Here is a 72,089-nt window from a genome sequence, read left to right on the forward strand (position 1 = left end):
TAATAATTAAAACCGAACAAGGTAATATAACAGCTTCTCATACATGGTTAAATACAGTTAACCAAAATTATCAAGTTCTCTTAGACCTTCCAAATTAATATCAAAAGCCTGAAACCAATTTTAAGAATAATAATACTTAAAATAATAAATCAATGCCAATATGTCAATATATCAAATAAATATCAGTATCAATAATATCATATATCAAATAAATAATATCAAATAATATCAATAGCAATAGATTTTATATGAAAATGTTAATGTTATGAGTTTTGATTACATCATCATCTCTACTATTTCCATCCTTTCTTTGGATTTATAAAATCATGCATTCACTTAAACAGGATCAATTTTACTAACTTTGGCTCGCTAAAGTTACAGGGTGACAAACTGGGCCAGGTACAAAGTTACCTATATGTCAAAGACTCCCATTCAGAACTTGGGTCTGGGCAGTACATACTGGATTCTTCCTCAGCACACATGAACATGCTCAGTACCTTTCATGGTAAAATTTTTGATTGCTGTGTCATGTAGAGATTCCAAGTCAAGAATTCAATATGTTATTAGTTTCACATTCACCCAGATGCCAATTTTCTTAAGCATTATTTTGGTTAAATTAATTTATTACCTGAAGAGATCTTCCATTTTTTTTCTCTATCTTACCAATCACTATTCTAGAATTCCTTTACTTCTAATACGTACTCAGCAATGGCTTGAAAATTGTAACTTGATAGGGTGGCCAGATGAAACAATGAGTAGCCAGTTAAATTTATATTCCAGATGAATAACAAATAGTTTTTAGTAAAAGTATATTCCATGCAATATTTGGAACATACTTACACTAAAGAAAAGATTCACTCGCTGCCTATTTGGAATTAAAATTTAACTGGCTATCTTATATTTTTGTCTGCTAAATACGGTAATTGTTCTGCTTGGCATTGATTTCCAGAAGCTACTGTGTAAACTTTGCTTCTATTAATAATAAGTGAGTCCCTCACCTGTTTTGTAGACACAGTGAGGTTATCCTTTCCCTTCTCCCTCTGGCAGAGCACACTGCTTCAAGTAGATGTTCCGTGAATATTTGTTTTATGAGGACTTCTTCGCAGAATCTAAATGATATCAGTTTGGGAAGTGTACAGTTGTTGTACTGGCTGATAGGAGCCTCTAGAAACAAACAAACAATCATACATTCAGGACATGAGTTCACTGGAAGGCATGATGTACCTTCTGATCTTCCCACGCAGTAGCACAATGGGACAGGGAGGATAGATGCTGCCCTTTACTCAACAAAAGTAACCATAATTAGAGTAATTTTGGAGTAGTACAAAATTACAAATTACAAATTATAATTACAAAAGTAACTGGGGAGGAGTCTTTGTTTTTTTTCTTTCACAAGATGACATATTCCTATTTTTGTGTTACATTCGGTTTATGCAATATTGCTGCTGAAGGCCCATTTAACACCTGTTTTGAGCAAGCTTGCTGTTAAGATGTCCAGGAAGCTGTTCATTCTCCTCTCCAGGCAGGTCATGCTCTGCTGGATGTGGTTTGTAGGGACTCTCATCAGGGGTTAAAGGCCAGGCTTCATTAGCTGGCCCGTCCTGCTGGGGCTCTCACCTCTGCTCTCCCCATTGTAAAATGCATGCAGGCTATCCAGGGGCTCTGATTCCTGAGTGGCATTTATATGCTTGATTTAAGAGACTAATGACAAGGAGAGTGATCTCTAGAATATATTACAGATAAAATGCAGGACAGTCAAGGAGACAGACCCCAGAACGCTCAATGCTGAATGAGAATTTCCGAGTTGAGGAACTTACAGACTTCGCCTCTGTGCAGTTTAGTTTGAAACTCTTCAGTGATCCCAGGATTACTTCTCTTGGGATTTCAGATAAGAATTGGAGAGATGACCTGGGAATCAATATTCTTTCTAGAAACAACCCCAAATCACCTTCAAATGATTGTGTGGGTCAATTTGACACGATCAACAACAATTGTGGGGATAGAGGGACTTTTACGAAGATATAAAATCCTCACCACTATGGAATTTATAGTTAGAAAGATTACCAATATAAGAAAGTACCTAACTATAAAAATGTTCTTTTTTTCCTCACTGTCTGAGTAGAATATATTAAGTGTGGAGTAATATAAATTTTAGGGAAAAATAATTGAACTTAAACTCCAGGTATGAAGATACAGGCACTGTTAACATATTTGGTTCCTTTATCTTTGTAGTTTATATACACACAGATATGTATTTATCAAAATATACACATATATATATATACAAAACATACACTGTTTTATTATACAATTAATATACTGTTTTATAAATGTAGTTAACATCTATACTAAAAATTCATTAAATATGTATTATCATATGAAGCATTGTGTAGTATCCATTTTTGGATTTTCCAAAACTTATTTAACCAATCCAATATAGTGGAACATTAAGATTTTTTTTCTTTTTTTCTTAATGTATAATTAACATTTCAAATAATATCCTTGTGCCTGTATCTTCAAACACATTTCATTTTCTTAAGATAAATTCCTGGTACTTGCCCTTAATTTTTTTCATATATATTTCAAAATTGCCTTGCTGAAAGTCTACCCTGGGTAATGCTGACACCAGAGTGTGAAAAAGCCTCTTTCCACAAAGGAAGATTATATGGTAAGAAGGGAAGGAATCCTGTGTCTGCAAATGGGAATGGAAAGGTTTGTGAAGAATATGGAAGTTAATCCAGGATTAAAGAATAAGCATTTCATAAGAAAAGAGGAGTTGGACTGTAGGTAATGTTTTGATATTGTTGTTATTCTGCTTTGAAATCACATCTGAGCTGAAAGAATTTCAACGTGCGAACTAGAAAGAAGCCTCATTGTTCTCACTGCAAAAATCATTCCTTCAGGATCACCTGGGGGGCTCAGTCAGTTAAGCGTCAGACTCTTGATTTCAGCTCAGGTAATGATTTCAAGGTCCTGAGACTGAGCAACGCATCAGGCTCTGGGCTCAGTTTGGGGTCTGCTTGAGGTTCTCTCTCTCTCTCTCTCTGCCTCTGCCCCTCTCCTACTCTCTAAATAAATAAATAAATAGTCTTTTAAAAAAATCACTCCTTCAATTCTCCTGGGACATCATGGGATGGACACCCATTTCTCCTGCAGTTGCAAACTCCTGCACACAGTCCCTAGGGGTAGAATGTACTTCTTACTACTCACATTTCCATTTTCATAATTCTAAGTCATTTATTAACCAAATCATTTTCAATGAGAAAAACAAGTACTTTCCCATAGTCAGGCAAATGAAATAAAATGATCAGCTGAACTGGGGTCTTCCTGGACACCCACTCACGGTAGGATTTTATGTCCACATTCTTTTCCTTGCCCTTATAGTTTCTCCTTTCCTTGCCTATCAGCAGTACAGACTTCCTCAATTTCTTGCATGGAGAAAATGCACCTATAGAAAATGAGAAGGGTCCCTGTGGTAATAATAGTTCCCGGCCAATTACAGAAAGGTCCTGTCCCCAGTACATATTTTCTCCTATTGAGAACCAAACAATGTGTCCCAAGCGGTATTTGATTTGGAGGATGAACAAGAATGATTTTTAAGCCTAAATAAGTTTGCCTTTTCTGGTTTCCTTTTTTACCAAAAATGCTGTTACTGATGAGCTTCTAAAAGTCAGTCTCCTCTCTCTGCTGGCGGTATTTTCAGAGAAAGTAGAACAGCAGACAGCCTTTGCTGCTCTTTTGCAATTTTAACAAATTGTCTTTTGTATGTGTCTAGGCAAATGCAAAACTCCTCCTTTTGCAGTGATCAAAACCCAAAAACAAAGGCTTGTTGATTGACTAAGTTTTTCAATTTCTAATTAGCAAATTTTGTTCTTACCTTTGTAGACACCATAAATCAACCCCTTTCACTTCGAAGCTAAAAGGCAAAGATCCTTTGAATCTCTAAGTTATGACACATACTAAACAAAGACAGGCTGCGCTTTGATGTTTTCTTTGTTTTAAACTTATGCTGCAAACAAGAAGAAATTATACCTCAGCCTTCAGCTCCTGAAGCTTTCAGAAAGAAATTAACCCCTCTGAAGAAGGACTGTCATCTTCTTCCAAGGGAATGTTTTATTAAAAACATGTTAAAAAACAACAACAAGCAAAAACAAAACAAAACAAAACAAAACCAAGAGGTTCCCTGAAAGAGGACCTACTATGTTTAAGGCATAGCATAAAGAAAAAAGTTTCTCACAGAACCCTTAGCACAATTCAACAGCTTGACTTTTATTAGGCCTCATTTTAAAAATAACAACCTGAACATTGAAGAGACTTAGAAATTTGCTCATGGTCACAAAGTAAGTGATGAAGCCAATATCTGAATTGAGATATATTTTACTCCAACATCTGTGTCCTTCCTACTATGCACATTGTGATGTTATAGAATTGGGTATAACACAGTGACTGTAGGCTTCAAATGACTAAATGAATTCATTTTCCTCTGGGCACTTTTTAAAAAAAGAGAGTAAATGTGAATGGAAGAAATTGAGGCACTTGAACTTTCTCTACGTGGTTAAAAAAAAGAGCTCACTGGAGTTTACTGGGGAATGTTTTATCAATGATATAGAACAATGATAAAATCTTGAACAAGAGAGCACAGTGAAAGTTGCATTTTAAAATGATTCTTATTTTATGCAGGATGAATGTAGTATGTCAACAAAGTAAGAAGGTTCTGGATATGGTCTTGGTAATGGGAAGCAGTTGGGAATCCAAGAGATGTTTCTTAGGAAAATACAATGGAATTTGATGGTGGATTAACTGGGGAAGTAAAAGAAGATGCTATACTTAAATATGCATTTTCTAACTTGAAAATCTAAAGAATGTGCCTGTCACTATTAGAAATCAGAAGATGATAGACCAGAGAAAACACATCTCCATCCACAGCAGTCCACAGCAGGGAAAACCTCAGTGCTTGATATTTCAAGGTAGTAGCGAAGATAATTTTTAGTTATTAGTACTTGAAATTTGGAGAGAGTTTGTCAGATTATTGTCAAGGATCTGAAGTTTATCCATTCTAGAATGGAAAGTAAAAATTACAGTGTTCTTATTCATACAAACTCTGTCTGCGAGGATCTCATCAGAAGTCCAACACTCTGCTGTACATACTCTGTTATAATTTCATAAGATGAGGACTTTTAATTCAGTCAGTAAAAGAAACCAATCTGAACCAGTCAGGATCCTAACCCTTTCTTCTTAATTAGCAATTTCAGCTTGCCTTCATTTATCTAGATAAATATTCAGGTCAACTACTTGACTTAGGTTAGGTTCAGGAAATGACAAACTCACCCATCTTTGTTTACCCTTTTTAATCCATATTGTTGGCAAGTTGACTCTAAAGTAGTGATTTTGATCACATTTGAACTACATGAAATGAAAAGAAAGGGGAAAAAAATCCCAATGCTCAGTCAGGCCACCCCTCAGATATATTATATCAGAATCTCTGCTGATGATATCAGGACGTGAAATTTTAAAAACGCTACCCAGGTGATAATGATCTACACCCAGAGTTAAAGACCAATGCTTAAGGAACTACCATTCTGGAAAAATATTCCTCGTATTTTTTAACCTCTTTTTTTTCCTAATTTTTTATTTTTTATGAACATATAATATGTTTTTATCCCCAGGGGTACAGGTCTGTGAATCGCCAGGTTTACACACTTCACAGCACTCACCATAGCACATACCCTCCCCAATGTCCATAACCCCACCCCCTTCTCCCCACCCACCTCCCCCCAGCAACCCAGCAGTTTGTTTTGTGAGATTAACCTCTCTTTTTTAACACTCAAGACTGCGAGTTAATGCATTTTCATTTACATTTCAATTGGGCCACCATGTTTTGTTTTAGAAACATTTAACATGGAGTTTTATGTTTTACAGAATTGAATCTACAGTGTGGATCCATCAGCAGGCTGTCCTCACCTCCTGGGGTTTGATTGGCAGGAACATGTTTTCCTGTGGAGTTCTGCCAATAGCATTTGTGTACGACAAACAGGGCCAAGTCTCTAGAAAGGTTTGGGCTGGATAACATGACGGACACTTTGGCAGAACCTTTCATTATTCAGCACACTATTGTGAATTATTAATAAAATTGTATTGTGAGGACCTAGAAAAGTGAAAATGGTAGCGCGAGTCTTACAAATGATTAGGTTCAATATATTATTAATTAGATCATTAAAGAATATAATATGCAAATATTGTATTGAAGCTAGTCGACCAAGGCCAACCATGGCAAACTTTACTTGATAATTTGCATGTCATACACCAGGTGTAGGAAGTAATAGATCAGGAATGATTGGCCTTGCTACATGAGAGAAGATATCAGGATCACAAACCCTAATACAACACGTACTATTCCTAGAGCTTCAGAATGACTTTGTAGGGAATGCTTCTTAAAAGACGTCATAGCAGGCTGATATGCCAATATGGACTTCTAATTTACTATTTGTATTTTCTGATTTTCCTCATTTCTGCTTTTTAAAGCAGAGGAACAAAACATGTCCCAGCTGAAGGTTTTCTTTCCTTCTACCGTAATATTTTCACCCAGTCCTTTGTTCCAGCTTCACCTCAGACCACCAAGAAGCAATGAACCAAAAGTCTAACGACTTTTGGCTTTATCAGGGCTTTGCCACTGATAAATTGTCTAACATCTCAAATCTCCATTTTCTCATGGGAATAAATAGACATGTTACTTTTTCCCACAGCCTATTATACAATATAGGTATAAGTATAAAAGAAGTCAAAATGTACAAATATGCTAATCGTAGAGTAGGTATGACTTAATTCAGTTATGTTTCCTACTGCCACTTCAGACTACTGTTCTCTATACTCACCAGAGTTCTCTCATTGGTATTTGAATATACTCAATCTCCCTGACCTCAACACCCACACTTTTACATGCAACAATACTTCTTCAGCTACAGCCTCCTATATCTATTACCTTAATTCCCCCACCCCATTTATTGTCAAACGTCTTAGAAGTTGGTCTTATGTATTGAATCTGCACCTCATACTCCAGTCTGGCTTCTGCTTTTGTAACTTTGTTGACACTAGAGTCACTAAGGATTTTTATGTCATCAAACCTAAGGAATTTGGTGGGGGGAGCAGTTCTTGTCTCAATTCTTAGGAGACTTTAATGCTATTGGTCACATATTTCTTCTTGATACTCTCTCTTCCTTTCGATTCACTTTTGGATTTCCTCTTATCTGTCTGAAAGATTATCATTTTCATTCTAATTTAGATGCTCATCCACTTTTACCAGGCTATGAGCTGTTGACAAAGTGACAAATTTGGAACACTTGTATTTTCTTTACTGTAACATATTATCATTTATGGCCTATATCATACATATATATTGCTAATCTTCCCACCCTAATCTCTAGGCATGAAATTAATTCATTATATGCTGTGGTTTTCAGATGCATATCTCCAGCAAAGATGTACCTTCTCTGGTTCATATCCACATAATTAACCAAAATGATCCTCAAAATCTTCAATGTCTAATTTAAACACACACTACTCTCCCTAAAATCCTTGCATAGTTTTCTATCTCAATAAATGGGACCCTCTCCATCCAATTCTGTGGATCAGAAATTACAGGCAACTCTGCTACCCCTTCCTAAATCTCTGGATTTCATCCACTTCTCTCTGTATTTTCAGTGCCTATACCCTAGTCCAAGATACTATCCTTTCTCATCTGGACTATTAAAACAGTTTCCAAAATATTCTTCCACATCCACTCTGCCATCCTGTTTCTGACTGTCCATATTTCAGTAAGACTGATTTTATCAGGAGGTGATTCTGTTGATTTTATATTCCTCTTTGTTTAAAATATCTTAATGTTTTCACATTATGCTAAAGATAAAGATGAAAATTCTCAAAATGAGTGAAGAGGCCTATTTAATCTAATCAACTACTATCTTTCTAGTGTCATCTGACACCACCCTCACCTTCATTTCCTGCCCATGACACAACAGCTTCCATTCAATTTTTTAAAGACTTTATTTTTTAGAGAAGTTTTGGGTTCACAGCAAAATTAAGCAGAAGGGAGGTTGCCCATATATTATTTGCTACCACACACGCATAGCGCCCCCCCCTTGTCAACATTCCCCAAGAGAGTGATACATTTGTTCCAACTGATAAATCTACATCGACCTATCATAATCACCCAAAGTCAATAGTTTATATTGGGGGTGACTCTTGTTGTACATTCTATGGGTCTGGGCAAATGCATAATGATATGTATCCACAATTGTATACATGTATCCACAATCATACAGAATAGTTTCACTGCGCAAAAAATCTTCCATGCTCAGCCTATTTACCTTTACCTTCTCCTAATCCCTGGTGACCACTGATCTTTGCATTGTCTTCATAGTTTTCCTTTTCCAGAATATCATATTGTTGGAAACATATAATATGTAGCCTCTTCTGCTTGGCTTATTTCATTCAGTAATATCTATTTAAAGTTTCTCCATGTTTTTTCATGGTTTGACAACTCACTTCTTTTTAATACTGAATAATACTCCATTGTCTGGATATAGCCTAATTTATCTGTCTATCCACCTACTGAAGGGCATCTTGGTAGCTTCCAAGTTTTGTCAATTACAAATAAAGCTGGTATAAATATCTATTTGCAAGTTTTTGTATAGACCTAAATTTTCAACTCACTTGGATAAATACCGAGGTCTGTAATTTGCTATAGCAAATGGTAAGAATATATTTAGTTTTATATGAAAATAGCCATAATATCTTCCAAATAGTTTGTATTTTGCTCTTTGCATTCCCACCAGTAACGAATGAGAACTCCTATTGTTCCACATCCTTGCCAGCATTAGGTGATGTCAGTATACAGGATTTCGGCCATTCAAATAATTGTGTAGTGATATCTCATTGTTGCTTTAATTTGCAATTCCCTAGTTCCACAGTTTAGTTTTCCCTTTTCCAGAATGTCATATAGTTGGAATCATACAGTGTGTGGCTTTATCAGACTGGTTTCCTCCACTTAGTAATAGGCACTTAAGTTTCTTCCTTATCTTTTCATGGCTTGATAACCTCATTCACTGTATTCCCTTGTCTGAAATAAGCTTTCTTTTACAAGAACATTTTTGCACAAACTTCAGAACAGATTTCATGAATTCTTTCCTCAGGGGCACCTGGGTAGCTCAGTGGGTTAAGTCTCTGCCTTTGGCTTGGGTTATGATCTCAGGGTCCTGGGATCGAGCTCGGCATGGAGCCCCGCATCAGGCCCTCTGCTCTGCAGGGAGCCTGCTTCCCCCTATCTCTCTGCCTGCCTCTCTGCCCAATTGTGATCTCTCTCTCTCTGTTAAATAAATACAATCTTAAAAAAAAAAGAGAGAGATAGAGAGAATTCTTTCCTCAGAAAAACTTTCCCTTCATTCTCAGTTTTCTTTACAAATATTCTCAAAAACGGAAGTGGAGATGCAACGTGGGGGGTTTGGGGGGTAGGAAAAGAATAAATAAAACAAGATGGGATCGGGAGGGAGACAAACCATAAGAGACTCTTAATGTCACAAAACAAACAGGGTGACTGGGGGAGGGGGGTAGGGAGAGGGTGGTGGTGTTATGGACATTGGGGAAGGTATGTGATATGGTGAGTGTTGTGAAGTGTGTAAATCTGGCGATCCACAGACTTGTACCCCTGGGGCTAATAATACATTATATGTTTATAAAAAATATTTTTTAATTAAAAAAAATATTCTCAAAAACTCATTTTTTTTACATTGGTAATTATAAATTTATTAGTGGTTATTTGCTTAATGTTGGTGTCCACAGTGGACTAAATTCCCTAAGGAGAGTCCAGATTTCTCTTAGTCACTGTTATCTTCCCAGGATCTAGTGCAATCTGACCCATATAAGGGGATCAGAAGTACTTGTTGATCAAATAAATGTATAAATGAATAAATGACATTTGGAGGATAATTCAATGTTCAGAAAAATAATATTTAAATAAGATTTGGGATATTTTATGCTAAGGTTTTATAATAGCACATTAGATTAAGAAAACAGTACCATTTACAAACCCTAAAATGATAATAAAGAATGCTAAATATTTGGTTTTTTATCTGTTGAACTTTTTAAGCTCACTAAGTTAAAATATACAGCTAATTAGATAAAGAGAATATCAATGCCATTTTATAAATTTCAAATAATATTAGGGCTAAATATTATTTTTAATTTGCCATATTTTTTTACTAGAAAATTTTTAGTCTCTCTCTGCTCAGCATTTTAAAGAAATTTGTTTATTGTTGTTGTTGTTTAATAAACTCTATAATTAATTGGGAAAATGTTTTTCTGCTTTTAATCAACATAAGAATCTTCAGCATTTTTCTCTTTTTCATTTGCTCGGTTGGTATTTCTCCCCTTTAATCAGGCCATCCAAAATATAGCTCTAATATCTTTGTACTTTTGTCTCCAGTATGAATTTTAAATTCTTTAATATGTGGAAATTCCTGATGGCTTAGTTATTTTTACCAAGAATAGCTTAACAAAAGCTTTTGGGAAATCATGCTTCTTGACCTCTTTGCAATACTTTATGGCCCATGTGCTTGCTTACAATTCTTAAGGGCTATACATTAAAATACTGTCACACAATTTAATATTTACTTATAGGAGATCCTTAAATGGAATGCCATATTGAGCTAGAGAGTGATATGTTATTAGAGAATGGCTAATTGTCTAAAAAGGAAGGCTTTGCACGTTGACTGGTACTGTACTACATTTACTATGCTCTGATCTAGAACTGTTCAGTAAAAGTCTCTGATGATAGAGAAAGCCTAGTCTTTGCTAACACAAAACAGCCAGTAGTCATATGTAAATACTGAACAATTGGAATGTGGCTAGAATGACTGGGGAACTGCATTTTAAAATGTTGCTTAAAATGAAATTAATAATTTAAATTAAAATACCCACTTGTAATATCCATAATACAACTAGTCTCTAATGATGCACGATAAAAACTGAGTTTTTGTGGAATTACTGATATTATCTATAAGGCTGGTTTGACCAGTGTCTGGTAACTTGGCAGTTTGTAAGCATCGGTATTTAGGAAAGCCAGAAAAACAAAACAAAAGATCACTGAAGAGTTGTTTGCTCTGTGGCCTTTGTAATCAGGTTGAGATTCAGTGGAAGTTTGGGAAGATTGCCTAAATCCAATCCTTAAAGACACAAGTTAAATAGAAGAGTCTTAGTCCAAATCAGCATAAGAGAAGAAATATATTAGGGAACAAAATATATCATAGAATAAAAGGCAACTGACCCTTGCCAAGAGAAAGTAACATATAACTAAATGGTTACAAAATAGAAGAAGAGATCCATCTCCTCTGGTCTACTACAAAAGAATTTTGTTAGACAAAGCAAGAAAGACAAAGAGATTAAGCTGGAATCAAGATTGTTAAGTGGGTAGAATAATTTCCTCATGTGCAACTGGTAGACAAGATTGGATATTTGCATCACTATTTGACTATTTAGTCAATTTTTAACAAAAACTTTTAAATAGATTGTTTTTAGATCAGTTTTAGTTCACAGCAAATTGTTTAGCTCTTTACTAATCAAAATACCAAATCAGAAATTATTAAAAGTATATACTTTATCATGTGTCAATAGCTTATTACTAAAATGGCCTCTCTTTATTAAATGTAATACCTTAAACACCTAGCACAGTATCTAAAACTTGCTAAGCAAATGTTTAAATAAATCATTGCTCAACAAATGTCAGTTGAAATTTAAATTACAGGAACGCTAATTGTCTACAAATTAGTAACACCACCTTCCTTCATAGATGAGAATTAGATCATTTTGAGTCACCTTAGCTTTAAATCCCTTGTGAGTTTTTTTTTCTTTCAATGACTTTCTTTTAAATAATTATTGTTCTCAGCTCTCCAAATATCAAAAAAAAAAAAAAAAAGAAAAGAAAAGAAAAAACAACTAAGGCATTTTACGGTATGTATACTCTACTATAAAATATGTGTTTTTCAGAATTTTACCAAGCAGAAACATAAAAACCCAAGTTCTTGAGCAAAAAATGTAGGGCAAAAATGTAGGGCAAAAAATGTAATTCTCTAGTGTAAATTTTGAAACAAGTAGCTAAATGGAAAGCAAATTGGAAAAATAGGATTTACTGTTCTCTTTAATTCCTCCCAACCAAAAAAAGACAATACCATATTGTCAGACACAACTAGGCTTGGTACCTCTTATATTTGTGTTTATTAGATGACAGGGTTTTATTTCATCACAAAATCCGTGGGCAATATAGTACACATTGGTGGTTCCTGGGGGGCTCAGTGGGTTAAAGCCTCTGCCTTCGCTCCGGTCATGATCCCAGCTTCCTGGGATCCAGCCCCACATCTCATCAGGCTCTCTGCTCGGCAGGGAGCCTGCTTCCCCCTCCCCCGCCCCACCCCACTTGCCTCTCTTCCTACTTGTGATCTTTGTCTGTGAAATAAATAAATAAAAATCTTAAAATATATATATATATATATATATAGTATACATTGTATATAGTATGATACACTAATTAGATTTTTAAAAATTCTCATCCTATCCATTTCTCTATTTTTTCTACAGGTTAACTTCAGTATTTTCTATTGGCATCTCAGTACCTGGAAGTAAGCTACAAATACATCTCAATTCTTAAAGTTTTATCACCAGAGAGTAAAAAATTTCACTTCCAGATGAAATTAGGAAATTCTGAGGAAGAACACCAACTAGCTAATAGTGTTTTAGGTGCCCACCAGTTGTGGTCATGTCTCTGTTCTCCATTGCGTCCAATGGTGACATCAGGGAGGTGGGTTCCTTTAAGAGACCATTTCCATTTAGAACATATATTTGGTGAGGGAAAAGAAAGTGAATTGTTGTCTCAAAAAACAGTATAGTCAGACACAAACACAGACACAGCCACTTTAGAGGGATCAGAGGAACAGAATACCAATCCACTTAAGTCCATCATACTTTCTAAGAACATAAAGCAAGCATCTTTGAATTCCTACAAAATTATCTTATTATATCTAAAAATACGCCACATATGGAGGAGATGTATTGTTTTTATTTAAGTTTACTTATACTTCTCAGTACACAAAAATCTGATGTGGATTTTGACTAAATCTATATATTAAATGAGGCTGCCCAGTTGTGTACTTTTGAACATCCAGCTGATTGCCTTTTCCCTCTCTTGCAGTTTGGTTCTTAAATCTTCCCACCTCCAGCATGTGTCATGTGCATTTTTGGAAAGCCCTATGGATATTCCTAACCAACTGCCATAATATTCTACATACAGAGAGTGTAATTTAGCTTTCTTTCCTCCAGTATTCTGTTAATGGATTATTTTTATTTAACTCCATATAAGGCACGGTCTTTTCTGCACAGTGGAAGAAAAAACAGAAAAGCAAAATAAATACTTGGTTTTGATTGTATCCTTTGCACCATTCCCACAGAGATCTATATAGCCCCAGGGAGGAAATACTGAGCAAGAAAATGAAAATGCAGCAAAAAGAATGGTTAGATTTGGAGCAAGACTCTGTTCTCTATTACTTTGGATAGAAGCTGGCCAACCAGGACTCCTTGGTGTTAAGTGAAACAAGTGCTCTCTTCTCTGGTCCTATAACCACAGTGGTCTCTGGTGTTGTACCTTTCCCAGTGAATAGATAGACAAATTTCATCAAGTGGATTCCTTTATACTTTTAAAGTTAGAAGAATTTTGAATATCTAACTATATTTTAAAGAAAATCCCACTGTCCACTTTGCCTAGTGAAGTTCTCTAGCCAGTCTTTGGCTGCTTGTTTTGAAAGAGCAAGGGTCATGCCTTTGGGCTAAGACCTTGTGGATTTCAGCTGCCTGTCAGAGAACAAAGCTAAACATTTTCAGCCTGTTTCAGACCTGCTTAATACGGAATTCAAATAGAATATGTAGCTCCACTGTTACATTTTGATTACTAACGAGGAAATCAAAAGTGCCTAAAATGACCCCCCCAAAAAAAAAAAGAAAAAGAAAATGTGGTCTTTTTGGCCAAATCTACACATGCTTAGTGATGTAAAGAATTTGACAATTCTTTGGATCATTTAAACAAAAAATGTTTTTCCCTCATAGCCATTAAAATATGTTTTCAAAGGCTATTTGATGACATAGGAAATATTCACTATATATTTTGGAACGGAGAGAAGCCATGTTAAAGCTCTATTAGTGAGGTTTAACCTTGAGAAATATATGAGTATAATTAAAAGTAAGAAAAACCCACAGGCATGTTACAATTGTAATATTTAGGTGGCAGATTTAAGGCTGATTTTAATTTTATCTTTCCTAATTACTTACAAATATCCTGCATCAAACTGGTCTTTTAGTAAAATGATTAAAAGCTTGGGTTCTGGAGTTAAGGTGACTATTTTTGAATTCTCATTCAAACTCTTACTAGGTGGTTAATACTAAGCAAGTTACATTTTCCTCATTTTTAGAATGGCAATGATACTGGTAACATTGTAACAGCATACCTGTGACAAACTGAAATAATGTATATAAGGCACTTAGAATGCCTAGTCCATAGTAAGCTTAATAAACGTTAGCTATTTCTGTTGTAAGTTTTGACAAGAAACCTATTTTTCAAATGATATTTTCTACCTATGAATAAGCACATATATGTACATTGCTCAATCTAAAACAAATCATTCTGTCTTAAATTTATGGGAAATTAGGCCATTCAATATTGACTGAGATTCAAGAAATATGCTAGGGGCTCAGATGAATGCAGACATTCCATTCCTGTATAAAATGTAGCTGGAGACTTAGTTTTTGTTTTGTTTTGTTTTCTTTTTTTAAGACTTATTTATTTGACAGAGAGAGACACAGCGAGAGAGGGAATACAAGCCGGGGGAGTGGGAGGAACTCCTTTTGTCAATAGACTTTTAATAGTGTGGTGCTAAGAGGTGCAGGGAAGGGAAGTGTTCAATTGTCCTATAATTAGGTCTCAGTCTTTTAGGGAGTCTTCTCTGGACTATGAACTTGGCACATGCTTCTCAGGCTTCCCGCTGTTCCCCTCATCCTTAGGTGGGACAAGATGACTAGAGTAGGCTGGAGTCCGGATGTCCCTTCCCTCACATTGGTCAGGCTTTGATAAAACTCCAATGGGTCAGACTCTGGTTAACTAGATCCACCTATGGGTAGGTAGGCATGGTTGAGAACAGAATATCCTGGCATGTTTCAAAACATGTAAAAAGTTACTTTTCCCTCCCCCCCACTGAAAGTGCAAGCGGAATTTTCTTTGATATTTACGGTAAGAAACTGATAGAGCTCCTTGAGGTAATGATTAAAAAATGTGGGCTTCCCCTCCCTTAAGGCTGGTTCCTACTCTGGAGTTTTTCACTCTCTGACTTGTCCACATCAAGCCTCCAGCAATTTTTCAGTCACTGTTTAGGTTTTCCCATACTCATACTCATTCCTGCAGAGGTTTCAGTGCATGGGTTTCTGTTCTAGTTAGTTGTGCTTCTGTATAGTCATTGCCTGTCCGTCTCCCCAGGCTGGGGACAGTGTTTTGCCTTGTGACCTCACTTCTCTGACAGATCTAAAAAGAGTTTTTGATTTTTTAGATTGTTAGGATTTTTATTTCTTGTTAGGACAGAATGATGACTTTCAAGTTCCTTAGATGCTAAACCAGAAAATGAAGTCCATAATCATATCTTTTTAAAAATTAAAGAAATATATACATGTTTAGAGAGTCAAATGAAACTGTAAGGCTTGTAATGCAAACTAGCAGCCCCCTCTCCTCCATCTGCCTCTGAACCCACCAGATTCTCAATTCCCTGAGAAGACAACTTCCCACTCTTCGAGGTATCTCTTCTTGAATTTACCTCCATTCTTCCAAGTTATTTGCTCAGACATATCTTATTTTTAAAGTAATTTCTACACCTAATGTGGGTTCGAACTCACAACCCTGAGATCAAGAGTCTCTAACTGGGCCAGCCAGACACCCCTATCTTTTTGTTTTTTTAAATTTAGATTATCTCAATTAATTTGGAAGATTAAGATAGTATTTATTTGTGTGGGAAAAGAAAAACAGATTTATCTCTCACTACCCCAACATTGCCACATTTTCAAACCCTCCCCTCAGCCCTTAGGAGCTAATATATAGTTCTATAATCTAATGTGGTTGAATTATTTATCTTTAGTCTATTTTAATTTTGTAGATGTGGTTCAGAGCAGGGCCATATAGTAAAATAAACTATAACTGCATTTCCTTTTCTTTTCCTTTTTTTGGGCAAACTGTTTCTTTTTCCAGAGATAGAAAGTTAACTCATTCTTCCTTAATTAGTTATTTGCTTATGTAGTTTCTATCCAAGTTCTTCTCTAAACTCTTGTGACGGAATTGTGCATGTACTCTTAACATGGACAAACATCAATTTTATTATTTTGTGAACTAACATGTGTGGGCCCTACCTTTCCACTGGTGCAAGGCACACTGATTTGCCCTACCTGCCAACCTAGTATCTTGGGTATTTCCTTTTTACACCATCCTCCTTCTTGACTTAATTGTATTCTTGGGTCTTTGCATGCTATTGTTGCTAGTGCTTGTTCCTTTGAACCATGGTGATCTTGGGAAGTCAACTCCCATGTCAGAGTGAAGCATGAGGAGCTGAGAAGGAGCTCTATATGAAGGGTTTGGCTTTTGGATTTCAGACTTTATTATAGAGTGATTCAACAGGACTCAGATCTTTTTTGGCTCACCCCCAAGTTTTAATCTCTATGGATTTTTTTTTTTTTTTCTCTTGGCCCAGTTTCTTCTGAGAAAATTTGGCAGTGAGTATTTTAAGAGACAAGTGGTAGAACATGCTTGAGAAGCTTACTGTTTAACATTTGTACTTTCACAACCCTGTTTCCAGTAAAATGCCTTGCCTTTTTCACCCTGCTTTTCACTGTGTCTCACATCTTGGAGATTTCTTCTCTGGTGAGTTGTTTGCCTGACTTTCTCCCTCCTTTCAGTGATTTAAGATTATCCAAATATCTTCATTATTTTTTATTCTTTCTTCTTGCCTCCCTCTCATCCTTCCCTTTCTTTCTTTATATTTATTTCTAAATGTAATTTTTCTTCATACTTTGTCATCAGATGGTTAAAACTCTAAGATAGACACACACACACACACACACACACACACAAAAGACCTTTAAGACAAATTACGGCCACTAGTCAGTTTGAAAATATCTCAGAGTAATAGTAATTTATGTTGATCATGCTACTCAAAAGCAATAGTATTGATACAAGATCTAAGAATTCTCCTTTGAAAAATAATGAAACCTCCACAAATGCAACAATTTTAATTTTAGATTTCTAATTAACTCAACTCTAGAGGTGGTAAAGTGCCTAAAGCTTCGAAGAGTAAAGATGCTGTAACTATTTTTTAATATGATAATTAACTTTTAATTCATTAATGCATTCTGTAGCAGAACTACTCTACTTGGTATTCAGAATATTCCTAGAATCTTTTCTTCTCAAATGAAAGAAATAATATTTTGCTGCAAATAATCAATGCTATATGTTTTATTTTGAATTTTAGTTGTTGTAATCTATTTCATGATATAGTAACATTCTTACTGGGTGATTTAATAAGTTAAATTTATATTTCAATTCCTGTAGAATTTGAAATATTTGATTGCTTCTTTTAAAGTAGAAAACTTAATGTTCTGTTCTCACTGTTCTGTGACTGATTAAATCCTGAAAATTAATGAAGAAGCTATTTTTTATCTTGAGCCTCTTCTTTAATACACCTTTGTTGATTCTCAGACTTGTCTTGTCCTTAGAAACCAAGATAATATTCCTAAACCAGGAGGAAGTACCACTGAAGAAGTACATATTGAGTGTAATGTCCCTTGCCAAATTTCTAGAAATCAAACCTTTTTGTGGCACGTACAGGTTCTGGGGCTTGTGCGCCTCTGCCTACTTCTCCTTAGACCCCATTCCTTGAGGTGCCCAACAGGTCTATGACTTCAGAATGAGTATCTGGTGCCTACGTTGTGCTGTCAGAGGTTGCCAATTCCCCCTTAATAGCATCCTTTTTATTGTCCCTAATTCCCCATACCTCTGGCCCTGCCTTATCTTAGGTGTCCATAATGAATCTTCTCATCTTACTTTCTAACTCTATCCCCTTCCTCTCCAAATCAATTTTGCATTTGTTTGCCTTAGGATCTTCCTAAAGAATGCTTCTATTAAAACATTCTTTCTCAAAAATATAAGTTACTTGTTTCAGTCCCTATTCATCGCATGTTAAGTCTAAGCTTCTCTATGTTACTTTAAATATTCCTTTTCCATTATAGCTACACTGATATCCCCACCATTCAAACATTATACTTATTTCTTTGCTATTCATTTTTTCATTGTTTACTTTCCTTTAGAAAGCACTTTCCACTTCCCTTGAATTTTTTAAGTCTTATCTGTGTCAAATCCAGACCAATTTCTACCTCTCTATCTCTCAATCTCTGTCTCTTTCTGGGTGTGTGTGTGTGTGTATAGCTACACACTAGCTGTAGTTAAAAGTATCTAATATATACCAAGTTACATGTTAAAAGTATTTCTCAAAACGATCTGTGAAATTGTTACTATTTTTTCCAGCTTTATATAAAAGGATGGTGTTAAGAAATACTAGATAATTTTGCCATGCTCATATAGTTGGTAAGAGGAAGAGATGGGATTTGAACTATTTAACACCAAATCTAGATCCCAAGCCCTTAACTGCTGTGCTGTACTATTCAGTAAATACATTATGCCCTTTCCTATACCAGTGGAATCAAACCACACAGGCAATTAACTCCTTCATCTATAACTTCAGGTCAGGAAATATATCTGTAAGTAAAACACTGAAGTAAAAGAAGTTTTACAGAATCACCCTAGGATATAGAAAGATAAATGATGAGAAAGGAAGATGGGATTTCATGTTTATTTGAGGGAGAAAAAATAATATTAGAGAATTTTTATGGAGATGTTTTTCAGGTTTCCATTTTTGCTTCATAAACATTACACCTTAGATGACAGTTTAGTTGGTTTGGGATTGAAGGAGTTCAGAACACACTACCCAAAAATATGCTGCTTTGTATGTTGGTTATTTTGAGCTGAAGTCACTTGAAAGACAGCACATGCAGAGACACGCTTTCTCTGAACTCCCCTTATTTGCCTAAAGACAGATCCTTCAAAAGAAACTCAGTTGTCATAAATCCCTCCCTAGGAGTTTCATTAAGCAAAGAAAACTGATTCTTATCACAGAACAGGAGAACAGAAGTCAACACCACACCCAGACGAATTGTCATGAACTATCATATCTCCCATCTATTTTATTAAGGAACCATTTATCTTTCAAAAAACTATATTTACTCTACCCTAAGTTGCCTACATCTCCCACCCCTTCCCCTATGCACATAGTACATAAGCTCTTAAACCTCACTGTGTTTTTGGATATTCATCTTTTCCCCCCCAGCATGCTTTCATGCATGCAATATCAAAAATTAATAAATGTGTATATCTTGTCTCCTGTTAATGTATGTGAATACTTTTTTTTTTTTTTTATAAGCCCAGCAATTGAACTTAGGAGAATAGAGATAAAATCTTTCCTCCCCTACTGTGCCATTCTATGGGCCCTTAGATGTTCAGCCATCTTCTGTTCTTCCAAATAACAAATCTCTGTTAAGAATTGATACATTCATGAGGGCACTACACCTAGAATGTAGGCATCTCCTGACAAGGTTCTCATTCCTTCAATTCTCATTGTTTGCTTTTTAAGCAAACTGTGTGTGTGTGCTTCTTGGCTAAGAGGAAAACATCAGCCCCCTTTGTTTTTTCTTCTTTTTTTCTAAAGGATGAATATCAAGATGCCACCAACTGTTGTACACAATCAACATTCTGGTCCTACAATCATCTCCTCTACCTGAGATCAATTACTCCATTTGCTATGGACAATTGACCACTCTCTGCTGTAGGAAACTACACTACAGAACTGAATCACATAAATGGATATTTTAATTTAAATAGTTTAAATTTAAATTAAATTTAAAATTCAGCTCCTCATTTACACAAGCCACAGTAGCAGGTGCTCAACAGTCATAGAAGTTAGCAGCCATTGTACTGGACAGCACAAACAGAGAATGTTTCCATCATTATGTATCATGAAAAAAATTTTTGACATTGCTACTCAGAGATCTATTGTGGTTTCCTTTGTTGGTTTGTTTGTTTGTTTTATCATGGCTACAATTAAACTGGCTGGGAGCTTTTAAAACTGCAAAGGTTCTATTACCAGCTCTGACAGTTTTAATCAGAATGTCTCAGGGTGGAGCCAAGGTACTGGAATTTTTTTAAAGTGCCCCACTTTTAGTGATTTCAGGCAGCCAGGGTTGAGGTTCAATTCTATAATGTTTATCTTTCCAGAATCCACAGCTCCCTTTTGAAACATGTCTTTTTAATCAGCATTTAAGTATGATAAAAATCTCTGCTCTCTTAAAAACAAACAAAATCTTTCCCCAGAATAGCTATAACTCCAGTGCAACAACAATAACAACTCCTCTTGATCCAGGATCCCATTTTTTCCACCACTTAACTTTCTTATTATTTACAAGGTCAATTCTTTAAATGTGTGCCTTAATCCAGGGTGTCAATTTTCTCACTTTCCACTTAATCCTTATTCCAAATAGCCTGGCTTCCGTCTCTGCTATACCACCAAAGTGACTCCTGGTAAGTAGACCAATGACTACCACTTTACTCAGTACAGGCAATATTTTTCAATGTTTATTTCAGCTGATTCTCAGGAGTCCTTAACACTTTTGGCAATTTTGTCCTTGATACACTCTCTACCTCACCTCTTCTGATGCACTGTCTCCTCTTTTCCTACTCTGTCTCTTCTGTTCTCCTTTATTAAGTTTCTCAAAGTTTCATTATAGGTTCTCTCTACTTCTTGTTATTTTCTCTCTTAACAAAAATCATAGTTACAGAGTATATGACAATCTATATAACAACCAGTCTCAAATTAACTTTTAGCCAAGATCTTTTCTCTAAGCCAATATCTAACTGTCTGAGCAATATATTTACTGGGATGTTTTAAATATATGTAAAGTTAATCTGTCGAGAACACAGTGTATGCTCCATTTCAAACGAGTTCTGCTTCTTGTATTTTCTATCTCAGTCTGAGCCACTGAAATTCTCCCACTGTATAAACCACGATGCTAAATTGTCTTTGAAATCTGTTACCAATATCTACCGCATGTCCAGTGGATGACCTCAGAAATGTCTCTCAAATACGTGTGTTTCTTTTTCTTTCTGCTACCTCCAACTTAGTCAAAGCTACCACCAACTCCTTCTCCTAAGTGACTTACCTACATTAATGACAGACACCTCCAAACCCCAACTTATACAACCAGAGTGATCTAAGATGCAAACAGGGTTCTGTTCTTCACCTGCACAAATGGTTTCAATAATTTTTACTTTTAGGATACAGACCAAAATCTATTATTTATGCTTGCAAAGCTCTTCTGATTAGCCACCTTATACCTCCCAGCCATAAAATATTCCATTCTTCTCCTTACTCTAAGTGCCTTAATCAAGTTGACCCTTCTTGAGTTTTTCTTACCTAGATACCTTCACATTTGTCATTTTCTTCTGGAAAGGTTTTCCATTCTACTAATTAAATACTACTACATTTTAAATTCCAGCTCAAATATTGCATTCTCAGGAAAGTTTTCCTTGATTTGATAAATAAATTTAGGTTTTCCTGTTATTTATTCTCAATACCCCAATAAGTTTATTTAGCACAATTAATAACTGTTTTAAAAATATGTTATTTTGTATAATCATTCGATTAATGTCTGCCTCCTCCAGTGGATAAGTTTCTAGACATCAGAGGCTATATTTATTCTACTCAATATTTTCTGTCTAGTGCTCTAGCATAGTGCTTGACTCACACTAGGTATGCAATGAGTATTTATTAAATAAATGAAAGAAAAATATTTAAGAATATACAACTTATTTTTAAATAGAAAATAAGCTGTCTAATGAAATATTAGATACATGGATCTTCTGATATTCTTGGAAAAATGATGATCCATCATCAAAGGTAATTTTTTTAAATTTTTAAATGACATGATCAAACTGATTAAAAAGTGAATAATTCAGACCAACTCTGTCATAAGCAGTTTCATTCTTACAAACCCACGTTCTGTGTCTAGAATGAAAATGAAAGGAGTTATTATATCAACACAATGTGCATGTTGGAGGAGAGTCTGCTACAGAAGGGAAAAGATGAATGTAATCCTTTTTCATATGGATCAATTGCCTGGGTATTCAAAGCATTTCTCTCTTATCCAGTCTACCCATGTATACAGAACTGACACCAATTTAATCCCAAATAGATTAAAAAATAATCTAAATGTACAGCATGGTAAATTCATTTTTTGTTTTCCAAAAGCTTGTGCATAACTATTTAGGACAGTGAATTCTTCTTACAACAACAACAAAAATTAAACAAAACAAACAAATAAAAAAAAAAAAAGAATGAAGAAAGAGTTGAAATCCTGCTTTGAAAAAAGTGGTTGTTTTAAATATGAACATTTGTTTAGTACACAAAAAATACAAATAAAATCTGAAGCTTTTTAAAAATCATTAAAATAATAATAAAAATGCTCACTCCTGCTCTGAAATCCAGCTTTCAGCAATAGGGCACTGACAACGTTCTCTTGGCAGAGGCAATAAATAGATGAATAACAACATGTAGCCTGAGTTTATGGAGGTAGGAAAAGTCAAGCATGATTTCAGAGACATATTAGGACTTTATTAAATTCATTTATAAGTTAGGGAATTTTTTGATATTGCATTGGTTTAAAAATGCTCATGAGTTCTTGTTTGTATGAAGTCATGGTAGAAATATGGCCCAGTCCTTAAGTAACCTAATACTATGGGATAAGTAAAAGAATATTTCTAAATCAGTGTCTGGTACTAAATTCCAGATATGTAAATAACAAGAGAATTCCATTTCTTAAAGATTTCATTGAACAGATGTTTGCCTACTTTTCTGAATGATCCATGAACATCGAAGTTATATGAAATGAATTCTTATTACAAAAGTCAGTTAAGAAGTCAGTAACATTTGCATATGGACACCAATCCCTTTAGGTCATTCTTTACCCCATGAAGAGAAAGGCTTACACCAGTGTAAATAGATATACTTAAAACGGCTCTAATGTAGGGCCAGCTGGTTTATTATGCAGTAAAGAAATTTTAGTTTGCAGAGTGCTCATCTTCTTTTAATACTTTCAAAGAAATGAACCCTGTGTCCTGGAAGAAATACATTTACCTAACTGTTCAATTTTTTTTTTTTTTTTTTTTTAGTTTCCAGATACACTGAAAATATATTTCTTTTCCTTTAAAAAATAAATTCCAGATAGGGAGAGGCAAGATGGCAGAGTAGCAGACTGAAATGACATCAGGTCGCAGGAGTTCAGCTAGTTATCAAACCATTCTGAACACCTACAAACCCAACAGGAGATCTAAGAGAAGAAGAGCAGAAATTCTAAAAACAGAAAATCGACCACTTTCTAAAAGGTAGAACATGTGGAGAAGTGAAAGCAACGGGAGGATAGACCATGGAGGAGGGGCTGGCTCCTGGCAAGTGGCAGAGCAGTGGAGCACAAAATCAGAACTTTTAGAATTCTGTTCCACTGAGGGACATCACTCCAGAGGCTAAGCAGGGGTGGAGCCCTCGCAGGGACAGTGTGGTCTCAGGTCCCACGGAGTAACAGAAAGATTGGGGGTGTCTGAATGTGGCAGAGCTGCCAGGTATCAGAGCAGGGAAGCCAACTAAAGAGAAAGAGCCAGGAGTAAATTCCCAGATCAGGGTAACCTTAACCTGCAGCACAGTCAGACCACTGCTCTTTCAGCAGGGACCCCACAAGTGGCAGATCCAGGGAGACTTACCTTCCTCCTCTGGAGGCAGGAAACTGCTGGGTTTGGAGACTCCAAATAGGGCTCCAAATAGAGACAGAAATGCCCAGTCACAGGCTGGGTGAGCTCGGAGAGCAGCCTGAGACCAGGAAGATGGGAGCCCAATTGACCCCTTTCCCGTGAGGGCACACTAAGGAGTGGGGCCCCAAGCTCTTGGCTTCTCTGGGCTGGAGATTGGGAGGCTGCCATTTTCATTTCCATCCTCCAGAGCTCTATGGAAAGTGTTCAGGGAACAAAAACTCCCTGAGACTCGAGCAGATTTCTTAGCCTGGCCCCTGGCTAATTGTACCCCGCACAATTCTGCCTCAGGCACAGATATTTGAGAATCACTGCAACAGGCCTCTCCCTCAGAAGATCAACAAGACCATCAAGTCAAGACCAAGCTCACCTGATCAAGGAGAAGAGCAGAATTCCAGAGAGAGGGAAAAGCAATACATGGAAATCATGGCTTTCTCCCCATGATTCTTTAGTCTTGCAAAGTTAAATTAAATTTTTTAATTTTATTTTTTTCTTATTCTAATGTTCTTAACTTTTCCTCTTTCCTCTTTTAAAATTTTTAACTAGTTTATCTTAACAATACCTCTCTAAAAAACACCTTTTTAAACCTTCATTACTATAGCCATATTTTATCCTTCATTATATTTAACCTTATTTTATATATATATATATATATAGGTGGGTGTTTTTTTTTTTTTCCCCTAAAAAATTTTGGGATACAATTTCTTCTAAGAGATCAAAATATACCCTAAATCCAGCACAGGACTGTTTCTAGTCTCCACCCTGAGCACTTTCTCTGCCCCCCCCCCCCCACCTTTTATTTCTTTCTTTTTCCAACCAACTTATCTTATCAATTCCTTTTTTAGATTTTTTTAAAAATTTTCACCTTTAGAGTCATATTCCATCCCTTCATCTTGTTTACCCTTATTTTTGTATATATAAGTTTTTCTTTCTTTAAAATTTTGGGAGGTAGTTTCTTCTAAGAGACCAAAATACACCCAAAATTAAGTGGGTGGCTCTGTTCTATTCACCAGCCTTTTTTTTTTTTTTTCAATTTCATTTTACCCCTTTTTTCTCCCCCCCCAGTTTGGGGTCTCTTCTGATTTGGTTAGTGTATATTTTTCTGGGGTCTTTGCCATTCTTTTAGTATTTTATTCTCTCATTTTATATTCTTATCTGGATAAAATGACAAGGTAGAAAAAGTCACCAGAAAAAAAAAAGCACAACAGGCAGTACCGATGGCTAGAGACCTAATCAATACAGACATTGGTAATATGTCAGATCTAGAGTTCAGAATGATGATTCTCAAGTTGGACTAGAAGCCTCGAAAAAAGCATGGAGGATATTAGAGAAACCCTGTCTGGAGAAATAAAATCCCTTTCTGGAGAAATATGAGAACTAAAATCTAACAAAGCTGAAATGAGAAAAGGTATTAATAAGGTGCAATAAAAAATGGAGGCTCTTACTGCTAGGATAAATGAGGCAGAAGAGAGAATTAGTGATATAGAAGACCAAATGACAGAGAATAAAGAAGCTGAGCAAAAGAGAAACAAACAACTACTGGACCAGGAGGGGAGAATTTGAGAGATAAGTGATACCATAAGACAAAACATTAGAATAACTGGGATTCCAGAAGAAGAAGAAAGAGAGAGGGGAGCAGAAGGTATATTGGAGCAAATTTTTACAGAGAATTTCCCTAATATGGCAAAGGGAACAAGCATCAAAATCCGGGAGGCAAAGAGAAACCCCCTCAAAATCAATAAGAATAGGTCCACACCCAATTATCTAATAGTAAAACTTATGAGTCTTAGTGACAAAGAGAAAATCCTAAAAGCAGCCAGGACAAGAAGTCTGTAACATACAATGGTAAAAATATTAGATTGACAGCAGACTTATCCACAGAGACCTGGCAGGCCAAAAAGGACTGGCATGATATATTCAGAGCACTAAACGAGAAAAACATGCAGCCAAGAATACTATATCCAGCTAGGCTATCATTGAAAATAGAAGAAGAGATAAAAAGCTTCCAGGACAAACAAAAACTGAAAGAATTTGTAAAGACCAAACCAGCTCTACAGGAAATATTGAAACAGGTGCTCTAAGCAAAGTGAGAGCCTAAAAGTAGTAGACCAGAAAGGAACAGACAATATACAGTAACAGTCACCTTACAGGCAATACAATGGCACTAAATTAATATCTCTCAATAGTTACCCTGAATGTTAAATGGCTAAATGCCCCAATCAAAAGACACAGGATATCAGAATGGATAAAAAACCAAAATCCATTGATATGCTGTATACCAGAAACTAATTTTAGACCCAAAGACACCTCCAGTTTTAAAGTGAGGGGGTGGAAAACAATTTGCCATGTGAATGGACATCAAAAGAAAGCTGGGGTGGCAATCCTTATATCAGATAAATTAGATTTTAAGCCAAAGACTATAATAAGAGATGAGGAAGGACACTATATCATACTCAAAGGGTCTGCCCAACAAGAAGATGTAACAATTTTAAATATCTATGCCCATAACATGGGATCAGCCAACTATATAAACCAATTAATAACAAAATCAAAGACACATCAACAATAATACAATAATAGTAGTGAACATTAACACCTCCCTCACTGAAATGGACAGAACAACCAAGCAAAAGATCAACAAGGAAATAAAGGCCTTAAATGACACACTGGACCAGATGGACATCACAGATATATTCAGAACATTTCATCCCAAAGCAAGAGAATACACATTCTTCTCTAGTGCACATGGAACATTCTCCAGAATAGACACATCCTGGGTCCTAAATCAGGTCTTAACCAGTATCAAAAGATTGGGAACATTCCCTGCATATTTTCAGACCACAATGCTCTGAAGCTAGAACTCAATAGCAAGAGGAAAGTTGGAAAGAACCCAAATACATGGAGACTAAACAGCATCCTTCTAAAGAATGAATGGGTCAAACAGGAAATTAAAGAAGAATTGAAAAAATTCATGGAAACAAATGATAATGAAAACACAATGGTTCAAAATCTGTGGGACACAGCAAAGGCAGTCCTGAGAGGAAAGTATATAGCCATACAAGTCTTTCTCAAGAAACAAGAAACGTCTCAAGTACACAACCTAACCCTATACCTAAAGGAGCTGGAGAAAGAACAGCAAAGAAATCCTAAACCTAGCAGGAGAAGAGAAATCATAAAGATCAGAGCAGAAATGAATGAATCACTAGAAACCAAAAGAACAGTAGAACAAATCAACAAAACTAGGAGGTGATTCTTTGAAAGAACTAATAAGATTGATAAACCACTGGCCAGACTTATCGAAAAGAGAAAGGACCCAGATAAATAAAATCATGAATGAAAGAGGAGAGAGCACAACCAACACCAAAGAAATACAAACAATTATAAGAACATATTATGAGCAACTATACGCCAGCAAATTTGACAATCTGGAAGAAATGGATGCATTCCCAGAGACATATAAACTACTAAAACTGAACCAGGAAGAAATAGAAAACCTGAACAGATGCATAACCAGTAAGGAGATTGAAGCAATCATCAAAAATCTCCCAACAAACAAGAGCCCAGGGCCAGACGGCTTCTCATGGGTATTCTATCAAACATTTAAAAAAGAATTAATACCCATTCTCCTGAACTTGTTCCAAAAAATAGAAATGGATGGAAAACTTTCAAACTCATTTTACGAGGCCAGTATTACCTTGATCCCAAAATCAGACAAAGACCCCATCAAAAAAGAGAACTACAGACCAATATCCTTGATGAACACAGACACGAAAATTTTCACCAAAATACTAGCCAGTAGGATCTAACAGTATTTTAAAAGGATTATTTACCACGAGCAAGTGGGATTTATTCCTGGGTTGCAAGGTTGGTTCAGCATGTGCAAATCAATCACTGTGATACAATATATTAATAAAAGAAAGAACAAGAACCATATGATACTCTCAATAGATGCTGAAAATGCATTTGACAAAGTACAAGATCTTTTCTTGATGAAAATTCTTCAAAGTGTAGGGATAGAGGGTACATACCTCAATATCATCAAAGCCATCTATGAAAAACCCACCATGAATATCATTCTCAATGGAAAAAGACTGAGAGATTTTCTGCCAAGATCACGAACACAGCAGGAATGTCCACTATCACCACTGCTATTCAATATAGTACTACAACTCTTAGCCTCAGCAATCAGACAACAAAAAGAAATTGAATCGGCAAAGAAGTCAAACTCTCACTCTTTGCAAATGATATGACATTTTATGTGGAAAACCCAAAAGACTCCACTCCAAAACTGTTAGAACTTATACAGGAATTCAGTAAAGTGTCAGGATATATAATCAATGCACCAAAACCAGTTGCATTTCTATACACCAACAAGACAGAAGAAAGAGAAATTAAGGAGTCTATCCCATTAACAATTGCATCCAAAATCATAAGCTACCTAGGAATAAATCTAACCAAAGAGGCAAAGAATCTGTACTCAGAAAACTCTAAAGTACTCATGAAAGAAATTGAGGAAGACACAAAGAAATGGAAAAATGTTCCATGCTCATGGATTGAAAGAACAAATATTGTGAAAATGTCCATGCTACCTAAAGCAATCTACACATTTAATGCAATCCCTATCAAAATACCATCAATTTTTTTCTAAGAAATGGAAAAATAATCCTAAAATTTATATGAAACCAGAAAAGACCCCGAATAGCCAGAGGAATGTTGAAAAAGAAAACCAAAGTTGGTGTCAACACAATTCCAGATTTCAAGCTCTAGTACAAAGCTATATTATCAGGAAGGTATGGTACTTGCACAAAAACAGACAAACAGATCAATGGAACAGAATAGAGAGCCCGGAAATGGACCCTCAACTCTATGGTCAATGAATCTTTGACAAGCAGGAAAGAATGTCCAATGGAAACAAGACAGTCTCTTCAACAAATGGTGTTGGGAAAATTGGATAGCCACATGCAGAAGAATGAAACTGGATCATTTCCTTATACCACACACAAAAATAGACTCAAAATGGATGAAAGACCTCAATGTAAGATAAGAATTCATCAAAATCCTTGAGAAGAACACAAGCAGCAATCTCTTTGACCTCTGCCGCAGCAACTTCTTCCTAGGAACATCACCAAAGGCAAGGGAAGCAAGGGCAAAAATGAACTATTGGGACTTCATCAAGATCAAAAGTTTGGCACAGCAAAGGAAACAGTCAACAGAACCAAAAGACAACTGACAGAATGGGAGAAGATATTCACAAACAATGTATCAGCTGAAGGGCTAGTATCTAAAATCTATAAAGAGCTTATCAAACTCAACACCCAAAGAACAAAGAATCCAATCAATAAATGTGCAGAGGACATGAACAGACATTTCTGCAAAGAAGACATCCAGATGGCCAAGAAACATGCTCCACATCACTTGAGAAAATGCTTCACATCACTTGGCATCATGGAAATACAAATCAAAACCACAATGATATACCACCTCACACCAGTCAGATGGCTAAAATTAACAAGTCAGGAAATGACAGATGTTGGAGAGGATGTGGAGAATGGAGAACCCTCCTACACTGTTGGTGGGAATGCAAGCTGGACAGCCACTCTGGAAAACAGCCTTGAGGTTCCTCAAAAACATGAAAATAGAGCTTCCCTACAACCTAGCTATCTCACTACTGGATATTTACCCTAAAGATACAAATGTAGTGATCCAAAGGGGCACATGCACCCAAATGTTTATAGAGGCAATGTCCACAAGAGCCAAACTATGGAAAGAACCCAGATGCCCATGAACAGATGAATGGATTAAGAAGATGTGGTGTATATATACACAATGGAAAATATGCAGCCATCAAAAGAAATGAAATCTTGCCATTTGCAATGATGTGGATGGAACTAGAGGGTATTATGCCAAGCAAAATAAGTCGATCAGAGAAAAGCAATTATCACATGACCTCTCTGATATGAGGAATTTGAGAGGCAGAGTAGGAGGTTTGGGGTATAGGGAAGGAAAAGATGAAACAAGATGGGATCAGGAAGGAGACAAACCATAAGAGACTCTTAATCTCACAAAACAAACTGAGGGTTGCTGAGGGCAGGGGGATATGGAGAGGGTGGTTGGATTATGGACATTGGGGAGGATATGTGATATGGTGAGTGCTATGAAGTGTGCAAGCCTGACGATTCACAGACCTGTATCTCTGGGGCAAGTAATACATTGTATGTTAATAGAAATAATTCACAAAAAATGTAAAAAAATTCCATCTATAAAAACATTTTGTGCTGAATCCCAATAAATAAATAAATCCCAATAAAGTTATATGAAGACTATATATTAACAACCAAAGAATGTCAGACAGTTTCTTTGAGCTAAGGCATCTCATACCCGTATTTTTAAATAAATACAGCATATCCTACTTTGTATCTTTTCCTAAAGGGCCTACTTGAAAATATTTATAAAACTATACCTATAAATAATATCCCTTGTGTTAAAGTATAGTGGGATTTTCCATTTAAACCACTTGGTAATAATGCTTTGAATATTCCCTGGAAATAGATTAGAGTCTCAGAAGTTTGGAATATGAGGGTGGTCAACTCTATGTCTCAGCCTTCCAAGAAATTTTAATGAAGAAGTTCCAAGAAATTTTAATGAAGAAGCTTTTTTTCCTTGACTTTCACCAAAACTTTTGTTGTGATCAGATAGTTAGAAGCAGCAGAGAAAGGGTCAAGCCAGAGACATTGGAATCCTAAGACAGAAATCCCAGAAGAAAACCAAACAACTATGAATTTGTATTCATCCAGTGACAGTGTCTTTAAAAGCAGTCATGAAGGAAGCTAATTAAAAAGAATAATTTACCCATTGAGAAAAAGTACAGAAAGAACATGAGAATGTTATTTTTGAACGAGTGTTAGTGCAATATGAACTGGCAGATGAAAATGTTCTTTAGATATCTGTTGGTGATTGCTCACTGTACCTCATGAGCCACACTTATTTTCACCTCATGTTCCATCTTTATTGAGCACCATGCTGGGAAGAGCCCAAGTTTTAACTGATGATCGTCTAGGATATGAGAAAAGCTATAGCAAAATAGGACTGGATCAAAGTAAAATACATCTACAGCATTCTACACAGACTTTGACCCTGAGTTCCAATTCTAGTTATTTTACTTTACAGGAGATATGTCCTCAAGCAAGTCACCTGAGCTCTCTCTCTCTACTAATCCTCTTATCTATAAAATAAGTGAATTATTTCTATGAAATCTAGAATACTTTCCAGCTTCAATTTAGCACTGAATGGGCCTGGTCCCAGCAGCTCCCCAGCAACCACAGTGACTGATGCAGCTTCTGGAACTCTTTCACTATTTCAGCTTTGGCTCGTTATACCATAATTTCTTAATGCTTGATTCACACTTATGTTCAGTAGGGATCTGTACCTATTCAGACTCACACAACAGGTTGAACAATGTTAGAGAAATAACAAAAATATTCCTCCATACAAATAGAGAAGCAAGAACACAATATATTATTACCAAGTGTTCACTGGCTTACATACATGTAAGGAAACACAGCAGTCATGATGAAGTTCAGACAAAATGTCACACATTTTATACAGCAAAGAAGAAGAAAGAAAAAAGAATTCACTATCTCCTTGAGAGACTAGGGGCTGCATCTCCTGACCATCCCAGACCATCTCCTACGTACCTCATGATGAACTCCTGAGATAGTTCTGGATTACATTTTAACATATCTGGAGGTTCTGGTATAGAACTTTAGAGAGATTTCTACACTGGAAAAACAGGACTGTAAACTTAATACCCGTCAGGATTTATCTCTATTTCAAAGATTATCATGATATCTCAAATATACTGTTTCTAAGGAAACACTAAAAAAGGGGAATGGGAAAATTGAACTATTTTCCCTTTATATTTTAATTACCCTTAAAGTATAAATAACCTCACAACAACAACAACAACAACAACAAAATGGACAACATAGATTTCTGTTCTGAGGCTGGAATTTTAGTGGAATGTATAATTTCAAAGAGTAAAGTACAAAGAGAAAAATAACTCAACCCCAATAGAAACTTCCATGTAGGAATCAGTTGTAGTCATTGTATAACAGTGCCAATGATTACCACTGTCTATATTTCATGCGATTGTTTTTTTTTTTTTTAATTACATTTGCCCAAGATCTTCCAGGTCCTCTCATTATCCACAGCTTGGAAAAGAAGTCTTTCTTTCAGTATTCTAACTCAGTGCTATCCAATTAAAATAAAATGTATGCTTCATGTGGAATTTTGACTTTTCCAGTAGCTACATTTAAAAAGTAAAAAGAAGCATGTAAAATTAATTTAATGTTATTTTTATTTTAAAATTTTTACAGACTTTATTTTATTTGAGAGAGAAAGAGAGAATGCAAGCATGAGTGGGATGAGAAGCAGTGGGAGAAACAGACTCCCCACTGAGCAGGGACCCTGATGTGGGGCTCGATCCCAGGACCACGGGATCAAAACCTGAACTGAAGGCAGGCACTTACCCAACTGAGCAACCCAGGTGTTTCTTTTTTAAATTTTAATATATTTTATTTAATTCAGTATATCTAAATATTACTATGTTAACCTATGATCAATATAAAAATTATTAAAATACTTTATTTTTTAGCCAAGTCTTCATAATCTGGTGTGTATGTTACATTTACAATATTTCTCAATTCAGGCCACTCATATCTCAAATCTCAGTGGCCATATGTGGCTAGTGGCTGCCATAGTAGACAACATAGTTCTACCCAAATTCATAAGGAATGTGCTCTCTGTGATGATGGTACACATAAAATTTTATTCTGACATTTTAAGTTATAGGCAGCAGGATTACTTTTTTCAATTTCTACTGTTGCAGATTGTGGGTAATAATTACAAACATCCCTTTCTAGCCCTCTGAGTTCCAAAATAATTGACAACCAGGCAGATGTTTCCTGCAGCTATGGATCAAAATATCAGCTTCAGTGGAAAAAAAAAAAAAAAAAAAAAAAAAGATGTATTGTGAAACATGGCTTAGATCTGTTCTACACTATACTTCCTGATCCTGTTCTCTAGGTCTAGCTCTGGGCAACCTGCCTATATGGGGTTGTGTAGAATAGACTGAAATCTTACCCATGTGTGCTTCCCTTAGAGAAGCAGCTGAGTGAACAGGATTCTACTATTTTGCAAGAACTCAGGAAGAATTTTTTTTTTTCAACAATCTCATAAACAACTTTTCTCCCCATTTTTTTGGAGGAAAAGAGGGAATTTGGGAAAATTCTTTTCAATACTATTTCACCTTGGGGAATAAAATGGGCAAGGGAATGGTAAGTCTGTACAGCTACTCCTAAATTCCCAAGAAGAATAAGATTTTAATTATACTAAAGAGAGCTATGTAGCAGTATATTAGAAAGAGATAGACTAAAGAGCTTTTAACTAGAATTATGGGTGATTTTACTTGCAAAAGTAAGAAAAACCTACAGATCTATGTTAGGAAGAGATACGCTAGAAAGCTTTTAACTGAAATTATGGGTGAGTTTATTTGAAGATTTATCATACTATGCCAATTAAAAAACAACAAGGACATACAAATAGTCTATCCTTCTTACCCAACTTTCTAGGTCTCTTCTACCCAGAGCCTTTAGGAATTTGTCAGAATTTGATTGATTAGACTCTGAAAACAAATGCCCTGGGCCAGATGTATGTTGTTGGTGTGACTTATCTATTGTTGATTACAGCTCAGTGAAAAATGGCTGACGTTTCATGCCCCAAAGCATGGAGGTGGCCTTATTTAAACTTGCTTATTTACTTATGTATTTATTTGTTTATTTATAATACTGAACAATCATTGACAAATTGGGATGAATTCACAAAAATTGGTTTCTCATATATATATTATATATGTATATTATATATATAATATATATATATGGAAGAGCTTTTTAAATTTAAGTTTGGCTTTGCCTCACATTCCCTCCAAATCATAATAAATAATTTTCAGATACAGTCACCAAAAAAACCTGAAGTGGGAAGAAAACAGATGCATCTGTTTACTCTTTACTATTTTTCTTTGGTTTCTAAGCTTCACTCATTTTTTAAAAAATTTTTCAAAAACAGTATTTTATTTTCAGGATGACATGGGACCTGATATTTAATGAAATCTGAGGCTCTCTGCTTTGAAAGATCATGAGCAATTAGGGTTTGAAAAACAGTAGCTTCCAAGAATCTAGATGATAAATTATTAGGGCTCTGTGTACCTGAAGCACTGAGCTCTGACAGGAGAAGGGGCCTGAAAGGCCATGGAGGGCCACTGGAAATAATCTTTTTGTCTGCACAATTTTTATAGGGAATGATCTTGTCAAGATCACATATTGCTTCTTCCATTACTTTATAACATTATATAACATCCTTCCTTTATGTCTTTCTTCCATCTCTACTAAATACTACACATTTATTCAAAATAATTTGTTATCATTGTCCCTGAAATGCAAATAAAAATGCCAGCTGATATAGAGGACTATCTGATATAAATGGTACTGTTTCCAAAGCTGAGAAAATATAGCAATCTTTAAAGAAAGAGGATGAGGGTACCAAATGCTAAGAGGAGGTCAGTGTTCAATCACCATTTAGTCTCGATTTCGTAAGTAAACACTGCACTGTTTTTTTTTTTCTTTCCTACATATACACCAGAGATGGAGATCAACATGAAACTCGTGAAATATTTAGACATAATTTTTAAGGATACTGAATTATTTTAACAGCCATTTTTGCATTCCTACTGTGTGAGATACACTGTTAGAGGTGCTAGTGATATTAATATAAAATAATCAGTCCTACCTTCAAGGATCTTGAATTGTATCAGGGAGACTATAATATATATGTGGACACAATGTTCTGTCAACACAAATGAGGAAGGAACTCTTCTCACAAAATATATTCAGAAACTTCCTTTGGAAATTTGGAGCAATAAGAAAATTTTACTACTTTCAGTGTGGCACAGAAAGAAGAACTGAAATTAAGTCCAAAGTAAATCTCTGGAAAGAAGAGACCAATAGGCAGTTTCAGGTAATTCCTTATACAACCTGCATAAATATCTGATTAATTTAATGAAAAAAAAAATCTTTCCCTTCTGTTCTTTCCCTGATAGAGACAAAACTTAAATATCTGATAAACTCAGTGTCTACAAATTATCTGATGCTTAACAAATCAATAAAAATATATTCCAATATTTAAATCATGTGTACATGTCTCTGGACAGATTTTTTGAGTGGTCCAGTGGAGAGGTCATTAGGGACAGGAGTGGGGAGTTGAGGAGGGCAGTATGGTAAGAAAGAAAAACATTACAAAATGACATTTGCATTACGCTAGTCCAGAAGAGTGGTTCAGATATTAGTGTTTTAGTGGGGAAGTAGAGAGTATTTTGCTATTTCTATTGTGGTATTGTAATAGAACTCCAGCAAGTCTTAAGGGTTAACTTGCTTTAGGTTAACATACTCTTTGCTTGCTGATCTAAGGCCCTTGATTTGCAACAGAACTAATTTACTTTCTTTGAGATTTGCAGATCACTGACCTTGGGAAATGAAGAACCAGAATTTTCCCAGGCCACGAAGTCCAGGCAGTCTGTTTGAAGATGCCTCAGCTTTCCATTAGGCCAGCAAACTTCTAGAAAAAAAAAAAAATTTTAAGGTCACACAAATGACTTGACTGACCTCTCATTGTGCATCTGTACACCTTGCCCTCCTGCGGAGAAAGAACATAGTACTCTTACACAACCCCAGGGTATCAGACCTTCTTGCAAAAGCACCCCTGTGTACCAAGGAACCGGACCTCCTTGCACAACGCCTTCAGACACCAAAGAACTAGAACTCCCTGTACAACTTCCAGGCCCCAAGATAACTCTGTGGCTGGCATCCTTGAGTCTGCACATAATCAAGAAATGTCACAGATCACTGTACTCTCTTAACTGATTAAACCCCTTTAAGAATATCTGGGCCAGGCAGAAACCTTGGAGTTGGCCTATGGACAAGAATTCACCTTCTCCCCAGGTTGCTGTCCTCCTGAATAAAGCTCATGTTCCTTTCCAATCAAAATTCTTCTGTCGATTATTGACAATTCCAGTGAAGGACAGTCAAACTTGGCTTTTGTTAACAGTATATCTACTAAAGAGTAACTCATACCAGAAACTGGTTTCCAGGAAACTAACATGAAAGATAAGCTAACTATGCTGAGTAATTTTCACACTTTCCCCCGGCTTTATATTTCTTTTCATGGTATCCCTGGCTATATCACATAGGAATGAAACTTTTCAAGCAGAATTTAACGTAAGTATACTGGATTGAACATTCAAAAATTTATTTTTAGGCCAAATTATTTGCAGATACCAGATGTTAGGTCTTCACATTCATTTGGGGACAAATTACTACAAAGGCATTAACTCATTTTTGCAAGGATAACTGTAGTTTAATTTTTCCCAATATATGGCTCCAGAAATAACTAGACTCACAGCATGCTTAATTTTTGTTTGCCTGCTCTTTCTTTACACACAAGTGTACCTACATATGAAATGAGACCCTCATAGAGGCATTAGACAGCTCACATTAAATGGACATATCATCACATAGAAAGGTACTTACTACTTGGCCTGTTACAGGCAACGATATCTTAACTGCTGAATTATGGGTAGTTTTTGAGCATATGCAAATTCTTAAGGCGAGATCTTTTCCATTGCTTCCTTAATCTTTCTCAACCACACATGAGCTAGTTTCTATCCCTCATGGTGTAAGACTATGAACTTTCATCAAACAATATCAGAACTGCCTCTTCAGAAAAATCTAGAGGCTAGGTGGCCTAGATGGGGAGGTTTCAGGGACCTGGAAGAACTATAGGAATCAAGACAAATTACTGGTCATTCTGTTATTAGTTTGATCCCAGAGCTTGGAGTCTTTTATGCTTGGTATGTTTTCTCTCACATCTCATATCCAATCTATGCTGACATTTTCTGGTGTCCTACTATTAATGCATGACTTAATACTGAATCCACCTTAGTCTCTCTTTTTCATAGTATGTATCACCTTCTAACACACTATAAGTAACTTGCTTCTTAATCAAACACTATTTCTGCCTCACTGCTAGAATGCAAGCTTTTTTTTTTTAAGGTTTTATTCATTTATTTAAGAGAGAGAGAGAGAGCACGCACAAGTAGAGGTAGGGGGGAGGGCAGAAGAAGAAGCAGACTCCCCACTGAACAGGGAGCCCAATGAGGGGCTGGATAGATCTTGATCTCAGCCAAAGGCAGATAGATGCTTAACTGACTGAGTCACCCAGGTGCCCCAATAAGCTTTACAGACCAGGAAGATGTGTCTGTTTATTTCCTGATTTATTTGAAATCTGCAGTAGTAGTGCTTAATAAATATTTATTGATTGACTACATGAAGCTGACATCTGAGCAAGGACATAAATGTGGTAAGGGAGTAAATCATGTGGCTATCTGCAGAGACTTTATTCCAGAAGCGGGGAAATGAAAGTGCAAAGAGTCAAGATAGGAGTGGCAGGCACCAAGGACACCAGTGTGGCTAGAAGAATGGGTGATGGGGAAAGTACAGGAAATAAAGGCATATAGCTAGTAAGTGATGGATCCTAAATTTAAACCCAAATACTCTGGCTCAGAATCTGTGCTCTTAACTATTCAACTTAAATTAATATCCAACTCTATCACTTACTAGCTATATGATTTGGAACAAGATTCATGAATACTCTCAATCTTAGTCCCCCAGTGAGTGATACAGGGCTAACTACCTCTTAGAAGTAGTATTAGAATTAGGGGAAATACTGCTTGATAAAATGCCTTACAAATGTATTAGTAAATATTAGACCTTCCTTCATTCCATGTCTATTTCCTGACTCAATGGTTATACTGAATTTGTATGGGTCAAAGAAGAACTCAAAAAAAAAAAAAAAAAAGCCCATCTGTCCCCAAATCTAAACCTGAGAACCATTAGCAAACCTAACCCACCACGCTGATGTCGAATAATACTCTGAAGGATATGAGGCAAGAATAAATTCTTAACGAAATTTAGGTTAAAATGAACTGGCACCTGATCAATTGTCTAATCAGGGAATTACCCAGGGATGGACAATGAATTTTGAGTAATGACTTAGCTTTCTGTCAGCCTCCAGATAGCTGAGTTTCCCATTTAAGAAGAGTCTGTCTTGAGAGATAAGGACCCAAGGCAAAGATAATCCTAATTACAATCCCAGGCAGGGGACCTCTACTTTTATACTGAGGGGTTGACGCCAGTTGTATTCCTGTGCCTCTTTTTAACTCACATGGAAGAAATTAGCGAGCATTTGCTTACTGTACTGGAGATTAACTTTACTACATGGAGTATGAACCCACCAACTTCAAGATTTAAAGGATTACAGGACTTTCCAAGAAATTTTGACTTTCAATAACTCAGTATATTTCTGTAGTATAGTAATAATGCATGCTTGTGGTCAACGTGGTAAGTATTTAAAGTCTTACATTTAGGGTGGAGATCACATTTAAATATTACTGAAAATGTTAGGGGATTCAGAATTATCTTAATTTGGTTTCTTTACCTAAGTCCTGCTCTCCAACTAGAAAGCAAATTCATTAAGTGCAGTCACTTTCCTGGCAAAGCTGCTCCCCTCCCCGCACCAGCACTTAAAACTTTGACATACCAATCATAGTCCAGATAGGTTGAAAAAATGTGCTATTTGATAGATTCTGGAAGGAAAACCTCTACTATTTTAGGTAAAAATTCAGAAGAGGAATTGCAATTGGGTAATAATAATCAGGACTGACATCCATTAGGCAAAGCAAGGTAGGCTATACCAAGAGCCCACAAAGTACTTTCAAGAGCCCACAAAAAATCTTTTAATTTCCCTTAAAATCAGAAAGAACAGTATTTAGGATAAAGGAAATGTTTTTCATATATAGTATTAATATATCCTTTGTACCAATGTGATAATAAAATATAATCTTTATATTGTTTATGGGGAAGGCAAACATGTCTAAGGCCCATGTAAGTCATAATGTGATAATGAACTCAAAATATGTTTGATGTTTGGAATATAAACATAGCCAAGGGTCATCTTTTTTTTTTTTTTTAAGATTTTATTTATTTATTTGTCAGAGAGAGAGGGAGAGTGAGCACAGGCAGACAGAATGGCAGGCAGAGGCAGAGGGAGAAGCAGGCTCCCTGCCAAGCAAGGAGCCCGATGTGGGACTCGATCCCAGGACGCTCGGATCATGACCTGAGCTGAAGGCAGCTGCTTAACCAACTGAGCCACCCAGGGGTCCCAAGGGTCATCTTTTTGAAATGTACTTCTCTATTAAGAAGACATGGCTAAGGATTCAACTTGGAGGCTGATTCATATTGACAAAAAGCCACCAGCATAGGAAACCCACCTGAGGCCTTGACTTCTTAATCCTAGCTTGTTCTGGTCTGAACATCTGGGTCTATCACTTCCCTTCTGTGCCTACACTGGGTTTGTCTAACTCTTCATTCTTCTAAGCTGAGGTGGTTTTATTTGCGTTTTTTGTTTGTTTTTTTGTTGTTATCTTGTTTTGTTTTAACCTCACTTTAGTTTACTGGCTTTGCTTCATTCCAGATTTGTACTTTTAATTCAGAGATGTGGTCTTCAGGCTGGAAAGCAAAACCGTAGTGGTTTTGTAGGAGTGGGTCATGCTTCAATTCTTGAGTGTAAGAGAAAATGTAGTCTCCCCTGAACTGATGTAGCTCTAACAATAAAACAAGCTAATTCTCTGCTATGATATCTAAAATTTAAAAAATTTCTATTCATCCCTCAGAAGGGGAGAGATAAGGATGTGATGTTATTTTTCATTGTTAATGTTTTAATTACTATTATTTCAAAATCCTAGTCCTTGCTCTCAGTGGGCAAGTAAAAAATGACATATAGTATGTGCTTAATGTGTTTTCTTATAATGGACATAAGAAATCAGGCCTGCAAAGCCTAATTCCTAGAGGTGGCCTCTTTTATGTCATTATTTCATTCACTGATGCATTCATTCAATCAATCAATTCAATTGAATTCATTGAATTCAATCATTCAATTCAATTTATTGATGTATTCAGTACAAAAAATATTTAAGATATATTCTATCTAAGTATGGCTCACATTCTATGTTGTATTTATTTTGCACTATTTTGGTTCTATACCTAAAGTACTCATTTCCTTTGGATGACTGATATTTTACATAACTTTAAACATATCTGATATCAAGAAGTTTAGTTTACATTAGTTGGAGGAGAGGGTTTCTCAGACTTCATGGATGTTATAAATAGAATCTACTGATATTAATGTGTTACTCTTTCCCTATTTCTCTGGAATGGTGCTAGAATACCTGTGATACCAGGGAATCAACAATGGGCCTGTGGGTCCAGGCTCGTAAGCGAAGATTCAGAGAAGAAAATTCAAGATACTATAGATAATTCAGAAAAACATAAGGTAAACTTTAGATAAATTGGAGCTTTATTAATCCTTTGAGAATCCATGAATATTTTAAGGCATGCAAGGGAGTGGCAACAGTTAATAAATAACTTACTTATTGCATTTTCCAGAATAAAACATGTTATAAAACCTCCGTGTTGGTCATGGAAGAGGAAGAGCGGGACTGGGAGATTGTGAAGGGCTTTTCAGAACCTCAGTCTGGAGTTAACAAACTATATTCACATTTCACTGGCCAGAACCAGTTACCTGCCCTGTTAGTTTCTGGGGCCAGGGACACCCAGAATAGGGTTGTCAGTTGTAGCACACAAGGACCTCCAGTTGAATTTGAATTTTAGATAAATAACAGTAATTAACTTATACTAAAAATTGTCCTCATTTATCTGAAATTCAAATTCACCTGAGCATCCTGTATGTTATCTGGTAAGCCTCTCACTAAGTAAAGGGACACTGGTGGACATTTGCTTTTGTCTGGAGTAACGTATTCCTTCCCTCGGGGAATTCTGTGGGCACCCTTCAAAGCACACTATGTTAGTCCTGTCTTGGGTGATTGAAGAAAGCTATTTAGTATTTTTATTCCTCAACTTCTACTCTTCTTTTCTAATAATAGAGTTTTTGTTTTTTTGTAAAAACATGGTTTATAAACCAGCATTAGAGCTACCTATATGGTAGTAGAGTAAATTTAGCTCGCTAAAGTATGTCCTGAGGTGTCTGCAGATAGTACCTATTGACTTTTGTTGAAGGGCAAAGTTTGACTCACAGAAATAGCACAACTTGCCCCTAAGGCTATATTCCATGAAGAGAGCAAAGTTTAGAATGGATGAACAGCTTTAAAGTTACACTGGAACAGAATCAATAGTCCAGGGAATCAAACTTTTAGAAACTAGCTTTAAAAGTTGGTCTGAGGAGATATGCATGAATGTGAATTTCAAGAGAAATAATTTATGCAGAGGAAGAAATGTCTGGGGGGAAAGAGGTGAAAGGACAGGTCATGTATTCGGGAAAGTGAATACCAAAACTATTTCTGCGGTTTGGGGAAAGATTAATTCCTAAAATCCAATAGTTGGGTGAGAGACAAAATGAACAAAATGAATAAGATGAATGGAACAAAGGACCAGGTGTACAACATTAATTGAGATAGTGTGTATACAACCTGCTTAGACCAGTTCCTGATTTATAAAGGCTTAGTAATTATTAGCCATTATTATTCACTTTCATAGTTCTCTAGATAAATTTTTTCTACAATTAAACCTTTATTAAATTCAGGAGTACTTAAAATTTATAAAGTCTTAAAATTTTCTGTTACCAGGTGGTAGTTGTGACTTAGGGGTGTAACAACCCTTCTTTGACAACTTTGGTAAGATAAAAAATATGACATTATTAAATGGAAAAGTGCTAGATTACCTGCAAGAAATATGATTGTGTTGAGGGAATTGTAACTAACTAATTAACTAACTAACTAAATAAATACCCACATGTTAATCCAAGCAATGTTCACACAAATATTCAATTTCAGTCTCTCTCTCAAAGTTTCCAGGCCTTTGGGGAAAGTGCACAGGACCAGTAAAGTGGATAGGAGACAGATAATCAAAGTCTGAGAGGTCAAGAATTCCAAGAACCTGGAAAATGACATCTTGTATAACTGAGAGTTGACTGTTCTTCCTTGTCACTACCACGCACTTCAATTAAACCAAAATGCATAGTTTACTAACCATAGTAACAGTATTTTTAGTAGTCAACATAGTTTGAGGGGATTATTAGGGTCATTGTGAGATATAATTGAGGTAATACCTATAAAGTACCAAGAATATGGTCTGCCACAAATGAGTAGCTGCTTTTATTATATTCATTTATTATATCACTATCATTTTAATATAATGGCTCCCCTAATCTAGTATCACAGAATCAATACAAATTCTTGCTTTTTCTCCATCCCATACCATCTACACAAACCTCTCTAGGCAAACTTCTTGTCATTATCACCCAATGATTCCATTTGCATTGTTACCTCTTTTTCCTGTAACTGGGCCCATGTCTATTCTTTTCACCTAACTAGGTTTTATTTACACTCTTGAGTGGAATTTAAATTTCACAATTTCTGAACACTACCCTAAGAGTCCCAAAGAGATCTCTGTCTTCCCAATCTCATTTGACACCATATTGTCTAGAAAGGTTTAAATTTTAACTCCATGTACTACTAACTATAAGAAGTATATTTTCCTCATCTATAAAATGGGGATAATAATTACATCTATCTTAAGAAGTTGTAAAGATTAAATTATAATATAAATATGCTTGATGCATAAAGCTACTTATTAAATGTTAATTCCCATCACAACTCTAGGCACCAGATGTTGTTAACTCTGCAAATGTATGTACATTGTACCTAACTGTATTTTCAGTTCCTTTAAAAACACCCAACATATTCTTTTTATGTATGTACCCATTTTGGTTCCCAGTACCATGCTTTTTGGGTTCCCAGTACCAGCTTTTCATTTAACATGTTAAGCCAGTATTTGTAAGACCTGTTGATCTGAAGATTTTAAAAGCATTGAGTGGCCATGGGTCTTTGTGGTGATGGAATTTTTCTGTATCTTGCCTGTATGGATATCAATATCCTGGTTATGATACCGTACTACAATTTTGTAAAATAATACCATTGTGGGAAACTTGTAAAAGATAGGCAGGATCTCTTAGATTATTATTTTAAAACTCCATTTAAATCTATAATTATTTCCAAATAAAAATAATTATTTTAAAATAAAAAATTAATAAAATATATAATAAATTTAAAAATATGTTGCAAGTTGACTACATTTGTTTGTTGTTTCTTTTCTTTGGCTGTGGCAACAACCTGTTTTTGTGTTACATAAATTAAGGGGCTGCATATAAAATTATTTTAAATAGAATGCACTAAAAAGAATGAAGTAAAAATTGTATATTTTAAGTACTGACCCATGTAAGTACATTTGCCTTTTTTTGTAAACCATTAAAACCATTTAAGGCATTTAAGATTGTTGGGTGCTTGGGAGTTGTATATATTCAGGGGCTCCAAATTAGTTTGTAGACTTTAATTTTCACTTTCTTTGCCAATGTAATGCCTTATTTGCCATTGCTGTCTCCTCTCTTTGAGAGTCATTTCACCTTCCCAAACTTTTTACCTCTTTGTACACAACCCGTCTGTGATCTCTCAGGCCAACTGCAGTGGAAGAGAGTCATCCTGAGCCCACTGTGGACTCAGCCACCTTCCTCTGCCCTTGAGCACCTGGGTCTTTTGGAAATGACTTTATTTGTCTTTCCTTTCTTTCTTTCTTCTTCTTTTTTTTTTTTTTTCCCTGAATAAAATACAAAGTTTTGTATTGTGTTGAAGATCTGAACAAAAGAAGCCAAAGTGACTAGGAAACCATTTTACCAGGCTCTCAACTGTCATTTCAGACAGCCAGTTTGGAGGGGCCTAATTGAAGCTCAAACATGAGAGAAGTCCCTCTCGGGCTGCTGTGTCCCTGAGATGGGGTCAGGTTTCATAATCCCGACTCAAATCCTATGGCATTTCTAGTATTCTCTGGTATTATTATCTAAAGTGAGTGCACCCACAATACCCAGGAATTCAATCACTAGGTAATGTTCTATGTGTTTAGATATATACGCAGGGACTGGTGGTTTTATAATGTAACTTCATGTCTAAGGATTTTATTAAAAGGTGTTCTTCAAACAGTGAATTTGGAATTGTAACAGGATTATGAGCTGTCTTCCTTGGAGACCAGTACTCCTGTAATCATCATCATCATCATCATTATCATCATCCTAAATATTGAGAGACAGTAAACACTGCATTATACAATCTATTTGGGAAGCTTTTTACTTCTCAGGATGTTCCAAATTGAGGTAGTAGCCTGACTTCCTGAAGCCTACCATACCAGAATTTTGTAAAAATAGAAATACATGAAAAGGAAAAGGAAGAAAGAATTATGTATGTCAACCTCCCTCCTTTCTACCTCAACCACTCTTACCATTGGGAAAAGAAAGCACTCCATATTCTCACACTGCAAACCATACAGCATCCTTCTGTGGCTTATTTTCTTCTTCACTGAACTGTGTGTTATGTTTCACTTAAATAAACTTGGATAAAATAAGAAATGTGGTTGGGTGCACAATTTGAATTGCCCCAGGCTGATCTTTCTTTAGGTGACCTCGATAACAGAAAGAATATTAGAGTGGATATATATGTGTGTGTGTGTTTAGGGCACAGAAGAATATCTGGAAGGATACATCCAATTTGATAACCTTATAGAGTAGAAGTAGGAGAACCAACGGGCCCCTGGGTGGCTCAGTGGGTTAAAGCCTCTGCCTTCAGCTCAGGTCATGGTCCCAGGGTCCTGGGATCTGCTCCGCAGGGAGCCTGCTTCCTCCTCTCTCTCTGACTGCCTCTCTGCCTACTTGAGATCTCTCTCTCTGTCGAACAAATAAATAATAAAAAAAAATCTTAAAAAAAAAAAAAAAGAAGTAGGAGAACCAAAACTGGGGCAAGGGAATTAAAGGGTTTTAAGTTTAGGGGTGCCTGGGTGGTGCAGTGTGTTAAAGCCTCTGTCTTTGGCTAAGGTCATGATCCCAGGGTGCTGGGATCGAGCCCCGCATCAGCTCTCTGCTCAGTGGGAGCCTGTTTCCCCCCACTCTCTCTCTGCCTACTTGTGATCTCTGTCAAATAAATAAACAAAATCTTTAAAAAAAAAAAAATAAAGGGTTTTAAGTTTGAAAGATATTTCCAAGGCAGTCTTTCTCTGATTATCATGCTTGTACCCATACTGGGGGCAGATAATCCCAAAATGCACTTCTGCAGAGTTGTCCACATGGGAAATACTAATGATGTGGTTAAGAGATCATCTTCATCATTTTTTTTCCCCCAGATCTGAGGTCTCAGCAATGACTCATGCCTGCTTGCAGATATTTAGACAAATGTGTTGATAAAGGCAATTGATTATGGCCATTTAATTCTCTGTTGATTATCTTTAAGGGTTTTTGTGATGGCCTCTTCCCCTCTCTTTGGTTAATCCTATTGTTCCCAAACTGAATAGGCTGCCTCTATAAATATAACTTACTATGTCTGTGATAGTCAAGACTTCTAATAAAATGACTACAACATTGTCAAAAGGCAGGAACAACTGTGGTTTTTATTAAGCAAGTTATTACCTGCAGAGGTGTTCTTTTAACTGCCTCTAAAACCTTTTGTGAAGCAAAATAACATGGAGTGATTAAAAGGAGAGAAAGAGAGTAGAAATTTGGGATTTAACCTCATCAGTTTAGCTCTTTAAAATGGGACAAATTTTAAATTAAAATATGGAAAGTAAGAACATATCAAAAATTTTTCAGAATTTTCTATTTGTATTTTCTTACATTTCCTAAATGCTTTGATCCTTTTTTGCCTGTGATGCAAGACCGTCTAAAATATTCTGATTAAATTATTAACTTACCTAATAAACTTAAAAATTACCTTGATCTTTCACCTATTTTTGACACTTATTTAGGTAGAGCCATGATACAGAGAATGGAGGCATGTTGGAAGAAAATATTATGCTTCTTTTTAATTGCTTATTATTGTTATTGCTTTCTGAAATACTTGAATGATCCACAGCAAAAGATATATTGGCACGGAAGAGAGTAGAACATGAGCCAGTTCAACTTCTCATTTCCCTTCCACAGTATTGATCTCAAGAGTAATACCTAACAAGCCACCTACATACTGGTATCTATCTCAATATTTATGCACCTCCTGAGGAACTCAATCTGTAAAATACCCTAAGCAATGTCAAAAGACACCAATCTGGAAGATAATATTTATAACACTTATCACAGAAAAAAGACTAATATGTAAAAGAGATCTTTTTAAATGTTGGGGATGGGGTGCTTGGGTGGCTCAGTCGATTAAGTGTAAGACTCTTTTTTAAAAATATTTTATTTACTTATTTGACAGAAAGAGAGAGTGAGCAAGTACAAGCAGGGGAAGTGGCAGAGAGAAACGGAGAAGCAGGCTCCCTGATGAGTAGGGAGTCCGACGGAGGACCCTGAGCTGAAGGCAGATGTTTAATTGACTGAGCCACCCAGGTGCCCCTCTAAGCTATAATACTGACACAAATTAAAAAGTTTGATGACATATTACATTGGTGAGGTGTGGGAAAATAGTCAGATTCATATATTGGTGGGAATGCAAATCGGCGCAACCACTATGGAAAGGAATTTTGCAGTAGCTAATTAAATCTACATGTGTGTTTACTTTTTGATCCAGCAATTCTATTTCCAGGAATTTACCATGAAGATACAACTCTAACAATATAAAAAATATAGAAAGGATTTTTTTCCTATCATTGTCATTGCAAAATATTGTAGATAACCTACAACAAACTATATCATAGTTCAATGCATTCATAAGAAAAAATGGGGAAGATCTCAATGAAGTAATATGGAATGATTTCTTGTATATATTAAGTATAAAAAGCAAGGTACAAAAGAGCATATAAAGTATGCTACTTTTTGTGTGGGAAAGGAAAGGAATAAAAAAATATGTACATATTTGGTCATATGTGTAAAAGGAACCAAAAGAAGCATGAAGCAGATATTTATGAAATTGGTTAACTACAGGGGTGAGTAGGAATGCAGTTTAAGGATTCCAGCAGTGGGGTGGGGCAGGGGGTTACATTTGTTTCAATAAAATTTTTCACATATGTTTAGAAACCACTCACTGATGTTTTACATATTCAACAATAAACTTAACAACAACAACAAAAAGGAACAAAATAGAACCCAAACAGAAATAAATCAATTTAATTCTATTTCCAATGAATATACAACCGCACTAAGGGAAAGCCAGAATTAACTCTACTAACTTGAACACAGTTTTGATGATTGTTGGGGAAATACAATTGAAAACAAAATTTTCTAACCCCTCAAGCCCTCCGTGAAGGTAGTGGGAGAAAAAGAACAGTTTTATTACTGAATAACCATTAAATCAGAATGTGATATGCAACACAGGCAATTCCCTAAGACATTGCAAAGACAAAGAAATTTTACATTTTTAAATTACCAGGAAGACACAACCCATTCCATACATGCTTTCCAGATAAACAATAACTAGTTCTTACTAATCCCCACCCAGCACATTTTATCACGTACAGTCCATCCTACATTTACTTGGTAATTGGGATAACCTTCAGTGTTAGTTAACTGGCCTTGTACAAAAGAAGAATAAACTTCTCATATCTTAATGAAAGCAGGTAATTTGCAAGTTAGAGCCAAGTGCCAACTGAAGTTAGGATCCTACACTTCTGTAGAAATAGGGGGATAGGAGCCTTATTTCTATTGTTATTTGTTTATAGTCCCATTTCCTTGAGAAAAATGTTCTTAGATTATGAAACTAGCAAGAACATTTTTTAAAAAAGGATTTAAATACACTTAGAACTAATTCACAAAGAAAACATTCTAAGAAAGGGGGAGAAGGGGACGTGCCAGTCCTTATTTTTATCAGGATGAATTAAGCCTTTTATTTTAAATATTTGTCTTTACACTATACAGTATCAGTATAAAGACCAAAAAAAAAAAAAAAAACTGTAAACAAATACTGAGCTGTGGTTAGTAGGTTTGTTTTCCACAGTAGTATGAAATAGCAATTCTGAAACTATTTTCTGTGTTTTCTATTGCTGGGAGAACAAATACATATACGAAGGATAATAGGTACCAAGTTCCTCACTATTTGGGAAGGAAATTACAAATATGAGAAGGCAAAAAGCTAAAATGCACCCTATGGTGCTGGACTGGAATTGGTGGTATCTGTATCAACTCGTGGATATAAAGGTAGATAGAGAGGAAGAAATCTGTCTTCACACACATACATCTTCCTAGCTCTACCATTGAGAGGGTCTGGATGAAATAATGTTCTAGTAATAATGACCTGTAGCCTTGATCTTAGCTATAAAATATAATTTTGCCTTAAAAGTAGTCTGATCTCCTTGGAAAAATTGCTGATTAAAGAGATGAAATGGAAATGTACAGGATAAGGCAGAAACATCTTTTTGATTCAGGAAGAAAGGGAATGCTCAAAGACTGTGAGAACAAGCAGCCAGCTTGGAAATATTCAAACTGGATAAATTTTAAATAACATGAGAATCAAAATTAATACAGAGTATAATGGATTATAACTCATGGAATAAATAATAATCAATGGGTCCATATTGATAGAAATATAAATGAAAGATTAGATAAATACACAGAGAATAGAAATCTCTTCAGGAAAGGTAGAAAGTATGACTGAGTTAAGAAAATCATAATTGGCAATTATCAGAATAATTCTTTATCCCAGCAAGAATAATCAATGGATGCTAACTGAAACTAATAGGGGAAAGTTTGTGAGGAACAGGAGAGTTCTCAAAATATTTTCTCACAAGTCTTTTATTAAATCCAAGAGAAAAATCAGTACTGTAAAGTAGAAAAACCTGGCAGACACCAGCTTACCCTAGTGATCAAAACTAACATAATCAATAATGTGCGATGATACACTAAGAAGGGGATAGCATCAATTCTGCAGTATTCCTGGCAAAAATGTATAATAATCTAATCATAGGAAATTTCAGAACCTAAACTGAATGATGTTCTACAAAATAACTCATCTTTAGTCTTCAAAATGTCCGTGTCTATAAACAAAACATAAAAAACAAACAAACAAACAAATAAAGAAGAGCTAACGTATAGTGCTAGATTAATGGAGGCCATAGAAGTTCTTAGACTGGGGATGGGGGTTGTGTGAGGAGTGAACTAAAATAAAAACTACAAGGATATTACTGGGACAAGAGATACAATTTGAACATTGAGTATGGATTCGGTAATAGAATTGTATAAATGGTAAACCACTTGATTTTAAGTGTAGTTTGGTTCTGTAAGAGAATATTCAGTTTCTTAGGAAATACACATTATAGCTTTTGGGGGCAATGCATCACAACGTATGCAAAGTATTCTCAAAAGGCTTAGGAAATATTTATGTAAATGTCACATAAGTATTTTCTAAACTATTATTACATAAATGTTATATATAACTAATAATTATATATAAAAATAAACAATATATTATATATAATTATTTTCTAAAACCATATATATTCACACAGGCAAAGACAGAAAGAGAAAGAATCATAAGGCCAACAGGGCAAAATACACACAACTGGTGAATCTGTATAAAGTGTATATGGCAGTCCTTGGTACTGTTCTTGTCAAATAACTATAAACTTGAAATTACATTAAATGAAAAGTTATAGAAATTGTATTTTCATAAATAGAATATGATTAATATTCCTAGGCCTGTGTTTTCTAGCAAATATGTGTGTGTGTATTACACACACACACATTTCTAGCATGTGTGTGTGACACACACACACACACACACACATACACACATTTAGCAACAAAATGAGGTGATACCGTGGCAGTTGTCTACGCCAGAGACGCATGAAGAATAATAAATATAATGGGCAATCACTGAATACTTACCACAGAGTAGTCATAATTCTGTCTTTATTTGCATTATGTAATTCTCACAACAATCTTTTGATACAGGTAGTATCTTCATTCTACAGAAGAGGTTTAAAAGAAGTTAAGTAATTTTCTATGGGTCACTGCACCAGATTGACAGAAAGAAGATTTGAATTCTAAGGCTTAGTGCATAATTATAATGCTTCCTCTTTTACTTCTTTTTAGAATTGATTTATTTTTCTCACTAGGGTAGAATATATTTTTTTGAACACAACAAAAATAATTTATAGATCAAACAGATAAAGGGGTGTGTTTAGGTGAGATATATTTTTTAGTAGTTTATCTTGGAATTCCGGTGAGCAAATTTGGAAAGGCAAAGGTTCTAGAAATATTTACATGGTAGCAGACTAATGGTTATGTTCTGAATGCTTACTTTTTATTTTCTGTCAGAGAAGAAAGGCAGATTATTTATATCTGAGGTATCCAAATAGCAAAGTTTCAAGGAGGTATCTATGCAAATTTACCCACCAATATCTCAAGATACATAGAAAACTACCCTTAAAGGCTACAATTTAGATGTATTAGAATTTGTTTCTTCCCTCTTTCCTGCTACATCTCCTATTATCTACACAGTGCTAGAGGATAAGTGATCCCATACCTGGACACGGGGTCATTATTTCAATCTAGAGAGGTATTCTAACAACTGGAAACATAACTACAATATGAAAACAAAGTCATATATATTAGTGGAAAGAGCCACTTAATCAAGGATGAGAGGTTAGAGGGGAAGATAAATGTCACATATGTTAGTAACAATTACATGTGCTTCATACTGTATTTTAGACTTTTTGAATTACATTTGAAGGGATTATCTTGTAGTGACATTAAGAGTCCCCTCATTTATTTATTATTACCCCATTCACTCACTGTGTCTGGGGTGCTTACCATAACTTCTTTATCCTTTGAGTTTCACTTTATTCAGTTCTATCAAACACAGGAAAAGCAAACTTTCAGAATTGTCCTATCTGGTTCTTTGTATTTTTCTAAGCTTCACAAATGCTTTTGCCTCGTGTTTTTTTCCTCTATGTGCAATTCAAATTCATTTGACATTGCCTGACAGGGTTTCATGATCAAAGGCAATGAACAAATCCTGAAGACCTCCCAATCTAGTTGTGATATTCCTACCTAAATATATATTATGTCATTGTATTAAATGGGCTTGCTTTAATTTAGAAGTGTAGTGATAAGTAGAGTAGCAGAGAAGAGGGAATAAACTTGCCATGGTTATCATGTTTGAATCTGGGATTAATGTTGAGTAGACATTCAAGAGACGGATGGAGAAAGAGAATGCCAGGAGAAGGGACTCCTAATCTAAGGGATGCAGTTAATCTTTAAGATTCCAAGTCAAAGATATAAGAAAAGATGTAAGGGAGTCTGGGTCTCAACAACAGTCACATCTGGATACAAATCAGACAGTTAACGAGGGCAGCAAGCTGGATACTATTGAGGAAGACAAAAGAGAATATTCACCCCAGATGACAGAGATGTCCAAGTGGAAGCATCTAGATGCAAGAGACCAAGGAGGACAGAGAACCCCTTATATGAAATATGCCACCCAGATCCCTGTAGTCTTCGACTGATGGGGGCTTTGCCACCTCGCAGAGATTGCAGCCTGGAGTTTAAAGCTGCACCATTGTATTTCCAAATCTCACCTATTTAATAATTGAGACAGTCAGTTAAATGACCAATATTTTTTTTAGACATACAATGTGCCCAATATGGTAGTGCTATGTTAGAAAGGATTAAAAAGAAAGAGCAAAGATTTATGTTAAATTCTGAGTTCAACCCAGCAATTGCACTGCTGGGTATTTACCCTAAAGATACAAACGTAGTGATCCGAAGGGGCACGTGCACCCGAATGTTTATAGCAGCAATGTCTACAATAGCCAAACTATGGAAAGAACCTAGATGTCCATCAACAGACGAATGGATAAAGAAGATGAGGTATATATATATACAATGGAATACTATGCAGCCATCAAAAGAAATGAAATCTTGCCATTTGCGACAACGTGGATGGAACTAGAGGGTATCATGCTTAGCGAAATAAGTCAATCAGAGAAAGACAACTATCATATGATCTCCCTGATATGAGGGAGAGGAGATGCAACATGGGGGGGTTAATGTGGTAGGAGAAGAGTAAATGAAACAAGTTGGGATTGGGAGGGAGACAAACCATAAGTGACTCTTAATCTCACAAAACAAACTGAGGGTTGCTGGGCAGAGGGGGGTTGGGAGAAGGGGGCGGTTATGGACATTGGGTAGGGTATGTGCTATGGTGAGTGCTGTGAAGTTTGTAAACGTGGAGATTCACAGACCTGTACCCCTGGGGGAAAAAAAATATATATATATGTTTATAAAAAATAAAATTATAAAAAAAAAATTCTGAGTTCAAATAAACGAAATAGCTGCAAATCTTGGTCAGCTTAGCAAAATGCTTCTCAAAATACTAATGAAGGAAAATTATCATAGAAAATGTAAGTCTTGGAAATCAGTAGTGTGTTTGCCAGATTACAGTAAGTTTGCTGCAAAATATACCATATTTTGAAAAAAAATCAAAATGGGACACATCAATTTGCAATCACTCTCTTATTAATGTATTTCTCATAAACTTAGTATGTGAAGAAATAAATTTCTTATAAATGGAATATTTTTATAGGGGAAAAAATAAATTGAAACTTGCTTCAGCCTTGTATGACATGTTTTGATTTTCATTATGATAATGAATATTTTAATCCAAGGACTTTAATTCCTTATGCTTCATTTTCATCTGTAACTCTTGAAACCCGGGGCCAATTCAGTTAGGGGCCAGTAGAATTCAGTACAAAATGGCTCAAATGACAAATGGCCTAAAGAGAAATACTTTACTGACCTGAGAAACCACATAAGACAGCAAAATTAACTTTTTAAATATGTCCCCTTTTTTGAGCCTACAAATTCTAAAATGCTTCTGCATATCATATTGAAATAATGACATAATTATAACTCTTCTAGTACTTACAGTGACAAATTTATTCCTAGTTAATTCATTTGTTTTTATGTAGAGACTTCCATTGGATCGTGCTTTAATTCAGTATTAACCATGCTATTATTTCAAAGTGTTTCTAACTCGGCAATAAATGTTGGTGATTTAGTTATAATTAAATAGAGATGAGTATATGAAAGCCTAATGAAGTTCAGAGAAATATTCATTATGTTTCAATACATTTATATTATCTACTCGCCCAATAAATTGTCATACCTCTATTGTAATTAACTAGGAATTAGTTCATTTAATTTTTTAAAAAACAATTTCTGGTCTCAGAATTTTTACTTTGTTATACATCCATTGAAAACCTAATTGAGAGTGCAAGAAACATATCTTCTAATGAGTCAAAACAAAAAAAAAAAGTAGTTTAGCACTGCAAGTGAATTGTAATTGACTGCAGCTGTTTATGGCATCATGATAGATTTGTAGCATTCAACATTTTTCTGCATTGACTGTCTCTGATACTAAATGTCTCTACATATTTTAGAGTTCAGTGCTTGATCAAATACTGTAATTCTATTTCTTTCCTGTCTTTTGTTACCTGATATGAAGGCATTATCACATTTGCTCTTGTCAGTGAGTCATTTTCTGTTTCTAAAGGATGAGATCTTTTCCTTATTTCATGTTGCTGTGTTTTCATGCATTTGCCTGGCTGGGCAGGGCATGTCTTTCTTTCCCTCAACCCCACAATATCAGAACCAAAGTGTGGATACTGCTAAGAATTAACTGAGTGGCTACAGATTTTTCTTTTGTCATCCTCATCTTCTCCAACAGCGCCTTCCTCCTTCTTCTTCTGCTCCTTTGGCAGGTTTATTGAAGTATAATTCACATGCCCTATAATTCCCTAAACCATTTAAGGTATACAATTCAATATTTTCTAGTATACTCACAGATATGTGCAACCATCATCACAGTCAGCTTTAGTTCATATTAAGCACCTCAAAAAAAAAAAAAAACCCAAAACCCATACTTTTATCACTTTTCCTGTCTCCCCTTCCCCCAGCCCTATAACCACTAATCTACTTTCTGTCTCTATGGATTTCTCTATTCTGGACCTTTTATATGAATGGAATATCATGTCATATGTGGTATTTTATGAGTGGCTTCTTTAACTTAACCTAATGTTTTCAAAATTCATCCATATTGTAACATATATTACTATGTTATAACTTTCTATGACCAAATATTATACCATTACTATTACATGGATATACCATATTTTCTTTAACCATTTATAGCTGATGGACATTTGGTTTGTTTCTGTCTTTTGACTATTATGAATAATGTTGTTTATATACATTTATATGCAAGCTTCTGTGTTTCATTTCTCCTGGAGATATAAATAGGAGTATAATTGCTGGATCATATGGAAAGTGTATTTTTAACATTTTGAGGAAAAGCCATCATTTTACAGCCAAAGTGATCGCATCATTTGACATCCCCATCAGCATGGTATAAGGGTTCTAATTTTTCCACATATTCAACATTTGTTATTAAATACCTTGTTGGGGCACCTGGGTGGCTCAGTGGGTTAAAGCCTCTGCCTTTGGCTCAGGTCATGATCCCAGGGTCCTGGGATCAAGCCCCGCATCGGGCTCTCTGTTCCGCAGGGAGACTGCTTCCCTTCCTCTCTGCCTGCCTCTCTGCCTACTTGTGATCTCTGTCAAATAAATAAATAAAATCTTTAAAAATAAATAAATACATACCTTGTTGATTAGAATTATCTTAATGGGTATGAAATGGCAAAATGGCATTTCATTGTGTTTCTCATTTGCACTGCCTTGATGACTACTGGTGTTGATTATTTTTTATGGGCTTACTGGCCACTTGTATACCTTCCTCATAAAAATGTCTATTCAGATCCTTTGCCCATTTTTAAATTGGGTTATTTATCTTTTATTAACTTAATTGTAGGATTTTATATATTTTAAATATAAGTCCCTTATCAGATATATGATTTCCAAATAACTGAAAGACTGTAGATTCTTCTTCATCAACAAATAGCATATAGTACCAAGATTAGATTAATGGTCACATTTCTAGTGACACTTTAGTAAATATTCTGAACACTGTTACTAGATGAATTCAGTCTTGATTTGGCATTTATTTCTTGTGTTTGCAATAAATTTTAGGATAAAATTGTCAACAGCTAGTCCCTCTTAGCCTTGTAATTACACATCAATATAGGGCCCTTAAAAAGATCCTAACTCTAATATTAAGTTCCTGGCATTTCGTATAACCACAAATCCACTGAAGAGACTAGAATAGCTGGAGGATTATAGTCTCCCGAAATGGATTTTCTTCTTTCCTATTTCTTCAGAGACCTATTGCTGAAGCTCATCGTCAAAGCAGGGACTTGAAAAATTGCAAGAAAAAGAAATATTCCACATCTCACAGCAATCAAATAGGCTTCACAGTTATTTCTCACATTTAACTGAATTTATATGTATGTATATTACTTCTATATATTCATTCACAAGTACATATTCTATTTAAAATCTCTTCTCAGTAAAAAAGCATCAGCGGTTGGATCTGGAGATAGTTTCTGAGGCAGGATGATGAGTTTACATCAATCTATTCGCACACCTTTATTTTGTTCCCTATCTTTCTATGGGATTTAGTGGATAGAAATAGAGCCCTTGGCACTAGGATACATCAGTACAGACTGTGTGACACTGGATTGTCTCCCATTGCCTCTCTGGTATTAACAGATGTCATGTCTGCTGTTTTCATACTGGTCAGCTGATTCATCCTAATCATGGATCTTTAGCTAATGGTTATTTTGAAGGCATTGCTCAACCATTATAGTTGAGAAGGTTCCCGTATATTCTGGGCATTCTTCATGAGCCTTTATTTTGCCATCATTACATAGCTTGTATGAAACTTTCACAGACATGTTTCAATGGCTTCTTATGTCTTTTAGGTGTGGTCAAACAAGGCCTCATACTAATCAGCAAATAACTCTCTTGGGTTCACATGGGATTCTCAATTGCTGGTCCCTACTTTACCACCCTTTACTTTATGGGGCAACTTTAGTGTTTCATCCATCTATACTCATGGATGGCTATGCTTACAGAAACAATTTTCTTCACTTGTACACTTTCTTCAGTGACAAGAAATCTTTGACCCTTAACCTTGTTTTCTGGTTTTGCTTTTCTTAAAAATTATACCTGAAGTTCAGGTTTAAATTAGATAGATTGGTATAAGATTCTAACCAAGAAGACACATGAATCCTCTAGCAAAATGAAATCCCACAAATGTAACTAAGTAAACCAACTGTAGTGTTAGATGCATATATTATTACACCTAAGGAATTAATAACAAGAGTAAGACAAGAAAGGCCAGTTTCTTTATCTCTTAGGATACTGTAGTATCATTGTAGAAAATAAGCGCTGACATTCAAAATATTTTTTCTGAAATTTTTGAGAGCTTCTTTACTTTGTAACTTGTCACTGCAGCTATTACACCTCCTGAACAAAAAGATCTTCCAAAGGTCCTCTGCTGACTAAATAACCTTCTTTCTGCAATGTTATTGATTTTACAGTGCTGCATTTTAGTTTCCTCCAGGCCATTTCCTCCAGGCTACCCTTTACTTCCTAAGGCAATAACCATTTTTAATCTTGCCAACCAAGCAAGAGATGGTTTGCTGACAAGAGCCCAGCTGCCAAGCCCCTAGCACTCTCTCAGTTCTTCAATCGCACTCAAAGAAAAATGTGACAGATCAGCAGTAAACTTCTTGTTTGTTTTCAGATTGACCTGCTACTCATATTTCAGGGAAAGAAATAGTTTCATATTTGAAAAGATGATGTATGGAAACTTTGCCTAAGATAATTAAGGTTGCTTCCCCAGGAGTAAAGGATTACAAAACACTTTTTTCTCTCCCTCAATTTTTTTTCTACAGTTCTCACCACCTGTGTGTCCTTATGCTATTTCTAACAGTGAAGGTTGGAACAGTCCTGCTATAGCTTGAAGGTTGGTGTTGGCCCCAAATTCATATGCTGAACACCTAATGCCCAACATGATGTTATTAGGAGGCAGGGCTTTTGTGAAGTGATTAGGACATGAGTGCAGAGTCCTCATGATAGGAATTAGTGTCCTTATAAAGGAGATCCTGGAGAGATCATCACCCTTTCCTTCATCTGAGGACCTAATAAGAAGTGGGCAGTTTGTAAGCCAGAAGAGGGCCTTCACTAGAACCCAAGTATGCCAGCACCCTGATCTTGAACTTTGAGCTTCCAGAACTGTATTATAAGCACCCAGTTTGAGATATTTTGTTATAGCAGTCCAAAGATACTGAGATAGGTCCTCAAAATTACCTTCCTTTTCTGATAAGAAAATGGAGGTCACCAATTCAGAATTTTTCGGAAGTGTAATAATCCATGGAGATAACCAGGTTTATAGTTTTGAAAGCATGAGTTTAAAAATGAGAACAAAATGTTATTCCATTATATCAAAATATTTTGATTTTTAAATAATTTCTCGCATAACATGGGGCAGTATGTGCTGGAAGGACTGAGAGACTGTAGGTATGTGATAAATACTAAGAGTATACTAAAGATACTCTACTATGATTTAGTAAAAGCAGCAAAGCAATTAATTTATACCTGATTAAACCTTCACTATAGAAGGGTTAACTCTATGCTGTTTATGATGTAATCAGCCTCTTAAGAAAAATGTTTTTATTTTGAAATACTTATAGATTCACAGGAAGTTTCAAAGAAACTAGATAAGTAGTTTGCAACCTTTTCCAAGCCTCACCCAATATTGACATATAAAATAATATAACATAACATAACCAATATACTAAAACCAGGTAATTGGCATTAGTAATATCCACAGAGCTTATGCAGATTTTACCAACTATAAATGCGGTAACGTGAGGAAGTATAAACACTTTTAAGCAATTTTATTACATGACTAACTTCCTATAACTACCATCACATGCTCCTTCCCTAGTCTAAACCCTACCAACCACTACATATACAATTATGTAATCCGCAAATAGTTTTATTTCTTCCTTTCCAATTACATGCATTTTCTTTCCTTTTCTTGCCTTACTATGCCGTCTAGAGATTCCAGTGCTATGATAAATAAGAATGATGACAGCACAAGTCCATGCTTTGTTCTCAGCTTAAGAGGTAAAGAAGTCTGTCACCATTAGGTAAGATGAAGCAAACACTAGGTTTTTGGTAAATAATAATCTTTACCAGTTGAGCAAGTTCTCCTTTATTGATAGGTTGCTGAAAACTTCTATCAGGAATAGGTATTGGATTCTGCCAAACACTTTTTTTCTTTCTTTCTTTTTTTTTGTTTTTGGGTTTTTTGTTTTGTTTTGTTTTGTTTTTGAGAAAGAGAGAGAAAAAGCCCTAGGGGGTGGGGGGCGGGCAGAGGGAGAGGGTGAATCTGAACCCAACTCCCCAGTGAGGGTGAAGCCTGGAGTGGGGCTCTATCTCACCACCCTGAAGACCATCACCCGAGCCAAAATGAAGAGTCAGATATTCAACCAACTGAGCAATTGGGCACCCTTGTCAAATGCTTTTTCTGCATTATATGATAGGATCATTTAAGTTTTCTTTTTTAGTCTGCTGTTTGGCGAACCATGTTGATTGATTTAAAAAAAAAAAAAAAAGGAGAAGAACTGTCCTTGCATACTTGAGATCAACCCCCATTGGACATGGTGTTTAACTCTTTATACCATGATGGATTCAATTTACTGATATTTTGTTTAGAATTCTGGCACCTAAATTTATGGCAGCTACTGGTTTATAGTTTCCTTTTTTTTTTTTTTTTTTTTGTACTGTATTTATGTGGTTTTGGTAACAGGTAATATTGGCCTCAAAGTGAGTAGAAAATATTCCCTCCTCTTCTATTTACTGATATAGTGTAAATTTGTGTTAATTCTTTAAATTCTCCAGTGAAAATATGTAAGCCTAGAGGATTTTTGTTTTTATAGTTGTTATTGTTTTTTGTTTTTGTTTTGGTGAGGGAGGAGCTTTGTAACAAATTTGTTATATAAAAATTATATACAAATTGAATTTGTTTAATGATAACAACACTATTCAAGTTAAGTAAATTATTGCCCTTTCCTCAAGTTTACTGATTTTATCCTATGTAGTATCTACTTTGAGACAATCCAGTGAGGTTTTTCTTTGCGCATATATATATATATATATATATATATATATATATATTTCAGTTCTAAAATTTCCCTTTGTTTCTTCTTTATAATTTATATTTATTTTCTAAGATTTTCTGTTTTTTTCATTTGTTTCAAGAGGATTTGTAACTGCTTCTTAAAGCATTTCATAATGATTATTATAAAATTCTTGTTAATCTCAGTGTTTTTGGTGTCAATCGACTATTTTTATCTTTCATGTGTCAATTAGTACTTTTATCCAATTTAGTATTAAGTGTATCCCAGACTATTCTGTATTAACCATTTATTTGACTCACAAAGCCTGCAGTATTTTTTTATTTGTAATTCAGGGGAAATGCTCTCCCAGTCCACTATACAAAATAACACAGATAATTAAAACATAAAATCAACTCAATTATTTTCCTAAAAATAGGAGAAAATTTATAATCATTTTTGTTTGCTCCATAATGCTATTTTTCAAACTACTTGATCAATCCAGGAGTCAAGGTAGGAGAGCTTGATGATTCAATAATAATAAGCAATTTTATTTTCATTTTTAAAACTTTATAGGAAGAGGGCACCTGGGTGGCTCATTGGGTTAAGCCTCAGCCTTCGGCTCAGGTCATGATCTCAGGGTCCTGGGATTGCGCCCCGCATCAGGCTCTCTGCTTAGCAGGGAGCCTGCTTCTCCCTCTCTCTGCCTGCATCTCTGTCTACTTGTGATCTCTCTCTGTCAAATAAATAAATGAAATCTTAAAAAAAACCTCTATAGGAAGATACATTTTGGAGGAAAGGTGGTATTGAAGATATTAAAAGTGATTGATATTTCAGTTTATGCATATCACATCAGGAAATTCTGAATTTCTTTGTTTAAAAAATAGTTAAAAAGACCTAAATAAATTAAAGAACAAAGCAGATTCTCTGTCATCCATTCTCTGTCATCCACAGAGACATCCAATTCTCTGTCATCTCTGTAGCATTTCCTTCTCTAAAGCAACTAACTGTATGGTATAATATGACTTCTCCCATTTCTGCACCTCCTTTTAAATTGTGCCTGCCTCTGAAATGGCCTTTTCAGACCCAGCTAAACTTCCATGCACAGACAGACTTCTCTGTCCAGCCCAGTGGAGTGTGAACTCTCCCCCACTGGATCGTCTACTATCTGCTTCTCTTTAATTTGGCCCTTCACTGAAGGTCTATGTCACTCTTTATTGCTTACCTTCGTAAAACTGAAATGGTAATACTCAAATTTTATTGTTGTCATCAACTTTAAGAAGCATTTATACACACACACACACACACACACACACACACGAGTATATATATTGCTGTGCTGTCAATCAGCATACACTAATTTCCCTCCTCTAATCACAAACTTCTTAGTAGTTATTTAGCATTGGGGTTGACCAGGTAAAATTTGAAAATCACTGCACATCTCACAGACTTATACTAAAGGTTATAAAAAATTGTAAATGAAACATAGCCTAGGCTAATACTATGTGTTCACAAAAGTATGTATTAGAATAATGAAAGACCCTGAGTTCTGTCATGCGGCCTGGTCTTATAGGCTGGTTGTAGGCTGCTGGACTGTTCCATAATAACCAGAACTGTGGGTAAGCACCATTTGACCTTTGGAAGGTTACAACATTCCTCTTCTTAGCTGGCACAGTTGTAGTAAAATTACAGTATGGGGTGATGGTTAAGAGCATGGATCTTAAAGAAGAAAGGCTTCCCTATCACTGACAAAATTATCAAATATTATTGTATTATTTTGGTACTTTTAAAAACCTCTCTAGGCCTTAGTTTCTTCATGTCAAGACACTCAACATCATTTCTTATCAGGGAAATGCAAATCAAAACCACAATGAGATATCACCTTATACCAGTTACAGTGGCTAAAATAAAAATGACAAGAAATAACAAGTGTTGGTGAAGATATGGAGAAAGAAGAACCTTCTTGGTGTGCTATTGGTGGGAATACAAACTGGTCCTACCACTGTGGAAAATAGTATGGCAGTTCCTCAAAAATTAAAAATACAACTATCTTAGGATCCAGTAATTCCACTATTGGGTACTTACCCAGAGAAAACAAAAACACTAATCCATGCACCCCTATGTTTACTGTGGCATTATTTATAATAGCCAAGATATGGAAGCAACCTGTCTCCATCAGTAGATGAATGGATAAGGAAAATGTGGTGTATGTATATCTATGTCTATATGTATGTCTATATATATCTACACATATATATGAATATATAATGGAATATTATACAGCCATAAAAAGAAGTGAAATAAGTTAGAAAAAGACAAATATTGGGGCATCTGGGTGGCTCAGTGGGTTGAGCCTCTGTCTTTGGCTCAGGTCATGATCTTGGGGTCCTGGGATTGAGGCCCACATCGGGTTCACTGCTTAGCAGGGGGCCTGCTTCCTTCTTCCCCTCTGCCTGTCTCTCTGCCTACTTGTGATCTCTCTCTCTCTGTCAAATAAATAAATAAAATCTTTAACAACAAAAAAAGACAAATATCATATGATTCCACTCAGATGTAGAATCTAAAAAACCCAAAACAAACAAATGAGTAAACAAAAAGCAGAATCAGACATGAATACGGAGAATAGACTGATGGTTTCCAGTGGGAAGAGGGATAAGGGCTTGAGAAAAATGGGTGAAAGGGAGTGGAAGATAAAGGTTTCCAGTTATGGAATGAATAAGCCATGGGAATAAAAGGCATAGCATAAGGAATATAGCCAATGATACTGTAATAGCAATGGTACAGGACAGATGGTAGCTACACTTGTGATGAACACACCATAATATATAAAGTTGTCAAATCTAAGTTATACACCTACAATTAATGTAACATTTTATGTCAACTATATTCCAACTAAAAAAATGAAAAATTTAAAGATAATTTATTAATAATACAAATTAATTGGGAAATTATAAAAATTAAATGAGAGAAAATGTGCATAATGCTTAGTGCCTATTAAAATTATTTGTGCCCATTAAAGTACCTATAGTTATTAAGTATTAATCTTTGGATTGTTAATGTAATGTTTGGATACCCTTTATTTTATTTTTGTTGGTTTAAAACAGAGAAGGATATAGAGTATATTTGTTATATAGTATGTATTTGTTACTGCTCTCACAGAAGGAATTTTCAGAGGGGTTAAAAAGATGTGATTTTCTTCACCTTCTCTTCTAAGATTCATTAATCACAGATATTATCACCTAAGTCCGGCCAAATTTTTGCACATGATTTGTAATTCCACAATCTGATTAAGACTCTTGAAAAAGGTAAGAGGTTACATGATTTAATATTCTACAATATTTATAGAGCATTAGAAATACTTATATTTAAAGGGATAATATAACATTTAGAAATGGGAGAGAAATAGCAAAATTGCAAAAATATATTACGCTTAATATACATAATTTCAACCTGTCAAGAAAACCAGTTCTTCTAACTGCTTTTTAAGTCATGTTAGTATATCCCCTCAAATGGAAAGATAATTGATTTGGGAATTTCAGACGAAAGGCGGATTACAAGTGGGAAAATCTGATTTGATCACTATGCTCACTGGATATTTCATGAACCCTTAAAAACGGGTTATCCCTCTAAAATAATTTGATCAGCTGACCCCCGGAAGTAGGTTTGGGAGAAACTAACTTTGGCAGGAGGAAGTTATTAAGTCACATTTTGTATACCCATCTTTAGCTATGCATTTTAGATTTAGTCAGAAGAAGAATTTGAAAGGTATAATATGGATAACTCATTGAACAGACATATATAGAATAAGTACCAAGTATAAAAATTATTACAGGCCTGAGGAATACATGAATGACCAAGACAGACATGAACTCTGCTTTATAGGAGCTTATATTTCAGAGACTATAGAAGGAAAGTAAATAATTTAAAACTCTAAAATAAAATGTAGGTTAGCAATAATACTGGAGAAGAAGAAGGAGGAGGAGGAGGAGGAGGAGGAGGGGGAGAAGGAGAGGGGGAGGAGGAGGAGGAGGAGGAGGAGGAGGAGAGGGGGAGAAGGAGAGGGGGAGGAGGAGAAGGAGGAGGAGTTCACCTGATATAGTTGAGGGTAATTGGGGGAATGATGATAATTTATATTGGGAGAGTCAGGGAATACCTTAATGAGGAAGTTGAGGTCTGAACAATAAGAAGGAGCAGCTGAGGATTTTCCTGGTAGTAGAACATCTGTACAGAGGAAGCAGTAAATATAAAAGTTCTAAGGTGGGACATAATATTGCTGTGGATGGCCAATGAAAAGGTAATTGGTGGGTGATAAGGTTGTAGAGATAAAGAGCCCAGATCAGGAAAACATTTTAGGACTCTAAAAAAGATTGGATTTTACACTAAGTGTAATTGAACACAAACAAGTTGTATGAGTTTATTAATTCAATAAACATTTTAAAGTATCTAAGCTATGAAAGACACTATAATTTGTACTATAAGAGATGCGGATATGAAATAAAGACACAGGCGATGTCATGTAGAGACATGTAGTGTGTGACAATAAATAAAAGAATTCCCCACATTTTTAAAAAAATGTGGGCAGAGAATTCAGAAAAGGATACATAGAACTGAACATTGAGATGCACTTTATTGAAGACATGATATTTGCATTGAGTTTTTAGTATTTGCAAGATTTTGTTAAGCTGAACAAAGACAAAGCAGAAAATGAAGAACAATTTCAGAGAGTGAGAAAGACTACCTTTTTATGCAACAGCTATTATCCCCCCCTCCAGTTTTACTGACGTAAATTTGACCTTAAATTGTATATATTTAAGGTACACAACTTGATTGTGGTGATTATTTTATAAAAGAGAGGCTTTTATTGCAACACAAGGTAAACACAGAAATTTAACAAGTCCAGAAAGGTAATGGGACTAGATCAGGATGATTCTCAAATGTGAAGTTAAGAAGTTAGGGTTATTTTTCTTTAGGTTATGTTGGAAGAACATTCACAGCTTTGAGTAAGAGACTGCATGATCCAAGATGTGCCTTAGAGCGGAATAATGAGAGCAAGTTTGAGAGGGAAGAGGTAGATGAGGAAGAAATGTGAATAAGTGACCATGTGGCGCCATGGACAAAGCCAGGGCAACTGAACCTAATTACAAAATACCTGCTGCATCACCCTTTCATTTTCCATTTCCCTCTGTCCTGTATCAGTGCTTCACAACTGGTACATCATTCCCATCTGTCTCTCCTTGACATCTCTCTCATCACAGTGTCACCATAAAAACAATCCAAAAACACAGGCATTTTCATATAAGGCAACAGGTGAAATATAGTCAATTTTCTGAGACTGACAGAATAAAGTCCAACTCTAATGTGGTTTTAAAAATCTTCTAAAATCTTGTTTCTTGCAATTTCATCCACTCCCCTCCCTCATTATTTACTGAATTACTTACAGTTTCATAAACACAGTATGAGCTTCAGTTCCTCTTGGTCTTTGTTTTTCATCTCTCTACAGACTGTGATGTTTGGTACTGCTTTCTTCACCTGTTGCTAATTGGCTCATGTTTCAAAGACAAACTTATTTCACATCTTTGGTAACTTCTCAGACCTGTCAACCAAATGCACTTGTTCCTTGTTCCTGTTACCTCAATACTTTGTTTGAAGAGCTATACACACCAATCCATGTTGTTGCTCTTCAAAAAATGTTACTTCTGGCCCAGACTTTCCTAGAATATCAACAGGGCTTTTGACTGGGATGATGAAAAAGTTCTGGAAATAGATAGTGCTGACAGTGGCACAACACTGTGAATTACTTAATGCTACTGAATTATACATTTAAAAATGTATATTTAAAAATGGTAAGTCCTACGGCATGTATATTCTATCACAAAAAATAAAATAAAAATCCTGCATCGAAACAAACAAATGGTGAAATATTATTAGCACTTTCATCAGGAACAGGGAAGAATACTTCATCACCAGTACTTATCTTGGTGAAAGAAGGAAACCAAGAGAAACGAATGAGGCATATGGATTAAAAACAGAAAAAAATCTTTAGTTTCAGAAAAAAAAGTTTGCCCCATATGTTAAGAATCTAAGACATACAACTAACATATCTGAAATTTCTTATTTAAAATTTCTTCTTTAAAAAAAAAAACACTGAAGGCAAAAGAGAAGCAAAATTACAAGACATAAATAAATACAATGTGTTCTTTTGGATGGTTAGTAAATACGTGATCATTATATCATTCTGTTATTCTGTATGAATGTTTATGTTTAGCTTTTACCACAGGAAGGGGAAATGGAAATCAGTTACTGGTGGTTTTATGTGTAAATTGTTTCAAACATAAAAAAAAAATTACACATGTACTATTTATCATATTCCCTAGCAGACAGAAAAAAAGATTCCACAAAAATTTTTTAAAAATGGCAAAGATAGTACTTAAATATTTAAAAAACCTAAATAAATTGAATTTCAGGAGTATTATGACCAGTCATTATCATTCTTGGAATTAAGAGCACAATATTAAGAAGTTTGTTAATTCAATTCAACATATTAATAAATTAAAGAGCAAAAAATATATATTACCATCTTAAGAGGCAGTCAAAAGAAAAAGCCAGCTAATGAAAACCAAAATTATTCTTGGCTACTAAGCTCCAAAATGAGAATACTTAATGAATATTACTATGCTCATTATAAAAAAAAATGCCTAAATTCTCAACTTGTGGTAAATGCCAAATTATCCCACTTGAATTAAGAAGAAGCAAAAGAGCCTCTATCATTATCATTAATATTTTCTTTGAAAATTTTTGGACAATGCATAAAGATAAGACATCAAAATAAAACGGACAGCTATTCTTAAAGAGAGATCATTATATCTATATTGGCTACTGATGTCATTGCATAACTAGAAAATTCAACCAAAACAACAGAGAAACTATTGTGGATAAGAGCATTCAATAAGGTGATTGCCAACACAAAACAAAAAATCAAAAATATTTTTATACATAAACATAATGGAAATATTCTATTTATAATATTCAAAGAAAAATAAAATATCAAAAAGCAGGTTTAACAAGAAAATTACCAGACCTATGTAAAAAAAGTCAGTATTATAGAATATTAAAAAAAGAAATTTTGTCCTAAAATTAATTAATACTGATTGAAAAATGAATGGAAATATTGGTCAATTGCTCTTAATATTTTGTATTTTTATATGTTAGTTATGATTTGGGGGTAGGAAATCTCCAAATAGTATGAATACAGTAAAAACAGGTGCAACAAGAAAAGCAAAACCAGAGACAAGTACAGCAATATGAAATATAAAATCTTATAGTTTTCTTTTATTGAAAATCCACAGCAAATAATGAAATTCACTTTAACTCTCCATATAAATATCTGCTGTTTGTCAAATTTCAGAAGATAGCTTACTTATGTGGTCTTTGAGTAGAACTTAACTCCAAAATAACATCTAATTAAGTAACATTTTATTTACATCATTTCCATTTACATTTCAGGTGAATTCTTAATCTCATGACAGTGCTAAGTAGGGGTATGTGATTTAAAAGATTTTATTTTCCAACAGTTTCAGTATATGCAACTAATGAGAGAAAAATCTGTGATCTTCTTAGAAATGATAGGCTGTTTATATATCTTTATATGTGGGCAGTGTTTCTACACATTTAGATTCAATCTAAAAATAAAATACATGAAAATTCAGTTCTTTTTATACTTATAAACTAAGTTTGCACTTTTTTCCAGAAATGAAACAAAAAAAAAAATAAGGCTATGACTTTTTGAATTCCAAGTAAATTGAACTGTGGTATATTGACAAGGCAAATATTCTTAGAATCTAATTATAATTAGGCATCACTCTGAATTGATCCAAATACAAAATATACCCAAATAAAAAATTCGATCCAGAGGAAATCTTATTGTGAGTAATATATTGTAAGTACTGAAACAATTAAAAATGATAATAATTGTTACTCTAAATATTCTATGGTATTTATCTATCTACGTTTCTATAATCTATAATTCATTTTTTTAATAGATGCACTCTATGACAGCAGGAAAAGCACTGAATAAAGTTTGTCAATGTAATAAATATCTTATTGTTGAGCATGACAATAAAATATATGTAAAATTTTCAATGACACTGGAATAGTGACATTCTAAATTATGCATTATTCTGACTTAACTTGTATGGATTTATTAGGATATCCTAAGAAATCAATGTACTCTGCTGGTTATTTTTGCTAGCAAACTTTGTCTAAACAAGTAATTTTAATATAGTAACTGACTATTCAATAGGTTTAGGCAGAATATAACACAAGTAAGTTCAGAATGGGTATCAAAAGACAGGATAACATACAAGCCAAAACCAAATGGCAGATGAAATCAACCATATCAATAATAAAATCAAATGTGAGTAGATTAAATAATATAATCAAAAAGCAGAGATTGTAAGACTGGATTGAAAAATAAACAAAAACACTAGAACTAACTCTATACCTGTATGAGCTTTACAGGTTATCACCTTAGATTCACTTTATCACTTTAGATTCAACATACAGAGAGGCTGAAAGTAAAATGATGGGAAAAAAATATATACCGGCAAATAACAACCATAAAATAGCTAAAAGAATGATACCAATAACAGACAAAATGGAATTTAGGATAAAAATATTGCTCCAAGTAAAAAGGGACATTTTATAGTGATAAAATAGTAAATGAGGAAGATAAAATAATTATAAACTAATGGACCTAAAAAAGTGAATTCCAAAATACATAGAATGGAAGCTGACATAACTGTGGGAAGAAAGAGATAACTATAATTGCTGAGATTTCAATACTCCACTTTTAAGCATGAATACAGCCACGAGGTTGAACATCAACAAGGAAATAGAATACTTAATCATCAGTATAAACTAAATACTACTAAAAGTACAGTAAGAGTTCAGCAATGTTGGAGGGTACAAGATCAAATTAAAAAAATCAACTGAAAAAAAAAATCAACTGTATTTCTATGGGGCAGCAATGAACCATAAAATTAAGTAAAAATAATTCCATTTTGAAACAAATGAAATTAAAATAAGTTTCATAAATTAAATTAAAATAATTACATTTAAAGTAGCATAAAAAGGAATAAAATGTCTAAGAACAACATTAACCAAAAAAATACAAAAGTTCTACTCTGAAACCTAAACAATATTGTTGAAAAACATTTTAAGACATCTAAATAAATGGAAAGATATCTTAAAGATATTCTCAAAGATATTGATGGGAAAACTTAATATTGTTAAAATTATAATATTTCTCAAGAAAATCTATAGATTCAATTTAAGCCCCATCAAAAGAAATTGACAAGTTGATCCTAAAATTCATATGGAAGAATAAAGGACAAATAATAGTCAAAATAATATTTAAAAAGAAGAACAGAATTAGAAGACTCACAGATCTTGATTTCAAAACATACTACAGATATGTAATTAACAAGATAGTATAATTCTAACATAAGGATAAGAATATAAATAATGAAGTAGAATTTAGAATCTGAAAATAAACTCTCACGTTTATTGGTTAATTGACAAGACTGCCAAGGCAATTCAATAGGAAAAGAACATTTTCAACAAATGATGCAGGGACATCTGTTTATCTATATGTAAAAGAATATATCTGTGCCCATAATTCTTCACCCCATAATGAAAAATTATTGGAAATGGCTCATAGGCATAATACAACAGCCAAATTTACAACTTTTAAAATAAAGATAAGGGCAAATCTTCAGGATTTTGGTTAGAAAATTTCTTAGATATGAGAAGTAACCAAAAGCAAAAGCAACAAAAGAAAAAAGATACATAAATTTTTGCTTCAAAGGATATCATCAAGAAAAGGAAAGGGTAACCCACAGAATGGGAGAAAATATTTGCAAATAATATACCTGATAAAAGGCCAGTATCCAGGATATATTAAAATCTCTTACAACTCAATGAAAAAAGACATATAAGCCATCTACAAAATGGTTACAAGATAAAAAGAAGTATTTCTCTGGGGAAATGAACAAAGGTCCAGTAAGCGCATGAGAAAATACTCAGAATCATAAGTCATTAAAAAAATGAAAATCAAAACTGCAATGAGATATCATGTAACACACCCTAATATTGCTATAACCACAAACACATTGAATAGCAAGCGTTGGTGAGGATATGGAGAAATTTCAACCTTTACTTTGCCAGTAGGATTGTAAAATGGTGCAGCCACCTTGGAAACAGTCTGGCATGTCCTCAATTGGTTAAACATAGACTGCAGTTCCACCCCTGGGTATATATCCAAGAGAAATAAAAAATGTATGTTTATACAAACACTTGTATATGAATATCAGAGAAACATTATTATAATAGCCAGAACAGAAACGATCCAATTTCCATCAATACATGAACAGGTAAAATATGGCATACATAAAATGAAATTTAATTCAGCAAAATAAAAGGAATGAAGTGTTGATACATGCTACAACATGGATGAAACTTGATGGAAAAGAGGCCAGACCCAAAAAGACACATATTGTATAATTCCATTTATACAAAATGTCCGTAAGATGTAAATATATAGAAACAGAGAGTAGATTTGTGGTTGCCTGGACCGGAAGAGGTACGGTAGGCATGGGTCGGAGCAAATGGGAAGTGGCTGTCGCTGAGTATAGGGTTTCTTTTAAGAATGAAAAAAAGCGTTCCGCAGATAACTGCAGTGATGCCTGTAGAACTCTGTGAATACTGAAATACACTGATTTGTAGAATTTCAGTGGATGAGTTGTATATTCTGAATGTCATTTCAATTACATGGTTACAAAACAAAACAAAAGACTGCAATAGCCAAATGTAATTCTTTTGAATCTATCCCTGTCTGAACTTTCTAGATCTGTATCTTAGGACTCTTAGTCATAAAATTCACTCCTGACAAACTTGTGTTTTCTCACTCTTACGTTGTTAAGGTTGGAATGCCCCTGCCTTTATTTCCACGGTCAAATCCTACAAAGACTCACAGCCTTTCCTGATCTTCACATCCAGGCTTCTCATTTCTGAACTCCCACATACCTCTACCCCCTCCATCTAATAATGAACTCACTGTTTACATTCTATACATGTATGATAACCTATCTGGAATCTCTACAGATTTCTAAAGCACAGGATTTGAGCATTTTCCGTTTATTTAATGTCCTCACTGTTAGCATAGTGCCAGGCATCTTGCAACATTTCAACAATTGTGTGCTGCCTGGATGAGCTAATATTTAGATCAACAGATCCACTGACTCTCAACAAAAATGGATGAGGCACAAGTCCTCCTATCATACACCCAATCCTTGGATGATCTTCCAAGCTAGCATTTACCCTCACAAACAGTATCTAATTTATTTTGTCAGCCAGACACATACATAGAGCTCCCCCACCAAGCAGAATTCCCACACTGGGAGCCCATATGATCCATTGAATAGGCCAGTCTACAGACAGTGCCTGAGATGGAGGAAGTCATCCCTTTGAATAGATTCCAGTATAGTGCTATAGTGGAGTGCAGTTACATATGATCTAAGAGGTCATAGACTTTATTGATTAGATTCATTTTTATATTGCTAGTGACTAAAGCTATGTTATTTACATAGCAGCCCTTCAGCGATTATTTCCTGAATGAATAAATAAAGTATACAGGGCAACATGGGTACAAGGTATTTCCCCCTATCCATGGTGGCTTTTAGCAGAAACAGTGCTCAGCAAAGACTGCTTATGACTACAGTTCATGTCATATGGTGTATAATTTTTTGTGAGCTCATCTTCATAATTTCCATCAATGTGACTAGATGTGAGCTGCATATATAGGTAATTTATAAGTTTTATTTTGAGATGAGAGAAGGTTTCTGACTTACCCTGACTTAATGAAGGAAGTTATTAAATCAGGAAATGAACAAAAAAATCCAGCTTTTTTTGGGTGACCAAAAACCAGAGGTTTTTTTTTTCAATTTGTTTTTACTACTTTTTTTAAAAAAACGTTCTGTTATTTCTACTTAAGTGTTTTTCACTTAACACATAGAGACTGCTCTCACTTATTTATTAACCCTTTTCTGAGTAAGGTTCAAGGAGATATATGAAAGGATCAATATAAAAAGTGATATTTGTTAATGGTCTGTTTTTATAGAAATAATCTGCTTATTGCTCCATTCTCCTGAGAAAATATACTTTCTTTTTAATAATAAAAATGACAAATTAAATACATTTTCTTTTCTTATTTAGAGTACCAAAATGGCATTCATCCTCAGTTCTCTAAAAAGAGATATTATAAAATAACCATCATAAAATAATTTAATACAAATTGATGCAAGCTATAAAAACTAGTTTTCATATTCTTATACTCTTTCCCTTGTTAGAAATGATGTAATTTTTCTCATGAAAGTGGGATGATCTAAGATTGGGTATAAATATTTTCCAAAAGAGCATCTACCCAGTGTACATGTTCATAGCCGAGGAAATTGCTTTCTAATCTGCAGATGGCAAGAAATACCAATTTAGCTTCTGCAGGATGGCTGATGGTTCCCTTGACATATTCCATTCAGTTTTATCCTGTATTTTTGAGAAGATGAGCACAATATTCTCTGAGATATAGCAAGTTTATGTATATGGACATCACAAATGACAAAGTTAAAATAAATTTTAGGTTGAACCATAATTTCTATTTACATGAGTATGTATCTGTTAAGTAGAAGACATTATGCTAGCTACTAAATACCCATATTCTATATGAAGATGTCAGATATTTAATAATTGTGATAGATTAATAGATAAGTGGATGGATAGAT

General features: G+C 35.0%; 1 long non-coding RNA gene across 1 annotated transcript; it reads left to right on the forward strand.

Moving 5' to 3' along the window:
- Positions 1 to 35,082: 35,082 nt before the first annotated feature.
- Positions 35,083 to 46,513, forward strand: LOC116879470. The gene is made up of 3 exons (XR_004385030.1): positions 35,083 to 35,101; positions 40,465 to 40,528; positions 46,497 to 46,513. It is a non-coding gene; the product is annotated as an uncharacterized LOC116879470 (long non-coding RNA).
- The last annotated feature ends 25,576 nt before the right edge of the window (positions 46,514 to 72,089 follow it).

The sequence above is a fragment of the Lontra canadensis genome, unplaced genomic scaffold, assembly GCF_010015895.1.
Source record: "Lontra canadensis isolate GAN:19392208 unplaced genomic scaffold, GSC_riverotter_1.0 scaffold61, whole genome shotgun sequence".
Taxonomy (NCBI): domain Eukaryota; kingdom Metazoa; phylum Chordata; class Mammalia; order Carnivora; family Mustelidae; genus Lontra; species Lontra canadensis.